At 36.5% G+C, this 61103-nt stretch overlaps 4 protein-coding genes across 4 annotated transcripts; 1 reads left to right on the top strand and 3 right to left on the bottom strand.

The window, feature by feature from the left end:
- The first annotated feature begins 9027 nt into the window (after positions 1–9027).
- Positions 9028–10280, top strand: LOC131656556 (uncharacterized). The gene is made up of 3 exons (XM_058926251.1): positions 9028–9042; positions 9300–9643; positions 9854–10280. The coding sequence occupies exons 1-3, from the start codon at positions 9028–9030 to the stop codon at positions 10278–10280; spliced, it is 786 nt and encodes a 261-aa protein (XP_058782234.1).
- Positions 10281–14544: 4264 nt separating this feature from the next.
- LOC131656544 (uncharacterized) lies at positions 14545–15693 on the bottom strand. The gene has a single exon (XM_058926244.1). It carries the CDS (start codon positions 15691–15693, stop codon positions 14545–14547), a length of 1149 nt encoding a protein of 382 aa, XP_058782227.1.
- Positions 15694–30651: 14958 nt separating this feature from the next.
- On the bottom strand, positions 30652–31665 carry LOC131656533 (uncharacterized). Its single transcript, XM_058926237.1, has 2 exons — positions 31282–31665; positions 30652–31077 (listed from the first exon to the last, which is right to left on the bottom strand). Exons 1-2 carry the CDS (start codon positions 31663–31665, stop codon positions 30652–30654), a joined length of 810 nt encoding a protein of 269 aa, XP_058782220.1.
- A 12384-nt stretch (positions 31666–44049) lies between these two features.
- LOC131656520 (uncharacterized) lies at positions 44050–45019 on the bottom strand. The gene is made up of 2 exons (XM_058926223.1): positions 44623–45019; positions 44050–44483 (listed from the first exon to the last, which is right to left on the bottom strand). Exons 1-2 carry the CDS (start codon positions 45017–45019, stop codon positions 44050–44052), a joined length of 831 nt encoding a protein of 276 aa, XP_058782206.1.
- Between the last annotated feature and the right edge of the window lie 16084 nt (positions 45020–61103).

Genomic DNA, 61103 nt, shown 5'->3' with positions numbered 1-61103 from the left:
AAAACAGGCCAGGCCTATTTATGAAAAGTCTGGCCTGGCCTACTTCCACCCCTATGGTCAATCATGGAAGCTCAAATTTCAAAGGAACAATTTCATCATCAAAGTATCAGGTCTTTAGCATCTTATAACTTCATTTGGTCAAGTTCATCTCAAGATCATGTGGCTTGATTCATCAACATGTACTTGAAATGGAGTGGGAATGGAGTGAGCATGTACTTGAACCCCAGGGTACATGGTTCAATTCCCACGGAAGGCACAAACTTTACTAGAGAGGAGAGTAAAGAAGATCGTGAGGTAATAGTGTCGGGAGCACCTTGCGAGGGGCCCGGGCTGTTACAGAAAAGTGGGAATGGATTGAACATGTACTTGAACCCCAAGGTACATGGTTCGATTCCCACGGAAGGCAAAAATTTTACTAGAGAGGGGAGTAAAGAAGATCGTGAGGTAATAGTGTGCCGGGAGTGCCTTGCGAGGGGCCCGGGCTGTTACACACACCTCTGAGCCATTGGATCATGCCACGTCAATTAATGAAGTGGATCCAACGCTCCTTGTTTTTTTTCCTATTTTCTGGTTTTCATTTTATTTCTTTTTCTTTCAAAAATTCATAACTCCTTCTTTTTTATTCCAAAAATCATGAAAAAAATACCAAAAATACTTTGAATTATTTCTGATTTTATGAATATTTTCCATATTTTTATTTTATAACTTGATATTTTTAATATTTTCTCTTATTTTCTTTGTGTTTTAAATGCTTTAAAAATGATTTTAAGTGTCTAAAAATTATGGAAAAATTTGGAAATGATCCTATGATGGTCCTTGACCTATGGATATCTTTAATTTAAATTTATTTGATGTTTAGATGATGGTTTGAATTTTTGTTCTTATTTCCTTTTAAAAATCATTTAAAAATTGTTTTAAAGTTCTTTTCTGATTTGATACTTGATGATCCATTTGGTGAAGGTTTTGATCTTTTTTCTTTCTCTCCTCATCTCCCTTCTCTTGTTTTGTGGGTACAAGTCTTGATGAATTCATTTTTTGGATGTTATGGTTTTACCATTCCTCTAATGAATCAGTAAGATGAAGTTCCATAATGACCAAGGGAAATTCATCTGGACTTGTGATTTTATGGTTGATTCATTCCCCTCCCTCTTCATCTCAATCCCTTTCTTCTTTTTAGAATTTGATCAATTGGACTTAAAGATTCGTCCGGTTCAATTATGTTTGGATTGGTATTGATGAACTTTAATCATTTCAAATCTACTTCAAGGTGATCATGAGATCATTTTAAGTATTTTGGATTGAGGACAAGTTTTTCCTAAGTCCTAAGAAGGCTTTGATTGAAATAATGATCTTATTAAGCTCCTTGACTTTGTCTTGATTATCTTGTTTGTTCTTTTTACATATGTTGCAAGTTTTAAGAGGATGATCTTCTATATCATTTCTCTAACTTGTTCTTAAACACATAAATTGCTATTGACCGGCCTCATATAGGCGCAACTTCTACATAAGTTTGGTTACGATTGCTTAAAATAGCACTAAATTTGTCCTGAATCGGATTACTAACATTAATACTAATCATTAATACTTATCATTAACCTATAATTGTGCAAACCTTTACTTTAATGCAATTTCTTATCCCCCACTTTATTTTTTCTCTCTTTATTTTTATTGCCATTTACCATTCATTGCATTTTAATTTTGTACCATTTTCTATTTATGCTCACTTGAGCACTTTTTCTTTTTTTGGTAATTTAAGCTTTTATTTTGCTTTGTTTTGTTTGTGTAAAATACTTAATAAAAAAGAGAAAACACTAAAAACTTAATTGTGTATTCTATACTATGGTTACTATCCTCAACTCAAGGAGATTGGACCTCTGGACTTAGGATTATGATTTTGACCTGGGAACCTTCCTGTGAGATTTGTTCACCTGAGTCCTTTGGATCTTGTGCCATCCTGTTATTTTGTCTGAAGTCCTTGGAGTTTACTCCAAGTCATTTAGGAATGTTTTTCTACATCCAGGTGTCTTATTGAATTCAAATCTTTGTTTGCTTGTCTAAGGAAATTTCATCTGAGACAAAACCAAGATTCTTAAGTCAATGCTTAGATGAAAATAATATCTTGGAGCTCTGGTTATTCGGTTCAAGCAATTTTTATTTACTATGCTTTAAGGTTAATCCAAAGGAGGGGAATGCTTATGTTGAATTTATGACAAGTGTGGCTTCTTAGATTGTTCTTGTCCTTAGCTTTTACTTTATGCTTTAGGATAGTCTCTTCATCTTCTCCCCTTCTAAATTTTTCAAAATCTTCTCCCTCTTTCAAAATCTTCTTTGCTTTCAAACTCAAAATATTTTCATAAACTTCAAACCTTTTTGCCATTTGGCTTTTCATTTTAAAATCTTTTTCAAAATATTAGGCATGAGTAATTATCATAGTTGAGATGTAATTCTCCTATCTTTATCATATTGATTAATATGGTGTTGATTCTTTTCCACTTGAAAAAGCTAGTGGCATACTTGTTGATTGCTATACAAGTGAAAGCCCTTCTTTCACTTGTGATGCAAAGATCTATTTGTTCTCATGTTCATGACTGGTGGTTGAGTTTTCTCTCCTAATATGGCAAAGTGTCTCTTCATTATTTTTAAAACACACCATCAATCTTTATCTCTTTTCCCTTTTCCTTTGGAAACAATAAAGCGCAGTGGCGACTTTCACTAAAATATGAGTCAAGTCAATCCAATGGCTTTTGTCTCAATTTTTCACCATTACAATTACCAATCAAATTTGTTGAAAACCTGTGTTACCTATAACACCCTTCTAAAACCCCATGATTCTCATGAACATTTTAAATAAATAAACGTAAAGCAAAGCAAGGATGTCACATCTTCATAAAACCTCACATAACAATTAATCCTGCTCCGTAACACGGGTTGTAAAACATTTAAACATAAATAGCATCTCTAGTGTCATTAATCAAATTATATCAAACTAGGCAGCATAATAAATATCTCTTAGAAATTTATTCATAAATTAATCATTACCATGAAATGTAGTTCAAACATCGATAAAAACATCATACTTTGTGTTTATAACTTCGTGATTATAAAAGTAATACAAAATCTTCAAAATAACAAAATGTTTAAGATTTACAGTTAATCGATCCCCATCCCGATGTTACATATCAGAGCAAGACCCACTAGAATCAACGAAACTAAATAGAGCACTCCGAAGCTACCTCTTATGCTTCTTGCACTAAACTTGATCACCTGCGCATTACCCATTGGAGGTAACATTCAAACAGGCAGGGTGAGTAAATCACAATCATCATAAAGTAGCATAAGTAATAGATATAGTATTCATGGAATAGGAATAACAACAACTTGGCATCAATTACGACATCCATAATACAACGTCAATTCGATAATTCTTCTTACCAAACATCACAAATCAAAACATCCAACAAACACATCAGTTAATTCAAGTATTTAATACATCATAATCATTATAAAAGACATAAGGAATAGATATAGCAGTCATATCAAGGAAACAACAATCATACAACATCATTTAATACATTACATCATATAATGACAATTACCAGTTCTTCACGTCATAGCATCATCAATCCAAGAATAAATCAAATACATCACTTAAAATATACCAAACATCATCTTCCAAGAATCAATCAAAGACATCACTTATTGCAAGTATTGTGCAATGCCACAAATAATGAAATGCAACTTCATAAGACTCATGCATGTGGTACTAAAACATCACTGATGACTTAGTCATCGTTATTCTCCAAAGATCCCCACCACTAGGATCGATTCCCGCTTGGAACCGGAATACCTCACAAGTTGCACTCAATCCACACTATGGGATTGGGATCATCACTGGACCAAAACGTCCAAACATCACTAGATAAATATCCTGCAAACATCACTGGCCAAAAGTCCTACAAATGCTATAAATGCATGATGCGTAATACCACATAAAATACGACCACGACTAGTCAACACGCATCATCATTCATCATATTCATCATACATCATCACATGCTTCATTTTACACACATCATCATAACATCATCGATTCATCATACTCATCATATTCATCATATTTCATCACATGATTCATATTACCCACATCATTATAACATCATCCATTCATCATATAACATATGTCAAGTTACGACAAGACATAGTTAAATTAATGCACTATAGAAAGCATTACACATTGGTATATCACCACATGAGCTCATCATCTCGTCATAAGGAAAACACACATCATCATCACAATAACATCATGTCATCATAAAGAAAACACTCATCGAGTTATTCCAAAATAGGGTTACGTCAACTCATAACAAAAGGCATACTTCCTATGTTAACACTACATAGGTCATCATTAATCCCAATTTAATCACTATAAGACTACATCATATGATTCATCTAATAAAGCTGTAATCACAACTGTGATATTTCTCTTAAGTTCTAAACTTAACACTCACTAAATATTACAAAGAGTATGTGCGGTTGAAGATGAAGTTCGTAAGCTTTTGAATTTGACATCGTTTCTATATATTTTGTGCAAGTGTTGTATTCAGCTTCTGGATAAAACTTCTATTTATAGGCGTTGAGAGGAAATGACTGTTGGGATGCATTTAATGCTTTGCATGAATAGTACAACGCTGCATTTAATGTTTCACACTTTTGTCAACTACCTCGAGCCTTGCTTTTGTTGCTTTTACTAACTTTGCCTTTTGTAGCTTCTAACGTTCCCTTTGTTAGTCAGAGATTAGACGTTACAGCCTTTCATCTTGTACTTTCTTTCTGGACTCAGATTTGTAGATAACAACATTTGAATATCAGAGCCATCAGCTTGGGTGCAGAGCATCTTCTGTCTTCTGACTTTGAAGAGCTTGAGCGTGATACCATCAGAACTTCAGAGCTTGTTCTTTTGACTTCCAATCTTCTAATGCTTTCCAGTTCATGTTTTGATTCTGCATGACCATCTTCTGATGTCTTGCCAGAGCATGTTCTGATGAAGCCATCCAGAACTTTCTGAGTCAGTTGCTTCTGAGCGCTGATTTGTGCATACTCTTTATATATTTCCTGAAATGGAAAATGCAAAGGATTAAAGAACCACATTGTCTTATACAAAATTCATACTTAATGTTATCATTAAAACTAAGAATATTGATCAGAACATTTCTTGTTCTAACAATCTTCCCCTTTTTGATGATGACAAAAACATATATAATTGATATGAATTTGTATCCAGAATATCAGATGAACAAAAACAATTACACAGATATAGCATAAGCATATAATCAAAGTGTGTGAATATGTATCCCCCTGAGATTAAAATCTCCCCCTGAAATTAATAGTAGAAGAATTTATAAATAAAAGACTTCCCTGAGTATTTTTCCATTTCAGTTGAGACTTTCACGTTGAATAGAACTTCAGAACATTCATAGCTTTTCTTCAGAGCTTCCATTGGACAGCTTCAAAACTTTGAAATTCTCTTTGTGATCACCTTTATCAGAACTCTTATGTCTTCAGTCTTCTATGTATCTGATCCATCAGAACTTTGAGACTTCATGCATTAGTGCTTCTAAGTTTGATCATAACATTTCTTGCTTCTAGACTTGAAGCTTCAGAGCACTCAGCTTGCTTCTGAAGGTGCTTTGCATGTTGGCTATTTTATTGGTAAAACATACCTGGTTGATTGTGTTTATGCAGGTTGCATATATGTGTGGAGCTAATATAGGTTTTGTAAGGAATGTCATGATCGATGTCATGACAACCATGTGTGACACCAGGAGCTGTTATTGTTTATGAGTCGTGTTTCCTGATTTATCCTTTTCATCAGTTTAGGAAACTTTTTATTGAGTGCTGCATATTTCGTCTAGAAGATCCTATTGACAGCACATTGTGTAACAGACAGTTGGCGTGTGAATTAGGTTAACTTTGTTAACTCTAATGTGTTTCAAAAAAAGCCCAAGGCCCAAGTCTGCGTATAAAAAGACCTGCAATCCTAATTTGGAACGCAGACAGAAGATTGTAATTGTAAGAACGGTTGTTCTGTAACTGTCTCTTGTGATCCACGCTTTTATCTTTGATGATTGCGTTGGAATGAGTTTGTGTTTTTATTGTGTCACTCTAAGCTTTTATGCACGAGTGTGTGTCTCTTGATTGATTCTTTTAAGCAAATCCAGGTGTGTTTTTGAAGAGTGTCTTCTATCTGTATTTGTTTATTGTGTATGTGTATCACTGCTGTCATTGAGGGGGAGTGGAATGGAGATATTCCATATCTAGGTAGAACCTAGGTAGAAGGGTCATTAGGTAGTGATTAAGTGAGGAGTTGTAAATTGGGAGTTTAGCTCTGAATTGATACTGCTAATAGTGGACTTCATCCCTGGCTTGGTAGCCTCAGAGTAGGTTGTTTGAACCGAACTGGGTAAATAATTATGGGTGTTCTATATTGTTTTATGTTGTTTATTATTATTGTGTGTACTGCGTAATTGTGGATGTCATAACATCCAGTTTGACATCGAGCGTGTGTTACTAGAATTTTCAATTGGCATCAGAGCAGGCACCCTGCCTGTTTACATCTGGGTGAGATCTAGGGATAACTAAATTCTGGTACTATGGAGAAGGAATTGTTAGTGTTTGGAAACAGACCACCTATCCTGGATGGCTCTAACTATGACTACTGGAAACTCCATATGGTAGCAGTCATTAAGTCAGTGGACAACAAGGCCTGGAGAGCTGTTGAAAGTGGATGGAAACATCCTGAGAAAATTATGGAAGATGGAACCACTGTTCTAATTCCTGAAACTCAATGGAGCATATCTGAAGAAGAGTTAGCGTTGGGCAATTCCAAGGCCCTAAGTTCAATATTCAATGGTATCGACAAGAACATCTTCACACTTGTGCAACACTGTGAGTTGGCTAAAGAAGCTTGGGATATTCTCAAAACAGCACATGAAGGTACGTCAAAGGTAAAAATGTCGAGACTTCAATTACTTACCACTAAGTTTGAAAATCTCAAGATGAAAGAGGATGAAACCATTCATGAGTTTTACATGAATGTCCGTGAGATTTCAAACAACTCTGCAGCCTTAGGTGAGAAAATGACTGAAGAGAAACTGGTAAGGAAGATCATCAGATCACTGCCTAAACGATTTGATATGAAGGTAACTGCCATCGAGGAAGCTCAAGACATCAGCAACATGAAGCTGGACGAACTTCTTGGTTCTCTCCAAACCTTTGAGTCAAGCATCTGTGAACCTGTTGAAAAGAAGAACAAAAGCATTGCATTTGTCACCAACACAGGTGATGATTCAAAAGAAAGCAATGGTGTAAGTGATGAGAATTTATCAGACGCCATAGCCATGCTTGGAAAACAATTCAACAGACTTATTAAAAGGGTTGATCAGAAGTCCAGACCCGATGTCAGGAATACTTCCTATGACATCAATCAGACATATGACTCAGGTAAAAGGTTCAAAGCTAAGGAGAAGCACTATATAGGAAAAGGGGTTCAATGTCATGGATGTGAAGGATTCAGACACATTAGAGCTGAATGTCCTACCTATCACAAGGAGCAAAAGAAAGGATTGACTGTTACTTGGTCTGATGAAGACTCAAATTCAGAAAAGGAAACTGCAAAGCATGTCACAGTTTCAACAAGAATCTATGAGTCTGATGATGATTCCAGTGATGATGAGCTAACCTTTGATGAACTAGCTGCCTCGTACAAGAAGTTGTGTTGGGAGAATGCTGAAGTCAACAAACAAGTGGAGAAGCAAAAGGTGATCATAAGAGATCTAGAATCTGAAAAGATTAAACACCTTGCAACCATAGACTCCCTCAATAGTGAAGTAAGCATGTTGAACCATAAACTTGATCAAATTACCAAGTCTTTCAAAATGCTGAACAATGGATCTGATACTCTAGAAGAAATTCTGGAATCTGGACAAAGATCAGGAGACATGTCTGGAGTGGGATTCGTGGCTAAAGAGGAACTAATCTCTAGAATCAGGAGGAAAGAATCCAAGAAGTGTGTGACTAACCCGATGTCAATCCAAATGTCACAACATCAAGAAAACAGAAGAAGGAGGCTCTCAAATAAAAGGTTCCAAAAATGGAGGTGTCATCACTGTGGAAGAGTTGGTCACATAAAGCTATTCTGTTTCAGACTATTTGGATATCCAGACCAAACTCAGCAAGTCAAACTTAATCATGATACCTGTACCAGGAAACAATCTGGGATAGCTAAGAATGTTGCTCTAATAGCACACACTTCTCTAAGGATGCCAGTAGAAGAAGACTGGTATCTTGATATTGGCTGTTCAAATCATATGACCGAGAGAAAAAACTCTCTAGTAGATTTCAAATTGGAAGGAAACAACTATGTTAATCTGGGTGATGGAGATATAAGAGAAGTCAAAGGTGTTGGGAAGACAGAAGGGGTGAGTATACCTAATCTAAACAATGTTCTACTTGTACAAGGTTTAGCTGCAAACCTTATAAGCATCAGTCAGTTGTGTAATGAAGGATTCAATGCTAAGTTCACCAAAGATGAGTGTATCATCACAAATGAAGCAAATGAGGAAGTCATGAAGGGAGTTAGATCTATGGATAATTGCTATCTATGGAAGCCTGACACTCCTGTCCACCCCTCTGACTACTCCATGATCAAGGAAGAATTGAAAATATACCATCACGAATTTGATGAATCTTATGATTCTGATGAATCAGATAAAGAATCTTATATTGGTGATCTCACTATAAGTGAACTATCTACTAGTTTTTTTGAGACCAGTCTAATGAATGAGAAACTGTGTGCAAAAGTAAGGGAATACAGATGTATCAATAGATTTCTACTAGAAGAAAGAGTAAGCCTTGTGATGGACATTATAGATCGGGAAAGAAAACTGGAAAAGTCAAATGTGAACAATGACCCTAAAGGACTGTCTGAAAGCAATGTCACATAAAATGTTGCAACAACATCTAAAGACAATGCGACAGAAAAGGGTATGTTGGGTATTTGCTACCAAAACTCATTATAGCAATTAACCAACGTGAGGGAATATTATTTGGGCTTTGTCAAAATCCATGTTTTGAAATTTCCCTCACTCAGTGTGCATATAAAGCCCCCTTGATCCCCTAATATTCTAAAAACGGCAAACCTTCCTAGTAGTTATACTAGCTACTTTCTGAGATTGATTTACATATGTTGCTCTCACAACAGTGAAACAAGTTCTGGTTCTCTAAGGTTCAAAATGTCTTAGCAATCGAATGATGAATCTCTCGTCTCAGACTCAGCAACACCAGAAGAGTCCTCTAACCCTAATAGGGTTCTTAAGGTTGTCCCTTTAAGGACGATTAGCAATGACGAAGTAAGGGCCACAAAGCCTAAAACGACTCATGCAAAACGACCCAAGGAGGGTATTCACAACAAGGGCACCAAATCCTCAGCATCTGCTACCATGGAGAAACTTACTAAAGAAGGATCCAAGTATGTCGATAGTGCAATTACCAGGATTGTTAATCGTATTCTGAAGGAGAATCATCAAGTGCATGGAATAACCATTCCACTTCAAACTGTAATGGCTGATCCCCCCCAACAACACCAGTAAGGTTGAGGTTGTTCACACCGTTGACAGTGGCCTAGAAATCAACAAGGATGAATAAGGGGTAACTAAGAATACCAATGTCACCGAGGATGTCAATCACATTGAAAATAATGTACACCCTAAGGCCAATACTGAAATTGATACTAATATGGTAGACTTAGATGAGTACTCTGAAGACAAATTACTTACTTCCTTGAATCCGAGTGTAGCCAACAGGCTAATAACAAGAAGAAAGGTAAAGCTGTTGTTAAAGGATCACCAAAAAGGATCACTCAAGTGAACAACCCTGCCAAAGACGCTATCAGGAAGAAGAGTACGTCTGCAGGTCCTGTCAAGAGCAAAGCTGTTACCAAAAGTAAAGGGGTTGGTCCCTCAAACTCTTGGAGCAGGGTCATTCCAAAGAAAAGAAAAGAGCGGGAAATTGTTGAACCTGAATCTGATGTTGAAGTAAGTGTCCCTGACATCCCGTCAAGGAAGAAGCCTACAACCAGTAAGCTTTCTGCTAGTATCCCTGATGTTCCCATTGATAATGTATCTTTTCACTATGCCTCTAGTGTCAGCAGATGGAAATATGTTCTTCAAAAGAGATTGGCTGTTGAAAAGGAATTGGCTCTAAATGCTCTTGAAAACAAATAAGTCTTAGAGCTGATTCAAGAAGCTGGACTGCTAAAAACTGTGTGCAATCTTCCCAAATGCTATGAGAAGCTGGTCAAAGAATTTGTAGTAAACCTATCTGAAGAGTGTGACAATAGCAGAAGTGCAGACTACAGAAAAGTGTTTGTAAGAGGTAAGTGTGTATCATTCTCTCCTTCTGTAATTAATAAATTCTTGGGAAGAACAGATGAAGCTCAAACTGAGCTGGAAGTGATAGACAACCAAGTTTGTCAAGTGATCACATCCAAGCAGGCAAAAAGCTGGCCCATGAAAAAGAAACTAGCTGCAAGAAAGCTGAGCATTAAGTATGCAATGCTTCACAAAATAGGAGCACCAAATTGGGTTCCAACAAATCACAAGTCCACTATCTCAACTGTGCTTGGTAGATTTCTGTATGCTGTAGGAACAAAGGCAAAGTTTGATTATGGAGCATATATTTTTGACCAAACCATGAAGCATGCTGGAAGCTTCAGTATTAAAGGTCCAATTGCCTTTCCATCCCTCTTAAGTGGTATAATTCTGGATCAATATCCAAACATTCTCAACGAACATGATGTGGTGTGCAAGAGAGAAAGTCCCTTGGCTTTTCATTACAAACTATTTAAAGGAAAGCATGTTCCAGACATTGTCATGACATTATCTGAAACTTCCAAATCTGAAGCATAAGTCAGTAAAGCAGAAGTCATAGCAATCCTAAAAGAGACTTGCAAAGAACTGGAAGCTATAAAAATGTCTCTTGAACAAATGAGACGAACTTTGGAAATGGATGAGAATGAGGAGTTTGCAGGTACAGAAGAGATGGAAGATAAAGATGATCAAGAAGTGGAGGAAGAAAGTGCTAGTCCTACTGATGATTCTGAGAAAGAAAGTTCTTCAGACACCTCAGCTGGTTCTAACTCTAAGCAGTAATTGCAACTAGAGTCTAGTGTGTTTATTTTTTTGTTTTGTTTGTTCTGTTTCAGTTAGTTCCGTCTGTTTTATTTTTTTTGGTCTATTTTATTTTTGGACTTATTCAAACTCGTTGAGCGAGGAGAAGACACTTCTTTTGGCTTTGGCAACATTTGTGGCCAAACAGGGGGAGAAAATTATATGTGTCACCCCATAAAAAAAAGACTGGTGGTTGTGTGTGATCAACAATTCTAATTGCTTATATTTGTGTTGATCTGTTTTGTGCTACTCTTGTGGCTTGTGCTTGTGCTACTCTTATGCACTGTCTGTTTATTTGTCTGAGCACTGTGTGCATACTGCTTATGTATGCTGATTGTTTGTATTGGCTTATGTTTGTTTTGACTATCCGCTGCAAGTGTTTCTCTGGTATGGTGTAACAGGATGTTTTAGCCAAAAATTTTCCAAAAGGGGAGATTGAAGGTGCTTTGCATGTTGGCTGCTTTATTGGTAAAACATACCTGGTTGATTGTGTTTATGCAGGTTGCATATATGTGTGGAGCTAATAAATGTTTTGTAAAGAATGTCATGATCGATGTCATGACATCCATGTGTGACACCAGGAGCTGTTATTGTTTATGAGTTGTGTTTCCTGATTTATCCTTTTTATCAGTTTAGGAAACTTTTTATTGAGTGCTGCATATTTCGTTTAGAAGATCCTATTGACAACACATTATGTAACAGACAGTTGGCGTGTGAATTAGGTTAACTTTTTAAACCCTAATGTGTTTTAAAAAAGCCTAAGGTCCAAGACTGCGTATAAAAAGACCTGCAATCCTAATTTGGAACGCAGACAGAAGATTGTAATTATGAAGAACGACTATTCTGTAACTGTCTCTTGTGATCCACGCTTTTATCTTTGATGATTGCATTGGAATGAGTTTGTGTTTTTATTGTGTCACTCTAAGCTTTTAAGCACGAGTGTGTGTCTCTTGATTGCAGCTTTTAAGCAGATTAAGGTGTGTTTTTGAAGAGTGTCTTCTATCTATATTTGTTTATTGTGTATGTGTATCACTGCTGTGATTGAGGGGGAGTGGAATGGAGATATTCCATATCTAGGTAGAACCTAGGTAGAAGGGTCATTGGGTAGTGATTAAGTGAGGAGTTATAAACTGGGAGTTTAGCTCTGAATTGATAATGCTAATAGTGGACTTCATCCCTGGCTTGGTAGCCCCCAGAGTAGGTTGTTTGAACCGAACTGGGTAAACAATTATGTGTGTTCTTTATTGTTTTATACTATTTATTATTATTGTCTGTACTTCGTAATTGTGGATGTCATAACATCCAGTTTGACATCGAGCGTGTGTTACTAGAATTTTCAGCTTCAAATCTTTAAGAGCTTTAGAATTGCTTTTCCCCATGTATTTGCTTCTCATTTTTAGTTTTCTCCAGAATATCTCATTCCTGCAAAACCTATCAAAGACAGAAAACTTGCAATATATTTGTTAGGAATGTTGAGACTTAAGCCCAACAACTGATATTATAAATCAATTCAATTATCACATTTCTCCCCCTTTTTGTCAAAACATCAAAAAGCATAAAAGATTCAGATGAAAAGACACACACAGAGTGAAGAAAGAAAAAGATAATATTTCATTGATTAGAGTCAGAAGATAATACAGAAGCAGATGCAAGCAAATAGATGCAGAAACAAACAAAACAAACTAAGACAAAAGACAGACGACGACTGGCTAAACTTAAAAGCTAAGACGGCCAGAAGGTTCTTAATTTCAGAAGTGTCCGCAATTTGCTTCTTAGTAGCTTCTTCTTAAGTCTTCATCCAAGATCTGATCTCAGCATTGGTGTTATCTTGCTTGTCTAGACGACTAGCCAAGGTAGCTTGATTCTGTTGGAGCTCCTTCATAGTGTTCATCAGAATAGAAATAGAGGAACCAGCAGAAGCAACATCAAAGTTGTTATCCAGAACAGGATGATTTGCATCAGCTTCAATCATTAGAACATCTTTATAACTTTCCTCAACAGGAATATCTTCAACAGGATGCTCGAGGCCTTGAAGAATTTCAACCAGATTCTCTGGAGCAGTTGGAGTCTCAAGTTCTGGAGGGTACTCAACTTCTGGGTAAACCATGTTAGGAGCCTTTTCAGAAGGGTTCTCCCTGAACCAGTTGAACAAAGCCTGAAAATCTCCAGTCGGAACTTTGTATGGATGTGGCTTCCACACAACGATTGCTAGAAGATTTTCTTCTTCAAGTTCATCAACAAATGGCTTCTCTTCCATAGGCTTCCAGTTGGTGATGGGGTGATAGTATCTTCCATCATCATACTGCAGAAATAATCCAGAAGGACCAGGAGCAGCAGCTAGACACTCTTTCTGAAGATCCAGAAAGTCAGTCTGAATCTCTTCACCAAAAGCTCTCCAGAGCTTCCCAGCAGCTACATGATCCAGCTTGGAATCATGAGCAACCTTCAGAACTTCCAAACCTGTTCTGACCTTGTTATTTAAACATTCAAAACGTGCATCAACAGAAGGTTTTGGAGGTTTAGTTCTGGGAGGTGAGATGGGAGTTTGAAGATTGAAAGAGGAGATTGGCTTATCTGGGTGAGAGAAGGCATATGGTTGAGAAACTCTATCAAGAACAAATAATGTTTCTGAAGAGGGTGGTTGAGAGGATTCAGCTTCATTGTCAAAGTCCAAGACTAAGACAACTGGGTCAGAAGTTGGTTTATTCTTACGGGTATATTTCTGCATGAGGTTGGTGAATGAATCAGAATGAGAGGATTCTGATGAGGTGAAATTGCAGAACACAGCAGTGTCTACATGAGCATAGTTGGAATTTGGAGGAGGCTGAGAAGTGGATATAGTGGCGTGAGGAGGAATGATGGTGTTTAGGGGTGTGACTTCAAAGATAGGTTCAGAAACAGGGGGTTCAGAATCAAGATTAGGCGATTTGCCTTTAGACTTGGGTGAAGGAGGAGAGGTAGGAACTTTGGTGGTTGGAGGTGGTTTAGCAGGGGCTTTTTCTGGTGGAATTTCTGGGGTAGCTTTTGTTGATACAAAATTTGAATTTAAAACAGGAGCAGAACCAGGTTCAGAAATTACAATACCTGAAGGTCGTTTCTTCTTCCTAGCAGGTCCTCCTCTAACAATCTTCCTTTTCTTCTCCTTCTGCTTCTCCTTCTGTTCAACTATCTTCTTTCCTTTCAAGTCTTCCTTCTTTTCCTTTTCCACTTCTTTCTTCTCTAACTTCTTTTCTTCTTTCTTTTCTTCTTCTTTCTTTTTCTTATCTTTCTTCTTTTCCTTCTTTTTTTTTACTTCTCTTTCTTCCTTTTGTTCCTTCTTCTATTCTTCCTTCTTTTCTTCTGCTTTCTTAACTTCCTTTTTCTCTTCACTGATTGTTGGAAGATCTAACTTTCTTTCTGTTCTTCTTTCTTTTTCTTGCACTACTTCTGGAACTTGAGTAGCAGTAGTGGCAAGTTTTTGCTTACTTATCCAAATAGGATCACAATCAGAACCTACTTCCTTGTGCATAGCAATGTATTGAACGATCACTTCTGGAAGTTCATTTCTGAAGAACAACTCAAAGTCAGCCAGAGCAAGACCTCTTCTGGACCTAACTTCAGTGTTCACTTGAGGAGAAGTACCAATAGATTCAATTAAGCCCATTTTCTTGAGAGTACGAGCATTCATGGTGCTTCCAATAATTGTATAAGGATCCTTGATAATGCCAGCCTTCTCCAGATCCTCAACAATCTTTGTTTGAACCAGAAGATCAGTGATGATTCTTCCAAAAGGAATGATATTTCTCTTGTACTTTGGATTCTTCTTTCTGGATTCATCTCTAGAATCCTTCACATGATGCCACATGTAGTTGAAGATGATAAACGGAAGATCCACCTTTTCCTTTTTACCAATGCAATATAGAATGTATAGTTGGTTCTTGCTGACATAATTTGAAGAAACGGTTGCCTTTCTGTGGTAGACGCAACCCAGAAGAATCTTAGCCAAGATTCTGTAAGAAGGCTTCATTTCCTTTATTTCTGTAGATTCTTTTCCGTCCTTGTATATTTCCTCATATATAACTTCCCACTCTGTTCTTCCTGGAACAGCTCCAGAAACACCTTCAACAGTTTCCAACCCAAACAACTTCCTTAGAAGATTTTCTGTGATGGAGATACGTTCACCATGAACGATGGAGAGATTGGCCTTTGGCATGAGTGTTGCATGAACCCAGAATTCTTTCACCAAATCTGGATATACAGGACCACACAAACCATAAAAGAACGCTTGCCATCCATGAAAGGTCATGGCCTCCTTCAGATGAATATCATGTGCTTCCAAGTTATCAAAATCAACCATCATCTCGCAGATAACCTCTAATTCATTCAAAGGAATAGAACATGTCTTCTGTGCAACAAGAAGTTTTTGTTGTTGATCTTGAAAGTGTTGTTGAGAAGATGAACCAATTTGAGTCTTTGAGGAAGAAGCCATTGAAGCACTACTGAGATTTCTTGGTTTCGGTTTAGGGTTTTTGAAAAGAGAGAAGAAGAGGCATAAATGCATAAACAAGATGAACGAAGAATGCGTGAAAAGAGGGAAAATGATTATGAGATGTGTTTAAATAGCCACGGACGCGAAACAAAATGCAATTTAATTCTGAGAATGAACAGTTATAGAATGCAGAGAATCAATTTGCATTTAATGTTGAATGACGTTAGGAGAGATAACGTGAGATTTGAAATGATTTGCACAGTTACCTAGGGCGGCATCTCATCAACTGCACGTATGCTTGTCCCTTCAGAATGAACACGTGTTCATCATCTGGAATAGCTGGTGATAGCTGTTTTGCTTTAACAAAAATTCTGAATCAACTTAGACATATGAAACGTTAGCAATAACAGAATCAGAATATCTAAATGATCAACATATCCATAACATCTGACAAGAAAATAAATAAGCATTTCAAATCTAATCCATATATCAGATCTTCTCATCCTTTCATTTTGGGCATAAATCCATACTGATATTCTTCAGAATGAACTGAAACATATATTCGGCAAGTGGTTTTGTGAAGATATCAGCCCACTGATGTTCTGTATCCACAAAGTTTAAAGAAAGAACACCCTTCTGAACATAGTCCCTAATGAAGTGATGTTTAATCTCAATATGTTTAGCTTTGGAATGTAAGATAGGATTCTTAGATAAACAAATAGCAGAAGTATTATCACAGAATATTGGAATGTTACTCTCATATATCTGATAATCTTCTAGCTGACTCTTCATCCAGAGCATCTGTGTACTACATCCAGCAGCAGCAACATATTCTACTTCTATTGTAGAGAGGGAAATTGTGGCTTATTTCTTGTTGTACCAAGAGATCAGATGACTTCCCAGAAACTGACAGCTTCCAAAAGTACTTTTCCTTTCAACTCTATCTGCAGCGTAATCAGCATCACAATATCCTACTAAGTTGTATTCTTCAGATCTTCTGTAGACTAAACCACCATTAGTAGTACCTTTCAGATACCTCAGAATTCTCTTAACACTAGTTAAGTGAGATTCTCTAGGATCTGATTGGAATCTAGCACACAGGCATACACTGAATAAAATATCAGGTCTAGAAGCAGTAAGATATAAAAGAGATCCAATCATACCTCTGTAGAGCTTCTGATCTACCTTCTTACTTACCTCATCCTTATCTAATACACACGTTGGATGCATAGGAGTCTTTGCTTCTTTGCTTTCTGAAAGATTAAACTTCTTCAGAAGTTCTTTCACATACTTGGTCTGATGAACATAAGTTCCTTCAGAAGTTTGATTGATCTGGATCCCAAGGAAATACTTGAGTTCTCCCATCATGCTCATTTCAAACTCTGCCTGCATAGACTTAGCAAACTCCTTTCCAAGTGTAGCATTAGATGTTCCAAATATAATATCACCAACATATATTTGACAAACTAAAATATCCTTTTTAAAGGTTTTACAGAAGAGAGTTGTATCCACTTGTCCTCTAGTGAAACCATTATCCAGAAGGAAAGAACTTAATCTTTCATACCAAGCTCTGGGAGCTTGCTTCAGGCTATATAATGATTTCTCTGATTTGAAAACATGTTCTGGAGACTTAGAGTCTTCAAAACCAGGAGGTTGGTGGACATATACTTCTTCATCTATATAACCATTTAAGAAGGCACTCTTAACATCCATCTGATATATAGTGATGTTATTCTGAGTGGAAAATGAAATTAATAAGCGAATAGATTCTAACCTGGCCACTGGTGCAAAGGTTTCTGTATAGTCAATGCCTTCTTGCTGACTATAGCCCTGAGCAACCAGTCTGGCTTTGTTTCTTACAACTTCTCCTTTTTCACTTAGCTTGTTTCTGAAGACCCACTTTGTTCCAATGATGTTAAATCCTTTTGGTCTTGGAAGCAGATCCCAAACATCATTCCTTGTAAACTGATTTAGTTCTTCTTGCATGGCAATTATCCAATCAGCATCTTCCAGAGCTTGATCAACAGAAGTTAGCTCGATCAAAGATAATAGACCAAATTGACATTCTGCATTGTTCTTAAGGAATGCTCTTGTTCTGATAGGATCATCTTTCTTTCCAATGATAACATCTTCTGGATGAGCAAAGTTGAGTCTACAAGATCTTCTGGGTGTTGGCTCTTCAAATATTCTGAGATTCTCTAAAGAGGCAGCAACTTGATCTTCTGAAACTATGCTTTTGGGTTCTTCATGATCTGAGTTAGAGATTTCTATATCTGCAAAATTCTGAAACTGCTTTGGCTTTTCAAGACCAAGCTTATCATCAAATCTGATATTGATTGATTATTCAACTACAAGAGTTTTAGTATTGTATACTCTGTAGCCTTTTGAGCGTTCAAAATATCCAAGTAGAAAACACTTCTGAGCTTTAGAATCAAACTTATGTAGATGATCTTTAGTATTCAGAATATAGCATACACATCCAAATGGATGGAAATAAGAAATGTTGGGCTTTCTATTCTTCCACACTTCCTAAGGAGTCTTATTTAGAATAGGTCTTATGGAGATTCTATTCTGAATATAACATGCAATGTTAATTGCTTCTGCCCAGAAATGCTTAGCCATATTAGTTTCATTGATCATGGTTCTGGCCATTTCTTGTAGAGTCCTATTCTTTCATTCTACAACTCCATCTTGCTGTGGAGTTCTAGGACAAGAGAAATCATGGGCAATACCATTTTCTTTAAAATAGATTTCAAATAATCTGTTCTCAAATTCACCACCATGATCACTTCTGACCTTTATGATTTTGCATTCCTTCTCAGATTGAATCTGAGTGCAGAAGTCAAAGAACATACTATGTGACTCATCCTTGTGTGTCAAGAACTTTACCCATGTCCATCTGCTATAGTCATCTATGATGACTAATCCATATTTCTTCCCTCTGATTGATGCTGTTTTGACTGGGCCAAAAAGATCAATGTGCAGAAGTTCTAGCGGCCTAGAGGAAGAGACAACATTTTTATACTTGAATGTAGGTTTTGAAAACTTCCCTTTCTGACATGCTTCGCAAAGGGCATCTGATTTATATTTTAGATTAGGGAGTCCTCTGACCAGATTAAGTTTGTTAATCTGAGAAATATTTCTCAAACTAGCATGACCTAATCTTCTGTGCCAGACCCACTGCTCTTCACTAACAGACATAAGGCAAGTAACGTTTTGATTCTTAAGATCTAGAAGATCAATATTATGAATGTTGTTCTTTCTCTTGCCTGTAAATAGGATTGAGCCATCCTTCTGACTGATATCTTTACAAGACTTTTGATTGAAGATAATGTCATAACCATTGTCACTTAATTGGCTTATGGACAATAAGTTATGAGCTAATCCATCTACTAAAAGAACATTAGTTATAAAGGGAGAGTTACCAATGCATATGGTTCCAGAACCAATGATTTTACCTTTCTGGTTCCCTCCAAACTTTACTGCTCCTGCAGATTTAAGCTCTAGGTCTTGGAACATAGACCTTCTTCCCGTCATGTGTCGTGAGCACCCAGAGTCCAGGCACCATGACATGTTTGCCTTTGTCTTTTGAACCTTGAAGGAGATCTGTAACAGGAATTATCTTTTCCTTAGGTACCCACATTCTTTTGGGTCCTTTTGGGTTAGTCCTTCTCAAGTTCTGATTGAACTGAGATTTAGCATGAGGTTTAACATAAGATTTTCTAGAATGTGTAGCAACCTGTTTCTTGGTGTGTGTTATGTGGAAACTCTTAGCATGTGATGTGTGCCTAATATCATGAGAATGGCCATACTTGAACTGATCATACAAAGGTTTGTATGTAATAATCATCTCATCAACAGTTTCAAGTTTATATGGGGTTTCACCCTCATAGCCTATGCCTATTCTCTTGTTTCCACTTACACCATATATCATAGAGGCTAGCTGACTTCTGCCTATACCTCTAGATAGAAACTTTTTGAAACTCAAGTCATATTCCTTAAGAATATTGTTCACGCTTGGAATAGACTTTTCTGAAATTGAAGATGATTCAACATCTTTAGATAGTTTTAAAACTTTTTCTTTAAGTTCAGCATTTTCTATTTCAAGTTTCTTAGTCTCATATGCAAAGAGCTTTTTCAGCTTTTTGTATTTGATACTATGTTTAGCATTGATTTCCATAAGTTCAGTTAAGCTGGAAACTATCTCATCTTTAGAAAGTTCATAAAATACCTCTTCAGAATCTGAGTCTGATGTAGATTCTGACTCTTCATCAACAGTGGCCATCAGTGCTATGTTTGCCTGCTCATCTTCAAAGTCTGACTCTTGATCAGAAGAATCTGAGTCATCCCAAGTAGCCATTAAGCCTTTCTTCTTTTCAAACTTTTTCTTGGGCTTTTCCCTCTGAGGCTTTGGACATTCATTCTTGTAGTGTCTAGGCTCTTTACATTCATAGCATGTCACCTTCTTCTTGTCAGATCTTCTGTGTCCAGAAGATTCTCCTTTTTCAGGCCTTTTGAAGTTCTTGAACTTTCTCTGCTTGCTTTTCCAGAGTTGTTTTACTCTTCTAGATATTAGAGACAATTCATCTTCTTCTTCTTCTTCTACTGATTCTGACTCTTCAGAATCTTCTTCTTCAGCCTGAAAAGCGTTAGTACATTTTTTATTTCTAGATTTTAATGCGATGGACTTACCTTTCTTCAGAGGTTCATTTGCATCCAGCTCAATTTCATGACTCCTCAGGGCACTGATCAGCTCCTCAAGAGACACTTCATTCAGATTCTTGGCAATCTTGAATGTAGTCACCATGGGTCCCCATCTTCTGGGTAAGCTTATGATAATCTTATTTACATGATCAGCTTTGGTGTAGCCTTTATCTAGTACTCTCAATCCAGCAGTCAGAGTCTGGAATCTTGAGAACATTGCTTCAATGTTTTCATCTTCCTCCATCTTGAATGCTTCATACTTCTGGATTAGAGCTAAGGCCTTTGTCTCCTTTACTTTAGCATTACCCTCATGAGTCATCTTTAAGGATTCAAAGATATCATGAGCTGTTTCTCTGTTTGTTATCTTCTCATACTCAGCATGAGAGATAGCATTTAGCAATATGGTTCTAGACTTGTGATGATTCTTGAAGTCTTTCTTCTAAGCATCACTCATGGCTTATCTAGAAATCTTGACACCTTGAGCATTTACAGGATGTGTGTAACCATCCAGCACTAGATCCCATAAGTCACCATCTTGACAAAGAAAGTAACTTTCGAGTCTATCTTTCCAATACTCAAAGTTTTCACCTTAAAAAACTGGTTGTCTATTATAGCCATTGAAACTATTGCTTCCATTACCATTGTTGTTTTGTTCAGGAGTAGGAGTAGATGAAGTTGTTTCAACCATTTTGACTTTGTGTTTTTCTCCCTGAATCTTTTGTCTAACACGGTTAAGTGCTTGCACCTAGAACCGGCGCTCTGATGCCAATTGAAGGATAAAAAAACACTTAGAAAGGGGGGGATTGAATAAGTGTAACACAAAAACTTGGAAGATAAAAAAAATCAACATAATGATTTTTATCCTGGTTCGTTGTTAACCAAACTACTCCAGTCCACCCCTTTAGAGTGATTTACCTCAACTGAGGATTTAATCCACTAATCCAACTGATTACAATGGTTTTCCACTTAGATACCCTCTAAGTCTTCTAGAGTCTACAGATCACAACTTGATCACTCTAGGAATCCTTTTACAATCAATGTAAAATAAAGTTTACAAGAGTTTGAATGCTTCTAATAAAGTTGTAATCGCAACTGTGATATTTCTCTTAAGTTCTAAACTTAACACTCACTAAATATTACAAAGAGTTTGTGAGGTTGAAGATGAAGTTCGTAAGCTTTTGAATTTGACATCGTTTCTATATATTTTGTGCAAGTGTTGTATTCAGCTTCTGGACAGAACTTGTATTTATAGGCGTTGAGAGGAAATGGCCGTTGGGATGCATTTAATGCTTTGCGTGAATAGTACAACGCTGCATTTAATGTTTCACACTTTTGTCAACTACCCCGAGCCTTACTTTTGCTGCTTTTACTGACTTTGCCTTTTGTAGCTTCTAACGTTCCTTTTGTCAGTCAGAGATTAGACGTTACAGCCTTTCATCTTGTACTTTCTTTCTAGACTCAGATTTGTAGATAACAACGTTTGAATATCAGAGCCATCAGCTTGGGTGCAGAGCATCTTCTGTCTTCTGACTTTGAAGAGCTTGAGCATGATACCATCAGAACTTCTGAGCTTGTTCTTCTGACTTCCAATCTTCTAATGCTTTCCAGTTCATGTTCTGATTCTGCATGACCATCTTCGGATGTCTTGCCAGAGCATGTTCTGATGAAGCCATCCAAAACTTTCTGAGTCAGTTGCTTCTGAGCGCTGATTTATGCATACTCTTTATATATTTCCTGAAATGGAAAATGCAAAGGATTAGAGTACCACATTGTCTTATACAAAATTCATACTTAATGTTATCATCAAAACTAAGAATATTGATCATAACATTTCTTAATCTAACATCTAGGAAACAACGATCATATAACATCATTTAATACATTACATCATATAATGATAATTACCAGTTCTTCATGTCACATCATCATCAATCCAAGAATAAATCAAATACATCACTTAAAATATACCAAACATCATCTTCCAAGAATCAATCAAAGACATCACTTATTACAAGTATTGTGCAATGCCACAAATAATGAAATACAACTTCATAAGACTCATGCATGTGGTACGAAAACATCACTGATGACTTAGTCATCGTTATTCTCCCATCATGCTCATTTCAAACTCTGCCTGCATAGACTTAGCAAACTCCTTTCCAAGTGTAGCATTAGATGTTCCAAATATAATATCACCAACATATATTTGACAAACTAAAATATCCTTTTTAAAGGTTTTACAGAAGAGAGTTGTATCCACTTGTCCTCTAGTGAAACCATTATCCAGAAGGAAAGAACTTAATCTTTCATACCAAGCTCTGGGAGCTTGCTTCAGGCTATATAATGATTTCTCTGATTTGAAAACATGTTCTGGAGACTTAGAGTCTTCAAAACCAGGAGGTTGGTGGACATATACTTCTTCATCTATATAACCATTTAAGAAGGCACTCTTAACATCCATCTGATATATAGTGATGTTATTCTGAGTGGAAAATGAAATTAATAAGCGAATAGATTCTAACCTGGCCACTGGTGCAAAGGTTTCTGTATAGTCAATGCCTTCTTGCTGACTATAGCCCTGAGCAACCAGTCTGGCTTTGTTTCTTACAACTTCTCCTTTTTCACTTAGCTTGTTTCTGAAGACCCACTTTGTTCCAATGATGTTAAATCCTTTTGGTCTTGGAAGCAGATCCCAAACATCATTCCTTGTAAACTGATTTAGTTCTTCTTGCATGGCAATTATGCAATCAGCATCTTCCAGAGCTTGATCAACAGAAGTTAGCTCGATCAAAGATAATAGACCAAATTGACATTCTGCATTGTTCTTAAGGAATGCTCTTGTTCTGATAGGATCATCTTTCTTTCCAATGATAACATCTTCTGGATGAGCAAAGTTGAGTCTACAAGATCTTCTGGGTGTTGGCTCTTCAAATATTCTGAGATTCTCTAAAGAGGCAGCAACTTGATCTTCTGAAACTATGCTTTTGGGTTCTTCATGATCTGAGTTAGAGATTTCTATATCTGCAAAATTCTGAAACTGCTTTGGCTTTTCAAGACCAAGCTTATCATCAAATCTGATATTGATTGATTATTCAACTACAAGAGTTTTAGTATTGTATACTCTGTAGCCTTTTGAGCGTTCAAAATATCCAAGTAGAAAACACTTCTGAGCTTTAGAATCAAACTTATGTAGATGATCTTTAGTATTCAGAATATAGCATACACATCCAAATGGATGGAAATAAGAAATGTTGGGCTTTCTATTCTTCCACACTTCCTAAGGAGTCTTATTTAGAATAGGTCTTATGGAGATTCTATTCTGAATATAACATGCAATGTTAATTGCTTCTGCCCAGAAATGCTTAGCCATATTAGTTTCATTGATCATGGTTCTGGCCATTTCTTGTAGAGTCCTATTCTTTCATTCTACAACTCCATTTTGCTGTGGAGTTCTAGGACAAGAGAAATCATGGGCAATACCATTTTCTTTAAAAATAGATTTCAAATAATCTGTTCTCAAATTCACCACCATGATCACTTCTGACCTTTATGATTTTGCATTCCTTCTCAGATTGAATCTGAGTGCAGAAGTCAAAGAACATACTATGTGACTCATCCTTGTGTGTCAAGAACTTTACCCATGTCCATCTGCTATAGTCATCTATGATGACTAATCCATATTTCTTCCCTCTGATTGATGCTGTTTTGACTGGGCCAAAAAGATCAATGTGCAGATAATCTAGCGGCCTAGAGGAAGAGACAACATTTTTATACTTGAATGTAGGTTTTGAAAACTTCCCTTTCTGACATGCTTCGCAAAGGGCATCTGATTTATATTTTAGATTAGGGAGTCCTCTGACCAGATTAAGTTTGTTAATCTGAGAAATATTTCTCAAACTAGCATGACCTAATCTTCTGTGCCAGACCCACTGCTCTTCACTAACAGACATAAGGCAAGTAACGTTTTGATTCTTAAGATCTAGAAGATCAATATTATGAATGTTGTTCTTTCTCTTGCCTGTAAATAGGATTGAGCCATCCTTCTGACTGATATCTTTACAAGACTTTTGATTGAAGATAATGTCATAACCATTGTCACTTAATTGGCTTATGGACAATAAGTTATGAGCTAATCCATCTACTAAAAGAACATTAGTTATAAAGGGAGAGTTACCAATGCATATGGTTCCAGAACCAATGATTTTACCTTTCTGGTTCCCTCCAAACTTTACTGCTCCTGCAGATTTAAGCTCTAGGTCTTGGAACATAGACCTTCTTCCCGTCATGTGTCGTGAGCACCCAGAGTCCAGGCACCATGACATGTTTGCCTTTGTCTTTTGAACCTTGAAGGAGATCTGTAACAGGAATTATCTTTTCCTTAGGTACCCACATTCTTTTGGGTCCTTTTGGGTTAGTCCTTCTCAAGTTCTGATTGAACTGAGATTTAGCATGAGGTTTAACATAAGATTTTCTAGAATGTGTAGCAACCTGTTTCTTGGTGTGTGTTATGTGGAAACTCTTAGCATGTGATGTGTGCCTAATATCATGAGAATGGCCATACTTGAACTGATCATACAAAGGTTTGTATGTAATAATCATCTCATCAACAGTTTCAAGTTTATATGGGGTTTCACCCTCATAGCCTATGCCTATTCTCTTGTTTCCACTTACACCATATATCATAGAGGCTAGCTGACTTCTGCCTATACCTCTAGATAGAAACTTTTTGAAACTCAAGTCATATTCCTTAAGAATATTGTTCACGCTTGGAATAGACTTTTCTGAAATTGAAGATGATTCAACATCTTTAGATAGTTTTAAAACTTTTTCTTTAAGTTCAGCATTTTCTATTTCAAGTTTCTTAGTCTCATATGCAAAGAGCTTTTTCAGCTTTTTGTATTTGATACTAAGTTTAGCATTGATTTCCATAAGTTCAGTTAAGCTGGAAACTATCTCATCTTTAGAAAGTTCATAAAATACCTCTTCAGAATCTGAGTCTGATGTAGATTCTGACTCTTCATCAACAGTGGCCATCAGTGCTATGTTTGCCTGCTCATCTTCAAAGTCTGACTCTTGATCAGAAGAATCTGAGTCATCCCAAGTAGCCATTAAGCCTTTCTTCTTTTCAAACTTTTTCTTGGGCTTTTCCCTCTGAGGCTTTGGACATTCATTCTTGTAGTGTCTAGGCTCTTTACATTCATAGCATGTCACCTTCTTCTTGTCAGATCTTCTGTGTCCAGAAGATTCTCCTTTTTCAGGCCTTTTGAAGTTCTTGAACTTTCTCTGCTTGCTTTTCCAGAGTTGTTTTACTCTTCTAGATATTAGAGACAATTCATCTTCTTCTTCTTCTTCTACTGATTCTGACTCTTCAGAATCTTCTTCTTCAGCCTGAAAAGCGTTAGTACATTTTTTATTTCTAGATTTTAATGCGATGGACTTACCTTTCTTCAGAGGTTCATTTGCATCCAGCTCAATTTCATGACTCCTCAGGGCACTGATCAGCTCCTCAAGAGACACTTCATTCAGATTCTTGGCAATCTTGAATGTAGTCACCATGGGTCCCCATCTTCTGGGTAAGCTTATGATAATCTTATTTACATGATCAGCTTTGGTGTAGCCTTTATCTAGTACTCTCAATCCAGCAGTCAGAGTCTGGAATCTTGAGAACATTGCTTCAATGTTTTCATCTTCCTCCATCTTGAATGCTTCATACTTCTGGATTAGAGCTAAGGCCTTTGTCTCCTTTACTTTAGCATTACCCTCATGAGTCATCTTTAAGGATTCAAAGATATCATGAGCTGTTTCTCTGTTTGTTATCTTCTCATACTCAGCATGAGAGATAGCATTTAGCAATATGGTTCTAGACTTGTGATGATTCTTGAAGTCTTTCTTCTGAGCATCACTCATGGCTTATCTAGAAATCTTGACACCTTGAGCATTTACAGGATGTGTGTAACCATCCAGCACTAGATCCCATAAGTCACCATCTTGACAAAGAAAGTAACTTTCGAGTCTATCTTTCCAATACTCAAAGTTTTCACCTTAAAAAACTGGTTGTCTATTATAGCCATTGAAACTATTGCTTCCATTACCATTGTTGTTTTGTTCAGGAGTAGGAGTAGATGAAGTTGTTTCAACCATTTTGACTTTGTGTTTTTCTCCCTGAATCTTTTGTCTAACACGGTTAAGTGCTTGCACCTAGAACCGGCGCTCTGATGCCAATTGAAGGATAAAAAAACACTTAGAAAGGGGGGATTGAATAAGTGTAACACAAAAACTTGGAAGATAAAAAAAATCAACATAATGATTTTTATCCTGGTTCGTTGTTAACCAAACTACTCCAGTCCACCCCTTTAGAGTGATTTACCTCAACTGAGGATTTAATCCACTAATCCAACTGATTACAATGGTTTTCCACTTAGATACCCTCTAAGTCTTCTAGAGTCTACAGATCACAACTTGATCACTCTAGGAATCCTTTTACAATCAATGTAAAATAAAGTTTACAAGAGTTTGAATGCTTCTAATAAAGTTGTAATCGCAACTGTGATATTTCTCTTAAGTTCTAAACTTAACACTCACTAAATATTACAAAGAGTTTGTGAGGTTGAAGATGAAGTTCGTAAGCTTTTGAATTTGACATCGTTTCTATATATTTTGTGCAAGTGTTGTATTCAGCTTCTGGACAGAACTTGTATTTATAGGCGTTGAGAGGAAATGGCCGTTGGGATGCATTTAATGCTTTGCGTGAATAGTACAACGCTGCATTTAATGTTTCACACTTTTGTCAACTACCCCGAGCCTTACTTTTGCTGCTTTTACTGACTTTGCCTTTTGTAGCTTCTAACGTTCCTTTTGTCAGTCAGAGATTAGACGTTACAGCCTTTCATCTTGTACTTTCTTTCTAGACTCAGATTTGTAGATAACAACGTTTGAATATCAGAGCCATCAGCTTGGGTGCAGAGCATCTTCTGTCTTCTGACTTTGAAGAGCTTGAGCATGATACCATCAGAACTTCTGAGCTTGTTCTTCTGACTTCCAATCTTCTAATGCTTTCCAGTTCATGTTCTGATTCTGCATGACCATCTTCGGATGTCTTGCCAGAGCATGTTCTGATGAAGCCATCCAAAACTTTCTGAGTCAGTTGCTTCTGAGCGCTGATTTATGCATACTCTTTATATATTTCCTGAAATGGAAAATGCAAAGGATTAGAGTACCACATTGTCTTATACAAAATTCATACTTAATGTTATCATCAAAACTAAGAATATTGATCATAACATTTCTTAATCTAACATCTAGGAAACAACGATCATATAACATCATTTAATACATTACATCATATAATGATAATTACCAGTTCTTCATGTCACATCATCATCAATCCAAGAATAAATCAAATACATCACTTAAAATATACCAAACATCATCTTCCAAGAATCAATCAAAGACATCACTTATTACAAGTATTGTGCAATGCCACAAATAATGAAATACAACTTCATAAGACTCATGCATGTGGTACGAAAACATCACTGATGACTTAGTCATCGTTATTCTCCAAAGATCCCACCAATAGGATCGATTCTCGCTTGGAACCGGAACACCTCACAAGTTGCACTCAATCCACACTATGGAATTGAGGCTATCACTAGACCAAAACGTCCTAACATCAATGGATAAATATCCTGCAAACTTCACTGGACAAAATTCCTTCAAATACTTTGAATGCATGATGCGCAACACCACATAAGATACGACCACAAATTGTTAACACATATTATCATTCATCATATTTATCATACACCATCACATGCTTCATTTTACACACATCATCATAACATCATCGATTCATCATATTCATCATATTTTATCACATACTTCGTATTACCCACATTATTATAACAGCGATCATCGATTCATCATATAACATACATCAAGTTACGATAAGACATAGTTAAATTAATTCACAATAGAAGGCATTACATATTGGTATATTAACGCATTAGATCATCATCTCGTCATAAGGAAAACACACATCATCATCACAATAACATCATGTCATCATAAAGAAAACACTCATCAAGTTATACCAAAACAGGGTTACGTTAACTCATAACAAAGGGCATACTTCCTATGTTAACACTACATAGTTCATCACTTAATCTTAATTCAATCACTATAATACTACATCCTATGACTAATTTTATTCCACCATGGTATAGTTCATTGTGTTAGCTTTCCAACGCTTTGAACGGCTCATCAATCGTAGTCCGGAAACTCAAGTTATGGCCTTTACAAAAAATATGTCAAAAATTGGATGCTGTGAGCCGACGCATAACCTCCTTAGGTTGACGCATAGATAATCCTGTCCCTCTAGGGTTCACTCAAGGCGACCCTATGGTCAACCGCTCGCCTGCATTTTACGTCAACCGCTCCCCTGTTTGCATCGACGCACACTATTCACATGCTGAATTTTTCTGTACTTTTTAAACCAGTTCCTTTGCGATATTTACATATCTTAAGTCCTAGAAACACCATATAATCACCATATTTCATAGTCTAAATATATCTTTATGCATTCTAACCTATGGGTATCATCTATTGCATTTTAACACATGAAAATCATCAAAATTCATCAAATCATCATCAAACCCTCATAATCCAAATTTCCCAACAACAAATCATACAATTATAAACCATTCATGATAATCTAAATAAACTCCCCATACCTTAGGTTGAAGCTTTCTATCAAATCCTCTTCTTGTTCTACAATTCCTCTTTGCCTCTCTATGCCCTAGCTCTTGCTTTGCCTTTGCCTCTTTTCCAATTCTTACGATTGCACGAATGAATCGTTCAAGTCCCAATTTTCCTTTTTGTCAATTCTGACCCTTAGACCCCTAATATGGCATTTCCCATCTTACCCTCACTTATCCTCACGCAATTACTAATTTGCCCCCAAAATCTCTACACACTTTATATTGTTTGATTTATTATTATTATTACCAAATAATATCTAATATTATTATTATTATATCTAAATAATAATTCTTATTCTAATCATATTAAATCATCTAATTTTCTAATAAATCAAATCAGATAAATAATTACAACTAATTATATTTATTTAAATTAATTTTACAACTTCTAGTCAAAGGCACTACCCTCTATTCTAAGGATACATACCCTCCGATACCACAATCATCATATATCATCAATATTATTCTATTTTACTAATTAGGATAATACTAACTAATTATCTTGGTTATTATATATATATATATCATCCAAAATACTCTATAATTCCCCAACACATCAACATCATCAAATAAATCATCAAAACATCATATCACATCTCATATTCTTCAAGTCATCACAATTTCCCATAACATCACACGAATCATCAAAACATCATATAACTCAAACACTTCCCCAAAAATCACTAAAACATCATCTATATAAAATGCTTCAAAATAACTCACATAAACATCACATAACCATCATATTCATCAAAACATCATGAGTCGTCATAAGGACTCACATAAAAACACCAAAACATTGTATATATCGAATACTTCGCAATGACTCTTATATTCATGCTAAATTAATTAAATAAACAACTAATTTAGAATTTGGGGTTTTACAACTCGGCAAGATTTGTGTCTATTCATGTATGTGACACTCTATGTGGTTGTATTTATAAATAAATTATGTGACATTTCATGTGCGGGGTTTAGGGTGTTACACCTCTAATTCAGGTATTGACATTCATATGATTCCTTCCTTGCTATGAAGTGTCGTGTCTATCTCTTAGGAGAAACCAAGGATGTTAAGACATCTGCTTTGACATCTTTGCAGACCATCCTAACATTATGTTTTACCAAAATTGTTGCCAACACATAACCAACAAACTCCCCCTTTGGTAAATTTTGGCTAAAACATCATTAGATCACATACTTAGGATCAGACAACAAACAGAGCAGCACAACAGCAATAGAGAAGCATTATAATATTTTGGAACATCACTTGCTCCCCCTCAACACACTATTACTCCCCCTCAACTCACCAATTATTAGCAGACTATTAACTAGCTAGTAAAAAACCAGGCTACTAAGTACTCCCCCTTTTTAGCCAGAATATGCCAGAATTAAGAGAAGAAAATATTCAAGGAGATTGAAGAGTACAACAACAAAAATGCAAGCACACGCAGGTGCCAAAAACAACAAAGAAAAAAACACAGTTATAAGCCAGGTTCTAGCTGTCTTCAGGAACAGCAGACTCAGTAGCTTCAGAACTGTCTTCCTTATCATCCGACTTTCCTCCTTCATAGTCCACTTCCTCATCCGCACTATCATCCTTTTTCAGATCCTTGATCATCTTTTCAAACTTATCCTTCCTTGCAGAGCTAACCCTGATAACCCCATCAAGTTCTTTGTAGACCTCCACAAGCTCAGAAATCATCTCAGCCTTGGTTGAGGTCTTGTTCTCAGTAGATGCAGATGTCATGGAAATGTCAGGGACATGTTTACTTGTAAACAATTTAAAATGAAGGGATAGTGTAGACTCCCTTTTGGGCATTGCATCAGTATCGCAAAGAATCCCAGGATGTTGGCTTAGGATAATACCAAATATGAGAGTAGGAAAGGCAATTGACATCTTTATTGCGCATGAGCCAGCATGCTTCACAATTTGATAAAAAATGTAGGCACCGTAATCGAAGGCCTTCTTGCTTCCAACTACATAAATAAATTTTCCCAAAATCATAGAGATAACTGAAGAGTTGTTGGTAGGGACCCAATTTGCAGTACCAATTCTATGCTGGATGGCATATTTGACACTCAATTTGCTAGCTGGTAGTTTGTCCTTCACAGGCTAGGTACTCACCTGATTAGAAGTTATAACTTTGTGAACCTGGTTATCTGTTACTTCCAGTTCACCTTGTTCATCTTCTATTGTGTTCATATATCTGTTGATAACAGCCGATGAGAATTCAACACATCTCCCTCTAACATACACTTTCCTAAAGTCTTTACTTCTGGGGTCAGCATAATCCACAAGGAAATTAACAACAAACTCCTTTATAAGTCCCTCATAACATTTTCCAAACCGAGATACAGTATTTATCAAGCCACCATGAGTGATAAAATCCATAATCTCAGAACATTCAAGAGCCTCTTTTCCCAAATCTCTCTCAAGAGCAATTCTCCTCTGGTAGACATACTTCCATTGGTCAACACTGTCCCTAGAGTGGAAAGAAATATTGTTCATAGGGGCGTCGGGTACGTGGACTAAGAGGTTCTTCATCTCAGATTTTTTCTTAATCAAGATATCTTAGACATCATCTTCAGTATCACTTTCTGAATTAGCAGTATCCCTGACCTTCCTCTTGTTGGAGTTAGGAATCTCTTTACTCCAAGGCTTTGAGGGACCATACCTAGTCTTTATTCTGGTGGGGGTGGAGGTAGCCACAGCCTTACCTTTCCTCGACCTGAGTTTCTTAGAAAGACCAGGCATCACAGTAGTGATGAGATCATTGTCAGATATCTCATCAAGATTCACCACATTCTCAGTAACAGGATTTTGAGGTTTCCGTGACTCAGAAGTATGACAAGTGACAGAAGATTTCTTTCTGGCAGAGGACTTTTTTATCCCTTGTTCATCCCTGATTCTAACTTCCTCTAGAACTACGGTAGCCAATTTCATAAGCTTCCCTCACCCCCCCAACGTTATCCACGCCAGACAAGGTAGTAGTATCATGAGGGTTAGTGCTCGTGTTTGTCTCAGCAGGCAATGGAAAGGTCTCATCCATAGTTATACCTAAAGTTTGAGCAACAATCTTTCTAATGTGTCTATCAGTAGCCACAATATTTTTCTCTGAGACATTAGGGCAAGATGATTCAACATTAGGTTTAGAAACGTTACCTCTAAGGAGAACGGAGGTTGCTTGCTGTCATACCCCAAAATTTGCCCTCATATAATTACAAATGGCATTTTCGTTTTTTATTTATTTAGCAATTTAAAAAAATATATTTTTTCATTTAATTTTCAAATTTATGCATTTTATAGCCCCAAAAAAAAAGTTTTAATTTTAATTTGTTATTTCATGCATTTTTGTGTTTTAGTGGTCAAGTAAAACAATTTTAGGAAGGTTATAAAGTGATTGATAAAATACAGTAAGAAATCAAAATCAAATTATATTTGGTTTAATTTTTGATTGTATTTAATTAACTACTTTATTAGTTGACCTAGTTTTGTCAATATAAATAGCTAACATTTTCACCATATGGGAGAGGCCTCTGACTTTCACGTATAAAACCACACGTTTACACTCTACCACTAGTCCTAACCTATTTACGTACACAATTTTCTCCCAATTTCACATGTACCTATTCAACCATTGTTCATATATTTTTTCCACTCTGATCTAACCACTATAGCAACACCAAAACCTTTAAAAAGGCAGTACCAGTCCCTGCATAATTTTCTCACATAAATTCTTTCAACTTTTTCATTGTAAACAAACAACAATACTTACCCTCCATAACTATTGAAAATTCTGGTATGACAGACTCGGATGTCATTCACGATGTCAACACATCTGATCTGTTATTAATGTAGCATAGGCAGAATAGAGAGATCCCCCAATTTTTAATTACTCCTAAACAGGAGTCAATGAGACCTGGGATCACATATGTTCAGTCAACATAACCAAATTATAAAGATTATATGGTTATGTAAAGGAAAAGCTAACACTTCTGAACCTGATGCTATTAACAATGTTATAACATCCACGACTAAACAAACAACACAATGCATAAGATAAATAACATAGTTAATTGTTAACCCAGTTCGGTCTAACTACCTACTCTGGGGGCTACCAAGCCAGGGATGAAGTTCACTATTAGCAGTATCAATTCAGAGCTAAAATCCCAGTTTACAACTCCTCACTTAATCACTACCCAATGACCCTTCTACCTAGGTTCTCCCTAAATATGGAATATCTCAATTACACTCCTAATCATAGCAATGATGTCTACCAGTCAACAACTCAGCCACTGCATCGACAACTTAATTACCAACATTCTGAATAAACAAACATAACCTGAAGTTGCTTAACAGCTTCCTCCAAGGACACAAAATCTCTTACCTACAGGCTTCGAGATTCACACTAAACTTCTCTTGCTTAACATCTTCGAGAATCACATATTAGTGACCATCCCACAAACCGGGTGGTTCACCTACACGGCTAACCTTAAAAACTACATCTTGCCAATTCTCGGCTAGCTCACCAAACTAGGTTACAAAGGTTTCTATTTATAACCTGATCCCAGTTGGACTTGGGCTTAGAAATCGCAGCACTCCTTGCTGTTACAAATATGCAAAAATCTTCTGCTACAATCAAGGTCTTTTAATCACAAGTTTCCAAATTTATCTCCTAAATTAGAAACTTTTGAATCTTCAATCTTCTGATATGATTATTCAAATATTCTTTAGACCTTTATAATTGCGCCACATAGGATTACAAAATATTCCAAGAATATTCTGTATCTGTTGAGTACAAACCGAATCTTCCTTCCAGTTCTGCAGGCGCGATGTCATGAGTTGATGTCATGACATTCCATATAACATCTTGCTTGTACATATTTTGCTCTTTTTATAATTGCAAGACTTGTACATATAAATACCTTTTGCTGCTATTATTTGTTTTAGCCAAACATTAATGCCAATCAGACAATAATACATAGCAGAGCATCAACAATCTCCCCCTTTGACTTATTTTGGCTAAAACTATGCATTTATAAAAATTAGCAACAACTTCAACTTTCGAGACTACAAAGAAGAACGGTCTTTTACATTCTCAGAATTGGGTCTTCTGTTCTTCAATGCTAAACCTCATCGTAACATCTTCAATCCGCTCTGTCTGCAAATGATCCTTTGTTTCTTTTGACAGTAGCAGAAACAATGTTCACAACGAAGTCTTCTCTCCCTTTTTAGCCATAATATGACAAAGATTGAACCGATGCCATAAGATGCAGTGGAAAAACCTGTAGCCCCTCCTGCACATGAGGAAGAAGATACGGAAACCAGTTCTTGCCACTGTAGTTCTTCAAGAACCAGCCCTTGTAACTCAGAACACAAATCACAACGAAAAGGATTCCTATACTGAAGGTTGTATATGATGGAACGCCTTTGTTGTTATTGCAGAAAAACCATGGTAGAGACCATCAACATCCCTAGCCCGTGTTTTTCTTTTTCTGAAGTGGTTTTGGTAAAGCAACCCATCACAATACCAAACCCATACACGACTCATAAGAACACACACGAACGAAATCTTGAGAGAGTTTGATTTCTATAATCCATGGAGATGCTATTATATAGCCATTGAAGATTATAGGAAATAACGATGGTCTTTGGTCTTGTTCAACGGTCAAACGGTTAATTAGGAAACAGTTCCAAACGCAATTACTCTTTCCAAAGCAGTTTTTGACTGTTTTTCTGACAGGAGTTATCTTGAAATACTAGTGCATGCATAGTCATTGATTGTACTTTACACCGACCACTTATGTGTAGATAAACTTCAAGTCAGATTTCCTTGTTTGACTTAGAAGATTCAATGTCTTTAAACATGTCATGACATCCTGTCATACATTGTCACTTTTCTTCCTTTTAAGCACATAGCTCAAGATTCTTTAAAAGATTAAGACAGAGCATCTTTTGGACCAAGTAAAAGACTCCCCACTTACTCACTAGTCATAGACATAAACTTCTGTCGTTCTGAACACCTTGAGACTGTTAGACATACAACTACCTCATTAGTATGGAGAAGAAATCGTGGTTTCCATTTGCACATGGTTAGATTTAACCATTGATAAATAACTGACAAAAATGTCACATTTTCTTCATGATGTTAAAGTATTTTTAACCAAGAAATTTTTCTTGACAACAGAAGTTACTCCCCCTATCTGAGATAGTCTGAGCTTCTTCAAGGAATAAGCTTGAAATGATGAATGGAAAATATAAGACTCATCTTCATATCTTCAAGAGCCGCACCCTCTGTTCAACTATCCTGCTGAACACACTCACTATAGCAAATTTGCTCCTTTACATAAAATACTTACACCAGAAGTAAGATGTCAAAACATTGTGTCTGACATTTGTACTACCAGTATTCTCCACAAGGTTCATCTCTTTCTTCAACAGACCCTTTTCTACTAACTTATCTCCTCCAAAAATGATCAACTGATGACCTCTTGATATTAGAAGCACACACAGAGAGGTTGCCACAATCTCAACATACAGAACTGCCACTTCTTGAATTTTGTTGAGCATAACCTTACCATGTTTGAATCAGATCATGGTCTGCTTAAGAAAATTCGAAATCCTTCTTGATTTGGTGTTTTTCAATCTCACACATTGATTAACATGCTCTTTGAACAGAAAGGATTCTCCTTTATCCTTAGCTGTGTTGATCAGATCATAGAACTTTTGTCTTCATAGTCATCTTCACTAAGTGAAGTCTTCATCATGAAAGTAGTTATGTATTGCCAAAACAAATTACTTACATCCATATCAGAACTTGCTCATTCTAATCCACATTATGCCTGAACTGCCACTTTAGACAATAATGTAGCATTTTCAAAATTCTAATGCATATTCCTAGTCCTTCTTCCAAGATTAATGAACTTTGTGATGTTGACATCACTTTAAGACATAAGTTTGTCTGAACTTAAACAAACTCTGATTATCCATAGAGATAACACTTCTCTATAGAGGACTTGGAACACAAGAAACAATTTTTGTTCACGACACAAAACAAGACTCTTATTCTTTACCAAGCAACTGTAAAGAATGACCTCGGACTTAACAATGTCTGAACACTACCCTTAAATCCTATGATTATCACAACCTGATAACCATAACCTAGACTCTAGAAATTTGTCATATTCGAAAGAAGAACATGAGGGACTCAAACAAGACTCAAACAAAATGAAATGACTCTATAAGCCTGAGCAATTTAAATAACACACCTGGACTTTAACTGAAGTCTCAACCAAGAGATGTTCTTTGAGAACAAACTGCACCAGGTGGACTTGTGCATAGGTTGGATTATGCACTAGATCAGAACAAGGGATACACACCATCAATCCATGTCTTCAGATGATAATGCAAAGAATATTCTTTGCTGGTCTTTGAGAACAAACATGATTTGAGTTATGTTCTGATGTTTTATGTGACATTGTTCTTCTGGCTTCAAGATTTAGTCTTAGAAAGACTTTACATTTGGATAGAAGCAGAATAAGATTGTCTTTGTTGATCTTCATACTCTTTTACCCCCCCCCCTAAGATATACAACTTTAAGACATCTTTGATGTTCGTCCTTGAAGTTCCCTTTATTTGGAATTTTCCACAGTTGCCAAGTTTAGAAACCTCAGTTTACTTGCTACACAAGATTCAGATTGCCACACTCTGCAACTTGAAGTAGAAGAAACTATAAATGTATAACCATAAATTAATCTTCATCATACACGTCTGAGTTATTTCATACAGATATTGCAAATATCCAGCTCCCATCAAGATATTTAACAGAATCAGTATGATATACCAGATACTCTTGCCTTCTTCCTTAATGTGTGAAGATAATTGAGAACACGTAGCTAGAAGAACTTTTTCTCAGTCCAACATCCAGGTTCTAAATGCAATAAGTACTAAGTCTCCCTTCAAAGTACTTATCAGTTTTTGAGTTAGAATTTGCTACTCACACTAGGTCATTCTGACTGATTACCTCTTCACATTTGTACTTTCTTTTCTTGGAAAATATAGTACAAAGAAACTGAAGATCTTGAGATGATGTTGTGACATCAGATATGACATCATCCTTCATGGTTCTTGGTTAACATCTTTAATGTAAAATTGACAACACTCGGGGTGAGAACAGAATAATTTAATCATCAGCAATATCCAGACATATCAAGAAGTATAATAGCCAGCATCTCAATAAGCTTTTCTTCAGACTTTCATTCTGATTTTGAGATAATGGATGCCATACTCTGTACCTATAGAGGAGATTCCCTCATTTAGGTTTTTGGAACAGACTTAGTTATAGCATGACACTGAATTAGTCAGATTCATCTAACTTCCTTGATTCCAAACAACACTACCCTTTCTCGATAACAACTAGGGCAGTACACATTCTTGACCATATTTCACTGTGGTTGAAACACAGTGTTCAGCTCCAACAACTGCTCTATGGTTATGAATTAAAATAAACATATCTAGTTTCATTGATCAGAAGAAAATGCCAGATATAAGCTCTTCTTGAGTAAATCATAAAGGATCAGAAAGGAATACCTTCATGAGTTTTCTTGTGGCACTAAGCACATGTTAATCGTGTCTTGATTAACTTATAGCCAGATGTCTCCTCTTCCAGACCAGGAGTAGGTTCTAAACCAACATTCTCACACTACATTAGTTTAGCACCAGAACGTCTGTTCTTCAGATGGTAACTGCATACCAGTACTAATGTCCCAACATCCGGTAGGACATCTGTTCCTCCTAGGAACTCTTCAGCCTTGAAGTTCTCAAGGTACACACTTGCAGATGATTATGAATATCATTGATCAGTTGACATTCATCAGCTCTAATAAACCATGTCATTATGAGTGGACTTGAGAGATTACTCAAGTATCTTTAACACTTTAATTATAGCTGTCAATATCTGCCATAAACTCTGTTGAATATAAATAACCCTAGGGTTTCACAGAGACTATGCAGCGGAAAATAGTCACACTTCAACAGAATTCACACAATTCTTACTTTACGTGTTATTTGTAAGCATGACAACTATAGATTGATTGCTACTCAACCTTGCACACCGTTTGCTTCTGCATCAAGCAACAGACTAGACCAAACCAAAATCCTGACTTAATGAACTTACATATACACAGAGACTACCTTAACAATATCTTCACTCCCGCATGAAGGTTTTGATGTGATTCTTATCTGTCCATAGATGCCGGTCAAATTAGTTTTGAAATTCAACTTCCTCACTCCCGCATGAAGCCTTTGGATTTAGCACTCCTTGTTCGAGCATCACCGCTCTTAGTCAGGTTGGTCTAATCTTCCACACATAGGTCCATCCTCCACTTCAAGGGACCATACAATATGAACATTCCTTTCTCAAAAAATCTTCTACCTTTACCACAACCAGAATTTATCCCTCATGGATCTCATCCAGAAACAGACAGGATGCCTGCTCTGATACCAATTGAAAATTTTGGTAACGAAAGACTCGGATGTCATTCACGATGTCAAGACATCTGATCTATTATTAATGTAGCAGAGGCAGAATAGAGAGATCCCCCTATTTTTAATTACTCCTAAACAAGAGTCAATGAGACCTGGGATCACATATGTTCAGTCAACATAACCAGATTATAAAGATTATATAGTTCTGTAAAGGAACAGCTAACACTTCTGAACCTAATGCTATTAACAATGTTATAACATCCATAACTAAACAATAAACACAATGCAGAAGATAAATAACACAGTTAATTGTTAACCCAGTTCGGTCTAACTACATACTTTGGGGGCTACCAAGCCAGGGATGAAGTTCACTATTAGCATTATCAATTCAGAGCTAAACTCCCAGTTTTCAACTCCTCACTTAATAACTACCCAATGACCCTTCTACCTAGGTTCTCCCTAAATATGGAATATCTCCATTCCACTCCCAATCATAGCAATGATGTCTAGCTGTCAACAACTCAGCCACTGCATCGGCGGCTTAATTACCAACATTCTAAATAAACAAACATAACCTAAAGTTGCTTAACAGCTTCATCCAAGGACACAACATCTCTTACCTACAGGCTTCGAGATTCACACTAAACATCTCTTGCTTAACAGCTTCGAGAATCACATATCAGTGACCATCCCACAAACCGGGTGGTTCACCTACACGGCTAACCCTAAAAACTACATCTTGCCAATTCTCGGCTAGCTCACCAAACTAGGTTACAAAGGTTTCTATTTATAACCTAGTCCCAGTTGGACTTGGGCTTACAAATCGCAGCACTCCTTGCTATTACAAATATGCAGAAATCTTCTGCTACAATTAAGGTCTTTTAATCATAAGTTTCCAAATTTATCTCCTAAATTAGAAACTGTTGAATCTTCAATCTTCTGATCTGATTCTTCAAATATTCTTTAGACCTTTAAAATTGCGCCACATAGGATTACACAATATTCCAAGAATATTCTGTATCTGTTGAGTAACACACTGAATCTTCCTTCAAGTTCTGCAGGCGCGATGTCATGACATTCCATATAACATCTTGCTTGTACATGTTTTGTTCTTTTTATAATTGCAAGACTTATACATATAAATACCTTTTGCTGCTATTATATGTTTTAGCCAAATATTAATGCCAATCAGACAATAATACAGAGCAAAGCATCAATAGCTATATTTACATTCCAATATTCCAGTAAAAAATATTTCTTTTTATAATACATTCAAATCAAAATCCTAACTAAAATTAAGCACATGAATTCAGTCACTCTTAGCACACGTAATCTCGTCTCTGTATCTCATTAATCATCAAGGATCTATTGCATTATTGCATTTTTGTTGTTATGCAGAAAAAAGAGAAGAAGAATCCACTCAACAACCTCCATTAACAGCTTCATCGATCCACCACCGGACTTCCGCCAACAACCACAGGATTTCAACACAGCACACGTATCACTGAGTCATACGCGGCAAAAGCAACCAACACCAACAACATCAATACTTCACGCGCCTTCAACATTCAGATCCACAGCACTTGCGAGCAGAAGGACGAAACCGAAATCATCACATCAACGCAACGGAAACGAACCGCAACACTCTTCATCATTACGGGTAACAATGTTGCAGATCCAATTTTAAACCATGTCCGAACTCACCTCTGACTCTTCACGTGGACCATTCGACCTCCACTGTTTCCGGACAGACACTAAACACGATGCAACAATACCTCCGAGCCGCCGTCGATTCAGAAGCTTCGATCATCGATCAACTCAAAATTCGGCAACAAACCTGCACAAAATCTTAGATTGCAACACAAAGCTTTCAAACTCATAATGGATCACAATAATTTCTGACTTGAAATCAACGGAATCAGCGCTATCGGTTTTGGCACGCATCATCGCGAAATCGTCGTTGTCGAGCTTCACCAGATTCGGACGTGAACACCATCATCTCTTCAGGTAACTTTTCGATAATCCTTTTACATTTAGTCATTGTACCCTGATTGCTCAGATTAATGATTGTTAGTTTTAGAATAACAAATAGCTGGAAGGGATGATTATTCATTCAGAAAATAGGGCTTATAAATAGCCTTACAACCAAAACAGAATCTACTGCTAACAAACTTGAAACATGGTAATAGTCAGAAAAGAAACAAACCCTATTCTTCCTAAAGAATAGGTCTTTCCTAAAAACTAGGAATTGCTAAACAAACAAAAGTGCAGCTAATATTTTAATATTAATAAACTTCCTAACAATCCCTCCCTTAAGCTAATTCATCTGGACTTAGCTTACTTCAGTAATATCCGTAACTCCAAGCATCCCACGAAGCTTTTCAAATTGTTCCAATTTCAATGGCTTCGTCATAATGTCCGCTGTTTGATTCTCAGAGGCACAATAGCTCAGCTTGATAACTCCATTGTTTACTAAGTCCCTAAGAAAGTGGAATTTCACATCAATATGTTTACTTTTTCCGTGAAACACCGGATTTTTGGATAGTTGTATAGTAGAACTATTGTCGCACATGATCATAGTTGCTGTTATTTCTCAACTTCAATCTTTTCCAACACTCTTCTAAGCCAAACACATTGACACGCACATAAAGCTGCTGCTATGTATTCCGCCTCCGTGGTGGAAAGAGCGACAACCGGCTATTTCTTTGAGGCCCAAGAAATAGCTCCCACTCCCAATTTAAACACAAATCCGGAAGTGCTTCTTCGATCGTCTAAGTCACCGGCATAATCACTATCAATGAAGGCCACCAGTTTTAGATTGTATTCTTGCTTCCTGTAAAAGATACCCAGATTAATTGTACCTTTTAGGTACCTTAAAATCCTCTTTGCTGCCAGCCAATGTGCCATAGTAGGTCTAGCCATGAACCTGCTTATTAAACTAACACCAAACATCATGTCAGGTCTAGTTACAGTCAAATACATAAGGCTTCCAACCACTTGCTTATACAGAGTTTCATCAACGGTAACACCTCCCTCGTCTTTGCGTAATTTTGTACCAGGTACAATGGGATTTTTCACAGCATTACTGTCTTCCATACCAAATCTAGCTAAAACCTCCTTTGCATATCTTCTTTGACAAATGAATATTCCACCTGCACACTGCTTCACTTCTACTCCAAGAAAATGCTTCATTTTCCCCAAATCAGACATATCAAACTCCGACATCATTGAATTTTTAAACTCATCACACATGCTTCTATCATTCCCGGTAAAAATTAAATCATCAATATAAAGGCTTACAATCAAGAGTTTACCTCCTTTTGATTTTGTAAATAGAGTATGCTCGCTAGAACATCTTTCAAATTCTTCTCGTATGAAATAAGCTTCGATTCTGCTGTACCAAGCTCGCGGTGCTTGCTTGAGCCCATATAATGCCTTTTTTAGTTTGTAGACTTTCTCTTCTTCTCCTTTCTTTACAAACCCCTCGGGTTGCTCAACATAGACTTCTTCTTTCAGCTCACCATGAAGAAAAGCGCTTTTTACATCAAGTTGAAAGACCTCCCAACTAAATTGTGCAGCTATTGCAAGAATTACACGGATAGTGTCGAGCCTTGCCACCGGAGCAAATACCTCAGTATAATCAATACCATGGCGTTGTGCATACCCTTTTGCTACGAGCCTCGCTTTGAACTTCTCCACAGTACCATCTCCATTCAACTTTGTTTTAAATACCCACTTTACTCCAATAGGTTTGATGTCTTTAGGAATCACAGTAAGTTCCCAAGCTTGGTTCCTCTCAATGGATTCAATTTCCGATGACATTGCTTCCCTCCAGTTCTTGCATTTTACTGCTTCTTCAAACGTTGTAGGGTCATTGTCAGTTACCATCATCATTGCATTCAGATTTTCATCATCAGAAAGACCTTCCCCTGTTTCATAATCTGCCATCCATATCGGTTCTCTTCTTACTCGCATGTCCTTCCCTTCAACTAATTCGTTATAATCAGAACTATTTTGAGGTGAAATTGTCAGACTACTTGATTTGTTGGAGCTGCTGTTAGAGATGCTGGAATTGCTGAAATTTCCAGGATTGCCACTCAAGTTATTTTGGCTTGTTTCACCGAGTTCTTCATTTTGATCCGCCACAGTATCTCCTTAATCTCCACACTCTAGTATATCTTGCTTTATTTCTTCAACAGATCTGCCCCAATCCCAACCTTTTTCTTCTTCAAAAACAACATCCTTGCTAACAATAATTTTCTTTGAGATTGGATCATAAAGCCTCCATGCTTTTGATTCATCGCTCACTCCTAGAAGAACACATCTTCTACTTTTGTCATCTAATTTGCCCCTATTTTGATATGGTATATGAACATGTGCCACACATCCGAAAATTCGGAAGTAATCTACCACTGGTTTTTCAATGCTCCATGCCTCTTCTGGGGTCTTATCTTCAACCGCTGTTGTCGGGCATCGATTCTGAATATGAACGCACCACTTTGCAGCCTCAGACCAGAAAGTTTTGGGAACTTTTCTTTCATTTAGCATGGATCGGACAACATTCATAATTGTCCGATTTTTTCTCTCGGCAACTCCGTTCTGCTGTGGTGTATAGGCTGCTGTCAATTGCCTACTAATGCCCTGTGATTTACAGAATTCTACAAACTCATTTGAGGTGAACTCGCCACCCCTGTCAGTCCTCAAACAAGTTATGAATGCACCTATCTCTTTCTCAACATTAGCTTTAAAATGTTTGAAAGTAATAAAAGCTTCTGATTTTTCATGTAAGAAATAAATCCAAGTTTTACGAGAATAATCATCGATAAAACTTAGAATGTACCTCTTGCCACTGTGGGATGCTGGCTTGATAGGGCCGCAGATATCTGAATGTACTAGCTGGAGTTGTTTTGATGCCTTCCACAGACTCCTCCTTGGCATTGTATCTCTGTGTTGTTTTCCAGTTAGGCAGGTTGTACATAACTGATTAGGAGATTTGAGAACAGGTAATCTAATCACCATCTTTTTGAAGGCCAATGTTCTTAATCCCTTGTGATTCAGGTGCCCAAATTGACTGTGCCACATGCACGCCTCTTTCTCCGATACATCTTCAGTTTGCAAACACATGGAACTTCTCTGTGGCATATAAGCTAACACAAAAAACATTCTGTTTCCACTCATATTAGTTTGCATAATCAGTCCCCTCTTAGAATGATACACTTTACAAGTTCCATCCCGGATTAAAATGGTTAATCCTTTCTCTTGAAGGTGCCCTATACTTAATAGGTTGTTTTTAAGCTCAGGAATATAATAGACATCAGATATTACCTGGATTATGCCATTTATTTGCACCTTTATACTCCCTTTTGCTACTACCGCCATTCTCGTATCATTTCCAAGCTTCACTGTTCAATTGAAATTTTCTTCCAATTCAAAAAACCACTCTTTGTTTCCCGTCATGTGGTTGCTGCAGCCTGAATCCAGGAACCATATCTCTTCTTTCTTTTCTTGATGAATATCTGCATATGCCATCAACAAAAGTTCCTCTTCTTCTAATTCAGCATAGTTGGCTTTCTTTTCCCAGTCAAGACATTCATATTGGAAATGTCCTAATTTGTGGCATTTGAAACATTCAATGACTGCTTTGTTCATGGGTTGTCTCCCTCTACCTCTGCCACATCCTCCTCTGAACATGCCTCGACCTCTACCCCTGTTTGATCGATCATCATGAGCCACTTTTAACACATGTTCCTCCTCTTGGTATCCTTGCATTCTTTGTTTATGAACTAGTAAACTTCCATGTAATTCATCAATACTCAGAGTACTTAGATAATTTGATTCCTCTATTGAACACACAACATAGTTAAATTTGATAGTTAAAGATCTAAGTATCTTACTGACCACCATACTCTGCTCCATTGTCTCACCGTTTGACTTCATTTTGTTCACTAAGGTCAAGGTTCGCCCCAAGAAAGTGTCTACTTTCTCTCCTTCTTTCATGGCCAGCAACTCGAACTCCCTTCTTAATGCCTGCAGTTGTGCCCTTTTCACCTTTGTATACCCTTGATATTTTTCGCTTCATTGAGTCCCAAATTGCTTTTGAGGTTCCCTTGTCAAGAATTGTTTCAATAACTTCTTTGTCAATGGCCTGAAACAGAAAATTCTTGACCTTCAGATCTTTGAGTTTGGCTTCTTCCACCGTCTTTCTCTGCGCCTCGCTCGCCGAAGCTGACCCAATTGCTGCTGCAAGGATTCCTTCATCAACCAGATTCAACATTTCCTTACTCCTTAGAAAGTTCTCCATCATCATTGACCAATAATCATAATGGCCATCGAACTTGGGAATGGACGGCTGCACAAACTTTTCTGAAGTTGTCATTCTGCTCACACACTTTTAATTTGGCCCCTTGCACAGCTCTTGATACCAAATGTTAGTTTTAGAATAACAAATAGCTGGAAGGGATGATTATTCATTCAGAAAATAGGGCTTATAAATAGCCTTACAACCAAAACAGAATCTACTGCTAACAAACTTGAAACGTGGTAATAGTCAGAAAAGAAACAAACCCTATTCTTCCTAAAGAATAGGTCTTTCCTAAAAACTAGGAATTGCTAAACAAACAAAAGTGCAGCTAATATTTTAATATTAATAAACTTCCTAACAATGATTTAGTTTGCACTAGTATTTGAGGATTTAGTTGTTCTTTTTTCTGAGCTTGTGAGCATGTTTGAGAGGTTGAGTATATATTGAGAGAATATATTGGATTAGAGAAGGTAAGATAGTGGCTGAGAGATGAACAGAAGTTTGAAAAAGAAAGGGAATTTCCATCGTTGAAACAGAGAAGGAGAGTTGACTGTGAGGGAGGCGGGTTATACTATAAACTTTTTAGGTTTTTTTTTTCTAATTCACTTTCATGTTTTGGGCCAATTAACCTTAAGCCGATCCGAGCTTCTTCCTGCACCCTTTTATTGTAGAATACACCCTCTCATGTGCCTTAATTGTTTTAGATTTTATTCTGGGCCTTCTCCTCTATTCTGGGCCAGCGCCTCTTTAACAAATTGCACCCCATTTATGTTTTTATCAAGCTCAGGTTTATTTGTTTCCTTTAATGGTTTTAATTTCTCTTTAAGTTTTGTTTATTGTTTCAATTCATGAAAATACAAAAACATGTTAGAATATAGTACAACTTTCTTCTTTTATATTAAAAACTCCAAAAAATATTTTAGTTAATTTTAATTACTTTTAGAATTTAATACGTTTGTTTAGTTTAGATCTCTTTGTCAATTTTTGCCATGATTGATCAATTATTCGTTCTATCTCTTATTATCATTTTGTATATCTATGACTAACATTTTCCTATTTTACGAGGTACCATCTCGAGCATTGGACCATTTTGCGAACCTTTTATTTTTTTTGCATATATTGTCTTTTATTTCTGCATTTTTTAACTGTACGTGGGTTGTAATAGTTTTAACTAGGTTTTATTTTTTGCACCTCATATTATGTATCTCTCCCAAAGCCATGTAATAGTCTAGGGCCTTTATTTTTCCGCTTTACTTTCCGCACCTATAAACTGCTATATACTGCTTAGATGTATGTTAGGATTGTATGGCGAGATAACTTAATTAATCGCTAGCTAACCTAACTCAAGATTAAATACTCGAATCTAACACACTTCTCACACACTCACCTCTAGGGTACGCCCCTCTTGGTTGCCTTACGAATTAAGTGGTCGTGTCCCTCGAATATAGAGGTACCATTAGCAAAAGTACCTACGATTAAAATCATCACAAAGATCATAAGTCCCTCGATGACCCTCGATGTTGCCTACGAATATATGATCTCGTCCCCCGATTGTTGCCTACGGAAAGTGATGATCGTCCCTTCGAATTTGCTAAAGGTACCTCTACAATGCTGCCTTCAATGATCCTACGACGACCCTTTGATTGTCCCGTACATCCAATCAATGGGACTACCTACCCCAAATGGTAAGGATAGCCCTATCTCTCTTAGGAGAGAAAAAAGCACAGAAAAAGACCAAACTTAGGGTAGTGTTCCTAATTTGCTTGCTCAATTAAGAAAAAGTTTTCACACCTCTCTTTTCAAAGACTAGGGCTACGCTTTTAAGCTAAAGTCCTTAAACCTTTTTTAATCAAACAAACATGAGCTAAGCAAATTAAGAGCCCGTAGATAACTATGGATGAAAAGGATGCTAACACCTTCCCTTTTCATAATTTACCCCCCGAGCCCGTTTTTCTTAAAAGGTCTTTTTATGTTCTTTTGACCCTTCCAAGATATTGGATAAAATAAAAGTCGATGGCGACTCTTGCTCACCGCAACATTTTTCTTGCGAAAATAATAAAGTCAGCTCTCCCATCGTGTTACACTTGCGATGACCTTGCATAAGGCAATTTTTCCCTTTGGAACTCCATTGTTCAGCACAGAACAATGGACAATGGGACAACATCGAGAACCTCATCGCGAGAAGGTGACACTGAGTGGATATTAGACTTAGATACATCCTCTTTAGCAACTGGATGTTTAGCAGAAGACGAACCACAATGTTGAGACATCCTTGCAAATTTGTGCACTAGAAATTGTTGACGAAGAGATCCTCTTTGGGTTACGAAGATGAGAAAGTTGTTGGAGAGAGAGAGAGAGAGAGAAATAGATTGGCGCGAGGGAAGATAATCGACAATGATTTGTGTAGATTGATTTTAATGAGTAGTTGTTAAATTTTTTGGCCCTAAAATAGCATTTGTGTTATACCAAAATAAATGATATAAGAAAACTTTGATGATATTCCCGCATGCTTTTAATTGCAATAAACCCTTGTATATGTCACCTTCTAGTTTTCTTCTCAGGACTTTGAAGTCTTCAATTATAATACTGACACCTTTATCCCGAGATTGGAATACATGATCTCTAATATGTGTAGTTTATGGACCATGGTGATAGAGTAGACCATCATAGTTTGACTTCAGTTTCTTGACATAATGTTGAGGCATCTTATCCGACATTTCACTAGACACAACATAATTAACACATACTTGAGTGCCCATAAGTTCACTTTCCTCTTTCTTCAGATAAGAGTTGCTTAGTCCTTGAGGGACCCATATGTAGCAGTCGTCTTTAGTCCTGACTCCTCTCATCACCACTTCACTCTTCTTATTGGATACAATACACTCAGTTTTAGAGAAATTTACTTTGTACCCCTGATCACATAATTGACTTATACTTATCAAATTGATTGTCAACCCTTTTACAAGTAGCACCTTATTCAGGTTTGGTCCTACGGAGTGCTTTAGCCCTCCAACTCCTTTGATTTTACCTTTGGTCCCATCACCAAAGGTTGCATAGCTAGTGGAATAAGGTATGACTTCCATCAACAGATTCCTGCTGTATGTCATATGCCTCGAATAGCCACTAACAAAGTACCAGACATCTTTGGCTAGACTTCTGATTGAGGTATGAGCCATAAGACTAGTAACTTTGTTCTTGGGGACCCAGTGCTTTATTTTCTTGCTATTTGATCCTGCCTTGTCAACCTTGAGAGGAGGAGTAGAATTAGAGAACCCATACAACCTAAAACAGAAAGGTCTTATATGCCTAAATCGACCACAGTGATGGAACCTCCAGTGCTGGAACTTTTTCTTGGTATGGATGACATTACTCTTGCTATGATGTTGAGACATCTGATTTGTCAATTTTGGCTTGGACTTGAGTTGATTGGAATCTCAAACAGGTCTCTTGTTTTCATTGAATCCTAATCCACTCATGTCTCCTATTAATCTTCCCATTTGTATGATCTCATCTAGCTAGTTGGTCCCATTATTCAGCATCCTGACAGACTTGTGAACCCTGTCAAGTTCAGACTTCAGAGAGACCACTTCTTCTTCCAACCTGGACATAGTTTTCATCTGATCTTCCCTTTCTGTTTTTATATTGTGTATGAGATATTTTTTTTCTCACTTGTTTGATATAATTTTCTAAATGATGCAGCCAATTCATCATAAGTTAGCTCATCATCACTTGAGGCTTCAGTGGTCACCCATCTTCTAGTCAAGGCTTTCACATGCTTGCTAGATTTTTCTTCACAGTCAATTTTAGACCCCTTCTTTTGTTTCCGGAGGTATGTAGGACATTCAATTTTAGAATGTCCAAGACCTTCACATTCATCGCACTGTATACCCTTTTCTTGTGAGGACTTACCTTCAGATTTCCTTCCTCCTGCATCATTCAAATTGAAGATGTCACATGAGTGGTCCTAGACATTTGATCTTGGATTTTTGCCCATCTAATTCATTACCATGTTGAAATGTATTCCAAACAAAACTATGGCATTGGATATTCCTTCATCTGATTCCAGATCACATTCTTTCATACCGACTTCAGTGTTGCCAGCGAAAGCTATGCTTTTGTTCTTTTTATCGATTCTATCATTTATGCTTAACTCAAATGTCTGAAGCGATCCTACTAAACCATCCAATCTCATACGATTAATGTCTTGAGCTTCTTCGATAGAAGTCACCTTCATGTCAAATCTCTTGGGAAGGGACTGAAGCATCTTTCTTACCATTTTTTCTTCTGGTATCTTTTCTCCTAATGTATCGGATGCATTAGCTATCTCAAGAACATTCATATGGAAGTCATGAATACTTTCATCATCTTTCATCCTTAGATTCTCAAAATGGGTGGTTAGCAGCTGAAGTCTTGACATCTTCACTTTATATGTGCCTTCATGAGCATTTTTGAGAATTTCCCATGCATCCTTACCTACTTCACATGTGTTTACCAACCTAAAGCTGTTTTTGTCAATTCCGTTGAAGATGACATTTAGGGCTTAAGAATTTCCAAGAGCTAGTTCATCCCTTCTTTGTTCCAGTCTTCTTCAGGTTTTAGGACAGTAATGGGTTGTTCGTTGTAACACCCCAATTCTACCCAGGCATATAGGTACAAATATCAGAGTATAAAAATTAAATTCATAAAAACAATTAGGGCGTTACACTTAAGCAACCACATAACCAAACATAACACACTCGCAAAAGATGCGTAACACAAATAATCAAAGAGGAAGGATACACATAAACACCTGAATGTATTCATACTTATATATATGCATCGGTAAACAAAATATCCACAACATTCTTCCAAAATACATCGCATGAGAAGGTGTCCAAAATACATAATACGAATGCATCTAAAGGATCAAATATACATCAAAAGGATCCTATAAGCATTATCTACAAAATAAGTGTTCGATCCCCCCCTAGGTGTTACGTATCACGAGCGGACGACACCAAAACGGACGACTACAAAGAGAGCACCTACACTTGCGGATCACCTGCACATTACCCACGAGTAGGTAACATTAAGGCAGAAGGGTGAGAATATAATTCATAATGAAAGCATGATCAATATAGTAATGCCCACAAAAATCATTAAGAATCATATAACAAGATAATCCAATAAGTCAACCACAGTCAATATATAAGTAATGCGGTACATGAATGATAACATAAATTATAAAGACTGACGGTGATGAATGAGACTCGACTATGCGTATGCATGTGGTACCAAATCCGGAGTAAAACTCCTCCTTGTCATTATGACAAATACACCTGCCAAGCATTATGCTGGGACTTTATTCCACTCAGGAAGCCCACAGACTGTCGTCATCGAGCATTTAGCTCCCACTGATGACCTCTTGCCACTCAGGCTAATATAGCGTTACCGAGCATTAAGCCCCTACTGGTAACCAATGCCCGCAGGCCATCTGTTAACAGCATTCCGCCATTAACGTATTGAAATGTTATGCTGTGCATACAAACGACTCGATTACATAACAACAACAACAATAATATAACTCGGTCACATATCCACATCACACCGGTTATATTAATCCACACGGATACATCATCAAAATTGCCACTCAGGCGTTCATATTCACACAGCACACATATATCGTCAAAACATACTTGATTAGCAAATATCATTTCACAAAATACATTTATGAAAAATCATTCAACCACCAACACACTCCTCTTTATCATAAAGCATACTCAAGGGTTCTCATAATACTTCAAACGGCGCGTAGAAACGACCTACGGTTCAAAAGATACAACAAAACAAAGTTTGGAAAACAAAATTTCGCACAGTCCGCTTGAGCTCCGCTCAGCGGACCCAGACAGGGAATCATCAAACAAAAATTACAGAACCTCCGCTCAGCGGACCTTCACAGAGATTTCTCTGCAAAAGGACCTCCGCTCAGCGGACCCCCTCCGCTCAGCGGACCTGCGTAAACCTAGAAAAATCAGTTCTGCTACAGACCTGCAAAACCCCATCCAATCCTCTCAAAACCTCAAATAAGCTTCCCTACACATCCTACACAACCCATACAAGCCATATATTCACTATATCAATCAATGATCCATGGCTCACTCACTAAATGTCAATAACCTAACAATTTCTTCATGAGCAAGAAAACATGGAGAAATGAAAAACAAACATGATCCATGGGAATATCTATCATCATAGTACACATACACACCACAAAATCAAGTTTATAACTTCAAAGCTCACAAAACACCCAATTTACCATTGTTGATCAAGCTTAGAAAAGAGCAAGAACAAGAACAAAACACACAAAACTATAAGAACCATATAATCAAGATAAACTAGATTCATCCCCCTTACCTTGGTTGGATTCTTGGCTCTAGCTTGGTTTGGATTCCTACACTTCTCTTCTTCTCTTTGTTTTTCTCTTCTTTCTCTTCTCTTCACAAACTCTCTTTCTTTCTTTCCCAAAATATCTCAAAATATCTCTTTTTCTCTCTATATCTCTTTCTATTTCTCTACTTCTCATTTTCACCCTCTTAACTCTCATTAATTCTAATTTTGGCCCAAATGTAACTAAACATTAATTCTAACCAATTAACACCCAAAACATAATAATTACACACATGGAAAGTAATAAGTAAAATATTAGCATAATTAATATTTACCGACTGACTCGACTCAAAAACGGTAAAATTTAGGAAAATGTAGCAAACATCACAATTAATCAAAAAAACACATTTACGGGCGTTACATTCGTCCGCCCTTATAACAACAGGATGCTTCTATCCTTTCAAGAATGCCTTCCAAGCCCGACTGTCTATCGACTTCAAGAAAGCCATCATAAGAGGTTTCCAGTGGTCATAATTGCTTCAGTCCAAAACAGGTGGTCTGTTCAAGAATCATCCTTCCTTGTCCATCGTACCAGAAAGTAACCTTCCTAGATCTCACCAAGATGTAGAGCAGGATGCCTACTCTAATACCAATCGAAATTTTGGTATCAGATATGTGATGTCGAATGAGATGTCACAACACAATATTTGTTGGTGAAACTAATAGACCAAACAGCAGCAGTAACGAAGCTAAAATTCCCCGTTTACAATTTCTCATTTAATCACTACCCTTCTTATGATTTTTACCTAAGACTCACCTAGGTACGAGGCCCTCCTCAAATCCCCCCCCCCCGTCACAAACCTGTGACAAATAAAACATACTATAAAAAATAGAAGACACTCTTCCAAGACACATAATCCTCAATGCTTAAAAGCTTATGAGAACGACACTACTCTCCTAGCTTAACAGCTTCGGAGATTAAACCAGCATTTAACACCTACAGGTTTGTGAATGCACACATATGGAACTTACAACACAGAGTCCTTACAAAAACCTCTCGACTATAATTAGGATTAGCTCGTCTTTTATATAACAACAGTAGCACATATATTAGCGAGAAGACATGGACTTGGGCCAATTACCAAATAGGGTTTTAGAACAACCCATAACACCTCCAAGAAATCACGTCATACTTACTCCAATATTGTTGGAGTAGCTAGAGAAAATTCATCATGAGATTACGCAAACAAAACACACAACTAGTTAAACAACTGAAAAGAAAAACCCTAAAATAGAAATTATTTCTCAATTCAGTTTCAGAAAACGAGGATGTTAAGACATCTTCTTTGACATCTTCGTAGACAATCCTAGCAATATGTTTTACCAAAATTGCTACCAACACAAAACCAACAATTAAGAAAAATGAAGAAAATTAAAAGAAGAAATAGAAGGAGGCAGAAAAGAAGCAAGAAAGCTGCAGACGTGGATGCTTATTACTCTTCAACTGAAGAGGAAGCGGAAAGTGGGAACTCTGGAGAAGAGGGGACGAAGGAGAAATCTGGAGAAGTGTCTGCTGATGAGGAGGAAGAATCAGGTGAGGAGGAAGAAGGAGAAGAATCTTCCTCCAGTTTGCAAGAATTGGTTTAGGCTGAAGGTGCTTCTGAGAAGGACAAGGATATGACTCCCAAGAAGGTGTTGGGAACTGGCAAAGCAAGCACCCCTCCATCAGCAAAGAAGAATTCTAAAAAGGCAATTCCAGTCAAGACTCCTGAAGTACCGACTCCCCAGAGAAGATCCCCGTCAAAGCAACTGAAGAAAAAGGTGCGGAAGAGACTCCAAAAGTCTCTAACACACCTAAAAGTGAGAAAGTCAAGCCCCCCTCTCCAAAGCCTGCCAAAAAAGAGGCTGAAAAAAAGAAGAAGGTTTTCAAGTCTACCGGAAAGAGCAACAGGCATAAAGCCTAGTTGGTAAGCGGTGAGGAAAGGCATGCCCCATCTCTCTACTGAACAGTGAGGACTATGTTCTTACTTCAAGTATGGGGGAGTGGTGGCTACAGTCGTGAATCTCTTCTCTCCCATATTTTCTTATCATCCTGTCAATCAATCAATCAATCAATTGTTAGCTTGTTAGTCCGAATTTCTATTAGTTGAATTCCCTAAATGGCTAAAAAGCCTTGTTAAAGTGTTCACGACTGAAAAGCCTTTGTGTTGAAAAGACCCTTGTTTTTAGTTTAATGTTTTGTAGGCTTGTTTAAGCATTTTTAAATTATTAATGAAATGTTATTCTGTTATCATTTGTTGATGCTAAAAAATAATAATAACAATGATAACTGAAGTAACATTCCCCTTGAGAGTTGACTGTATATAAGCTTAGATGCTCTAGAAGGACTTAAACAATATAGGGGACTGGGACTAGAGGAAGTTTATGACACTTCTCTTAAGATAGAAGCAAGCCTTGTCCTGACTGAAGTAGCATTTTAGGAAACAACCTATATTAAATAATTGATTTTTTTAAGGATAGAATAGAAGGAGGCTTGATACTGAGGGGGTTTTAGATACAAAGGACTGCCATATTCCGGGAACACTGCATGACTTAGCAAAAAGACACACTAAAGTGTGAAATAAGCTTGAAATGAAATTCATGTGCCCAAAACTGGAGGAAAAGTGGTTTGTCTCATCATAATAAGCAGGTTGGACTCATTACAAGTGAGATCCCCTCTAGTGAAAATATGAGACAACTACAAAAATGTTTTGAATAAAATAAAGCAAGCATGCAAGTGGAGATCCTAGGTGTAGGTTCAATTCTTAACCCCATTTCAAGTGGCAAGTCTCAATTCTGGACTATAGGAGAAAGCAAACAAAAGTTGAAAATAGGCTCTGGTTAACCTCATAGAAGACTTCTACCACGACAGGACGTGTTTGGAGCTCATAGAATAGTTGATCATTGTTGTGCCTCTAGTCTGTGTGATGCTTATTTTTGATCTAAAGTCCTGAAATGAGAAGTCTGAACTGAAACATGGTCTGATGAACAAGGGAGGATGTTTTAACTTAGGTTATCTAGTTTACCTGTTTCATCACCTGAGGACAGGTGATAGTTCAATTTTGGGGGTGTGTTAACATTTTGTGAGTTAATACATCCTTTGTGAGTAATTAGTTTATTATATTTTTATCTTAGTGTGTTTAGTTTTTGTGTTCATTTGTGTTTTTAATCAAATTAGTGTGGAGCACATTAGGTGCTCCCTTTTGTTAGTATAATGTTTATTTTGTATGCAGGAGTTGGAAATAGGTATGATGAGGCATGACTGGGCAAGTCAGAAAGTATGCTTTGAGGGAGAAAGTCTATTTCGTTAAGGAATGAAGTGCAAGGTGGTATAAAAGTGGAGAGAGAGTTATAATGGAGGGAAAAAGCTTAACGAACGCTAAAAATGAGAGTGGAAAATATTCAAACACAAGATGGAAGCAAGCAGCGCTACAAGACCAATCTATGTGCAAAAGTACACTATGCACCGCCTATTGTGTCAGACTGCTCATTTCTCCTTGTCTCTCCACTATTGTCAACTAGTACTACAACTCCTTTTTGTCCTTACTGAAGAGACGTTTAGGATTCTTTGGGCTGGGTGATATTCTTGATCCTAGGCCCATGATCCAAGACACATTGGAAACCCTAGTCTCTTGGCCTATATAAGGAGCTGGAAGAATCATTTGAAGGAGTTCAACATTTGTTACAAATTTATAATTTCCTGAAGCGTGTTGCAGAAGTGTGCTGAAGTCTCTCCCCTCATTCCCTTTTGTGCTTGTTGCTGAACACTGGCACGACTGAAGCTACCTCTTAAAGACTTAGCCGTCTCAAGTTATACTTCAAGTCTCACTTAGGTTATTATCTTTTATGCAATTTATTGTTCTAAGATGTTTCTCTTGAGAACCTTGTTCATTGTTTGTACTCAGCTCGCCATGAGCTAAACTCCTTCTAGTTGAGTTATGTGAAGTTAATATATAAGTGTGTTTATGTTAAATGTGTGTGACTAGTGCATGCTTTACCATGTGTTTATAACTATAATATTTATTTCTTTGATTGATCACCTTGGAAATATTTAAAAGCTTATTATTGTGAGAGATCTAACAGCAAGTGTACTTCATGAGTAAAAATGGTTGAAAGAGTAGAATAGATATATTCACTTGAATAAGTTTCTTAGACATAAGTAACTACAATCATTAAGGAATTCAAAAAATTTAATAGACATGTATTAGGGTTACAAGTGGAGCTTAGAAATTTTTTTTCCTTTCCCTTTAATGTATGTTACTGATTATTGTAGAAATACACGTTTAGATCCTTCTGACCTTGCATGTCACGACTTCATACATCATCAGCACGTGAACACGCTAATATATATACGGATCATAGCTCAACTATATCTTTATCATCACTTTTACAACATGTTGTCTTTTTATGTTATTTGTTAGAACAAGATTGGGATCTCTGTTCTGAATCTGGTTTTGATGATAACAAGCATATATTTTGTGAGTAACAATTTTATTACTAATAGTTTCATTAAGTGTGCAGATGTTCCTACAAGATTCATTCAACATGCAGGATATGAAACAAGCATGATAATTATATCAGAGATTTACCAGGTCCATAAGTTTAGAGAAGGTCCAAAAGATAGATCAGAAGTTCCAAAGAATTAAGCTTCGACACATTCAATATATCTATAAGCCAAACACAGTGATCAAGAAAAACAATTATGATAAAGTCACATGTGAACCTTGGAACCAGACAAAAGTAGATACAAGTTGTTGTACCCCAAAATTTGCCCTCATATATTTGCAAATGTCACTTTATTTCGAATAAATGACGTTGCACAGTTGGTAAGAATTTGAGGTTAAAAAGTACAAGAGTGAGAGGTCCCGGGCTCGAACCTCGCTTCTGACGTTTTTCACTTTTATTTATTTATTTGTCACTAACTTCATTTTCATTTATGTTAAAAAATCAAAAAAAAAATATAGTTTTCTTAATCAATTTTTACTTTTTTAATTCAAAAATAACCAAAAAAAACATTTTATTTCTTAATTTTTGTTTTCTTTATTTAAGGTATTTTTCAAAATATTACTTTTCATTTAAATCATGATTTTCTTCATAAAATAGTCAAAAAATCATTAAAAAAATATAAAAGGGCAACCTGAAATATCAAACCGAGACAACCTATCTCTCTTAGAAGACCGAGACAACCTATCTCTCTTTCTTTTTCATTTATCCAATCAATAGGACTACCTACCCCAAATGGTAAGGATAGCCCTATCTCTCTTAGAAGACTAAAAAGCATAAAAAGAGACCACACTTAGGGTAATGTTCTTAATTTGCTTGCTCAATTAAAAAAAGCTTTTCATACCTCTCTTTTCAAAGACTAAGGCTACGCTTTTAAGCTAAAGTCCTTAAACTTCTTTTCAAAACAAACAAACAAACATGAGCTAAGCAAATTAAGAGCCCGTAGATAACTACGGATGAAAAGGATGCTAACACCTTCCTTTTACATAATCTACCCCCCGAGCCCGTTTTTTTCTTAAAAGGTCTTTTTCTGTTCTTTTTGCCCTTCCGAGTTATTAGATAAAATAAAAGTCGGTGGCAACTTTTGCTCACCACAACATTGCTTGCGTAATAATAAAGTCAGTTCTCCCACCGAGTTACACAAGCTCAACTTACAAGTTATCTCTATATTCAAGATAATATATACCTTGGAAGCATCTCCTTGCAGTACACGTGTTATAATGCATTTATTGAAACATTCAAAATGTTCCAACGGTAATATTCAATTGCCTATAAAAGAACAAGAGCTTAAAATCAAAATGTGTGGAATGCATGCATAATTGCACCAAGTTACACTAAAGAAATCCACAAATACAGAGAGAAGAAAAAGAAAGTAAGAGTGTTTTAAGTACTACAACATGTCCATATAAAGAAAGCCGAGTGAAGAAAAGAAGATTATGCATGTTATGCAGTATGCTCTAGTGGAGTAATGAAAGTTAGAAATATATCTGGAAGAAATCCACAAATACATGATCAATATATTAAATCCTCACATTAGATGGCTAAAGAAACTAAATACACTAAGTCGTTGCTCTACAGTGTTATATGTTAGCTTAAGTTCATTAATGTGTTTTAGCTTGACAAGCTCCATGATCAGTATCAAAAGTGAAAAGGAAGATCATCGCACAAGAAGCAATTTAAAACAAGAGTTGTTGATCTTAATCTGCTTTCATAGAAATGAAGACGAAGATAATTGAAGTAGCACTCAATACAAAGAGCTAATGCTCTTACTCTGCTTATCAACAAAGATATGAAGATCTCTTCCTGAAGACAAAGATAAGAAGACTACAAGATAATTCTTGTAAGAATACTTATGACACAAGAGTTGTTACTTATATTGTGTTATCTCTTAAGAATCTTCTAATCACTTATTTAGACACCAGAAGTTATTACTTCTCAGTGTGTCAAAACAATATGTACCTAGATAACAAGAAAATCTTCTTGTTGAGAAGCATCGTATTGTAACCAAACTTAATGTCGATTATTCCTTAAGTGACCAAGTAAAGGTCAGAAGCTTAAGATGACAGTGACTATGGTCATTATGGAAATCCTCTTAGAAGACCAAGTGAAGGTCAGAAGTTCAAAGGGGTCAATGAATCAGATCACTGAACAGTTCATTGGAGTTAGTCATAAGCAGTTGGCTTGTGCAAGGTTGTTAGTCACCAGCAGTTGGCTCGTGCATTGTATTGTTAGTCACACCTGTTGATTGTGCAGCTGTAATCAAGTTTTGGTTATATAGGATTAAGTCCTTGAAGAAGGAAAAATCACCTAAGGAAGGTGAACTGGAGATGGCCTTGTTGAGAAGGTGAACCAGGATAAAAATGAATGTGTCTTTTATTTTATGAACTTTCATTTAACCCAGAATTTCCATGCAGTCCCCATTCAGAATGGTGCTTAACAAAATCAGAAGTTCGGACGAAGAAAAGAAACTAAATGAATATATATCTCGTTGGTTATTTGTTATGCTTCCGCAATACTATCTAAAGCATATGCAAAAAGATGAGATATTAGAAGAAAGAAAAGATTTATATAAAGGAAAATAAATATTGAAGGACACAACTCAAACCCCCCCTTTATTGTGTTTTTCTCCACCTTCATTATTTTCATAATATAAGAAAGCTAGATTCAAGTCCAACACCTATTGTTATTTTTACCTACTTGTCGCCCTCGGTTTTTTACCATACCTTTCACGGAGAGATACGCGAACTGACTCTTTTCTTTCTGCTTTTGTGTTTTTGAAAATCAGAGAGTCGCCACCGACTTTTATTTTATCCAATTAAGGAAAGGTTTATAAAAGAAACAGAAAAAGACCTTTAAGAAATTCTGGGTAAGGGGGTAGGTTATACAAAGGGAAGGTGTTAGCACCCTTTGTATCCATGGTTATCCATGGGCTCTTTAATTTGCTTAGCTCACTTGTTTTCAATCACTTTTCTATTGCCTTGAAATGCTTGTATGTGGTTTCAAATACTTTTGGTAAATTGACTTTGTAATGATCCTTGTGCGGATGTATACAAAGTGTTTTATCTTTCGAAAGATGTTTTTGAAAAAAGAACGTTAACTTCGTAATGATCCTCGTTTGGATATATACAAAGTATGGTCTTTTTGAAAGTTTCATTTTGAAAAACAATGATATATGAGAGATTTGTTTGTTTTGATCTGAGCAAGCAAATTAGGAGGTCTTCCCTAAGTTATAAGGTCTTATCCTATTTCCTTTAAAAAACTATCCTTTTACCGGATGTAAACGAAAGTTCGATTTTGCATTTGAAACAGTAGAATTTGATTTTGATTTTGAAAAGAGTAAAAGAGGGATTATCCTAAGAGGTGCAAGTGTGATTGTGTTTTGATTCAGATATTTTATCTTTGAAGTTAGTGATCTAACGATTCAATTTTATCTTTGGCATACACGCAGTTTTATATGTGCTGGAATTTAAAATGCGGAAATGTAAAATGCGGAAAGTAAATCTACGCTATTACATCGATTTTGCGGGAAATTTAAACTACGCTATTTACATGAATTTGACAACCTATACATTTATCTAGGAATTTAAATTGCAATAAAATAAAAGAAATATTTTTGGATTTTTTGATGGTTGATTTTAATTAGAATTAATGCATGATTAATTTAATTAAAATGAGAAAAAGATGGAAATAAAATTTAAACCTAAAAATTAAGCTTAAAATATGTTCAAAATGCTTGTCAATTAATTTTAAGATAAAACTAATTTTTTTGAGTTTTTTTGAAATGGTTTTGAAATTATTAAGTTAAATAATCATAGAATTATACAAATAATTACACAAATAATTAAAACTTAAAGAGAAAATTATTCTAAATATGTACAAAATTAGTCTATAATATATAAACTATGTTTAATATAAATAACAATTTTTTTAATGATTTTTTGATTGGTTGAAATAATTAAAAAGCAAATATATAAATATATACTAATTAATTATGCAAAATATTTAAATTATGAAGAAAAATAAAATATTTTTATATAAGAAAATAAAGTATTATTTTATAAACTTAAAAATATTTTTTGTGTATTTTTTGGATTTTTAGAACTATTTAAATTAATTTTGCAAAGAAATTAAAATAAAAATAGAAAATATGAAATAAATGATCAGGTGTGGTTATTAAATAAAGTCCATGATATGGGGGCTCATTCTGATGCGTTGGATTGATGTGTGGATGGATCTGATGGCTTAGATTGTGAGGGACCACCACACGTGACACACCTGCAGACACTGAATCTGAGGGTAATTTAAAAAAACACGCGCGCCTCTTGTCCAATGAGGTGAGGACACCTCATCGTCTTCAACCTCTCGCTAGCACATTTAACAGCGCTTTTATGAGAAAAGCGCTATAATAGATGAGTTCCAAACCTGCAAAATAGCGAATAAGGGTAAACATGAAAAGAAATTTGGCGCGACATGTCCATTTGACTTGGCTTGATTCACTGAGTTCGAATATGCCATTAATTTTACTTAATTTTGCTTCTAATGAAAAGCCCTAAAATTGAGTTCACAAACCCTAGAATGGTAACTTCGTGTATATCCAACCAAACTGTAATTAACTATCTAGAAACGATCAGAACCTCAAACTAAACTTAAATATGAGTCTACATCTTGTTAAATATGCATGTGTGATGAGATTTTTGTAAGTTTTAGTTCAAGCAAACCGTGAGGTCTAGTAGTCGATTATGAGTGTTCCAAGGCTTGAAACTGATTGGGATATATTCAATGATGCTTGAGGGTTGTGTTTGAGTGTTTAGTTTGAACTGAAACAAGCTAGAAATTAAAATTCGAATTTTTGATTTCTTTGACAAATTTAAGTTGGTACAAGTATGTTACAAGTAATGCTTAGGTTCTGAACTTGTCTCCCCTTGATTACTGAAGTATGCTAGCTCTTACATAAGCAAAGAAGTGCTTAGAAACTAAGCTAAGAAGCATTTATGTCTTTGTTGAATTTTGAATCTTTTAATATATATGTAGCTTTGAATTCAAGCCACCATAGCTTGAATTTTCCACACTTCTCCTGCTGTACTTCCTTGGCTGCAGCATGTTGAATGATCTTTGATGAGTCATGCTTAGAAACAAAGCTATGCATTATCCTTCCATTTTCCTTTTTCAATTTAATCTTAAATATGATAAAATTAAACCAAAAATGGAACAAAAATGATGTGGGCTTTGTCTTGGTCGTGGGAGGCCCTTT

This window comes from Vicia villosa, linkage group LG1, assembly GCF_029867415.1.
Source record: "Vicia villosa cultivar HV-30 ecotype Madison, WI linkage group LG1, Vvil1.0, whole genome shotgun sequence".
NCBI lineage: Eukaryota > Viridiplantae > Streptophyta > Magnoliopsida > Fabales > Fabaceae > Vicia > Vicia villosa.
The sequence above is the reverse complement of the archived record's forward strand: the minus strand, read 5'-3'. Positions and strand labels throughout refer to the sequence as shown.

Excerpts from the sequence above, each read along its gene's own strand:
- LOC131656544 (XM_058926244.1), bottom strand. The coding sequence starts at position 15,693 with ATGGCTTCTTCCTCAAAGACTCAAATTGGTTCATCTTCTCAACAACAC.
- LOC131656533 (XM_058926237.1), bottom strand. The coding sequence starts at position 31,665 with ATGAACAATATTTCTTTCCACTCTAGGGACAGTGTTGACCAATGGAAG. Across the intron at positions 31,078-31,281 it reads AAGTTATAACTTCTAATCAG|CATGCTGGCTCATGCGCAAT; the intron begins GTGAGTACCTAG and ends CAAATTGTGAAG.
- LOC131656520 (XM_058926223.1), bottom strand. The coding sequence starts at position 45,019 with ATGACAACTTCAGAAAAGTTTGTGCAGCCGTCCATTCCCAAGTTCGAT. Across the intron at positions 44,484-44,622 it reads CCATGAAAGAAGGAGAGAAA|AGGAATCAAATTATCTAAGT; the intron begins GTAGACACTTTC and ends TGTGTTCAATAG.
- LOC131656556 (XM_058926251.1), top strand. Across the intron at positions 9,644-9,853 it reads GATCCCCCCCAACAACACCA|CCAACAGGCTAATAACAAGA; the intron begins GTAAGGTTGAGG and ends ATCCGAGTGTAG.